This window comes from Sapajus apella, unplaced genomic scaffold, assembly GCF_009761245.1.
Source record: "Sapajus apella isolate SASKATOON/1434 unplaced genomic scaffold, GSC_monkey_1.0 scaffold296, whole genome shotgun sequence".
NCBI lineage: Eukaryota > Metazoa > Chordata > Mammalia > Primates > Cebidae > Sapajus > Sapajus apella.
In genome coordinates, this window is record NW_022437236.1 from 32,770 (window position 1) to 104,311 (window position 71,542).

The 71,542-nt window shown below is 46.8% G+C and overlaps 1 protein-coding gene across 1 annotated transcript; it reads left to right on the forward strand.

Moving 5' to 3' along the window:
- The first annotated feature begins 4,719 nt into the window (after positions 1–4,719).
- Positions 4,720–22,399, forward strand: LOC116545594 (A disintegrin and metalloproteinase with thrombospondin motifs 7-like). The gene is given in 19 exon segments (XM_032272131.1): positions 4,720–4,725; positions 5,804–5,896; positions 6,303–6,448; positions 7,573–7,710; positions 7,712–7,734; positions 8,027–8,160; positions 9,011–9,131; positions 10,186–10,261; positions 10,263–10,419; positions 10,689–10,830; positions 13,833–13,959; positions 14,405–14,618; positions 14,950–16,006; positions 16,009–16,355; positions 17,187–17,339; positions 17,790–17,933; positions 18,013–18,168; positions 19,303–19,465; positions 22,242–22,399. Coding segments are annotated over 19 exon segments (3,555 nt in total).
- Positions 22,400–71,542: the final 49,143 nt, after the last annotated feature.

Consider the following 71,542-nt stretch of genomic DNA (forward strand, 5'->3'; position numbering starts at 1 on the left):
CCAGCTTCCACAGTCTTTTTGACATTCTTCGTTTTCCATCATCAACCCTTATGGATTTATGCCTTATTTCCTCTGCTGTCATCACAGTGGGAGTTTTGGAAGGAGCAGTGATAAATCTGTCTGCTCAATGTGCCATGTGTTTCTAGAAGTCCACTCATTGTGGGGTTTAAGCAGGGATGTGATCAGGTCCATTAGGATGTAAGAGCAGGGATGCCGGCCTCAATGGAAGAGGGATTACTGGGGTGGGGAGTGGGATTGGAAGCAGAGAAGAGTTTTGTTTGGTGGTTGAGAACCTAGACTGACCCGGGGCAGTGGCTCACGCCTGTAATCCCAGCACTTTGGGAGGCCGAGGCAGGCAGATCACTTGAGTTCAGGAGTTCAAGACCAGCCTGGCCAATATGGCAAAACCCCATCTCTACTAAAAATAAAAAAATTAGCCGGGCGAGGTGGTGCACGCCTGTAATCCCAGCTACTTGGGAGGCTGAGGCAGGAGAATTGCTTGAACCTGGGAGGCAGAGGTTGCAGTGAGCTGAGATGATGTCATTGCACATCAGCCTGGGTGACAGAGCAAGATTCCATCTTGGGGAAAAAAAAAAAAAAAGAACCTAGACTGTGGCCCAGGCTTCTGACTATGTTGGCAGACAAGTTATATTATCCCTTAAGTCTCACAAAACGGAAATCATGATGGGAGCCCCTTGTGCATGCGATCTGACAAGTAAATGAGAAAACGTGGGGTGCTTAGCACAGTGCCTGCCATACAGCAAGCTTTTTATACATGCACACTACTGTTATTTCCACTGTTACCAAGTGATACATGGTATGGACTTCACCAGGGAAGTGGCCTGAAGGTGGGGAGAAAGATGTGTCTCCTTCCTCAGAGAAAGGCAGAGAATGAGAGAATGGTTTCAGCAAATCAGAATAGTAGCTGTCCCCACCACAGCCCCAGGGCTTGTTCCCAGGTGCCCTGACCCAGGGTGCCACCCAACGGCTCTAGGACAGACAGACAGAGTCTCTGTCCTCATTCAGCTGCTGGAATGCCTGAAGGACTTGGCTCGGGGCCTGGGGTGAGGGTGGGAGGACAGTGTGAGAATCAGAGCCAGCCAGGTCCTCCAGGAGCCTTGGCACGGTGGAGAGCCAGATGGAAGCAGGACAATACATGCCCCACCAATGGAGGAGTGTCTGGGGAGGAGAACCCCATCTTCCCAAGGTCCTTTCACGCTTTCACCTTTGCATCCTGGGAGTCATGCAGCAGGGTGCTCCCAAGGCTCAGAAGAGGATGTGTGGAGGGGTGGAGGTGGGCGGGGCACCAGCCTGTGGTCTCCTTGCTGGAGGTGGGACAGGAGAGAGAGGATGGACTCCGCCCAGTCAGTTTGGGGACAGAGTGAGTGAGATTCACCAAAAGTGCCAAATGGTCTGGGAGTGTTTCCAGCACTTATGGTGTCTCAGAGGCATTCACAGACCACCCCATTATCCTGACTGGACCTGAAGCCCCTTGGCCTCCTGCCTATAGATGCTTACTTATCAGCCAAGCCCACCCACAGGGCTGAATTCAAACTCATTCTGGCTGTGTCCACAGACCCCCATGTCCATCGGGCCCTGTGTGTGGGGACGGTGGTAAAGGAGACAGACGTGGCGCCTGTCCTCCAGTCCCTCACACCAGGGGGACAGGCAGATGGGAGTGGGAGATGATTAGCACTGAGGCACGCAGTCCTCTTGGGTCTGTAGGAATGGGGGGACAGGCACCAACCCTCCTGGGGTCAGGAACAGCAACTCAGAGAAGGAGTTCTGGAGCTGCCTCTTAAAGGCCAACTTCCACTGTAAGGAAGAAGGACACTGTAGGTAGAGGGCAGGCTGGGCAGAGGCCGGGGTCATGCCAGTGTAGGGTGGGGCAGAAGAGCCCTCAGGAGGTGGTGGGAGATGGGCTGGAGGGTAGTCTTTGAAGCCTGTCCAAGAGGGTTGGCCTGAAGAACTCTAAGAGACTTTCCGGGTTGACAGGTGCTTTAGGGGCTCTGGGGAGCGGTCACAGCATTTCACCAGTGTCAACTTGGACCAGGCGGGGAGGAGGGGAGGCTCTGCTCCCCGCTTCCCATAAAGCCAGCGTTTCTACAGGGAGAGAGGGAGGCTGGGTCACACATGGGGTCCTCTAATTCACCCCATGGACCCCCCCCATCCAACGACTCCATGACCAGATCCTCGAGGGGCAGGCAGGGGAACGGGCCCCCAGGTCTCTCCTGTTGGCAGCGCTTTGCTGTCTCCGCCTGTGTGATTTTTCCCAAGAAGACACTGCTATTTATACTTCTGTAGCTTAGGATCAGCCTCTTGTAGATGAGGATGTGAAGGCCCAAGGCCACGAGCATCTACAGCCAGTCAAAGAGTAAAAACGTGGGTTTCTGACTCCCAAGACAGCACCTGGCCTTATCCCTGCAGTGGATTTGGTGAGGGTCGCCTCGTGCTCCTGACTTCTCCTGGACTGTTGGTGCTGGGGTGAGGAGCACTGGACCCCTCAGCCACCGGGTCAGAAGACCCCTTAGCTAGGATGGGTGAGTCCCCACCTACGTCCTTGAACTGTGGAATGCTAGAGGAAGGAAGGAGACCAGGGCCAGCTGACCCCATCACCCTCTGCTGACACTCTGCCCTGGTTGCAGGCCCAGGGAGGCTCAGGGAGCCCAAAGCCGCCGGAGCACTTGGGACACTCGTTTCTCCCCATGAGGCCTCGGCTGCCATGGTTTTAAACTTGTATTTGGGGTGAAGTATTTGAGGCCGGGCTCACGGTTGAATGGGAGGAGCTCTGCCCTGGGGGCAGCCCAGTGAGCAGACACAACCTGGTGCAGGCAGCCTGGACTTGGCTTGAGATCCTGGCCATCACGTTCCTCTTGTGTGTATCCCAGGGCAAGTGACGTATGAGTCCTGAGTGTGTGAGGGGAGATGATGGTACAGTCTGCCTGGGATGTTGTGAGGAGCGAATGAGAGGGTGTGCACCCGGTGCCCGGGACCAGCCTGGCACGTTGTCATCTTGGGCACTAGGACTGCATGCAGCAGCTGCTTCTCTGCCCACTCCCATGTTAGAGGGATCTGTTTCCAGCCAGCAGGGCAGTCTGGGTGACTCCAGGAGGATTCCAGGGTCCTCAGTAGGAGTTTGGTCACCTTGGCTTTCTTCTCTGCAGTCCTGAGCACAGCCAGGGGCCCGTCACTGGCCAGGGGACTTTGGAGACCACCCATACCACCCACTTAGCCTGGATCTCCCAGCTGCCAGGCCCCCTCCTCTGAAATCTGGGCTTTGGGGTCCTAAGGTCTGAGCCACACTCTCAGCCTCGCCCCACACCTGCCTTCGGTATTACTGCCTGTTCCTGACTCTTTCATGTTCTTCCAGCCTCTCAACATCTGTAGTGTTTCCTTCTCCTCTCCCTGCTGGATTCTGGGATTTACCACCTCTGCCTTCTTCCCTGTGCAATCCCTGCCTGGTGCACCCAGGGCTGTGGCTCATCCTGGCCCTTGGGCCTGGCACCAACTGCCCTGAGACCTCCCAGACAGGAGACTGGAGGGTTTGTGCCTCCCCATCGCCCCTGCCTGGCTAGAGGCCCCAGGTCCTGTGGGTCCTGCCTCTCTCTGTTGCTTCTGCCCAAGTCGTGGCTGCCGGGGTCATCTCTGCCCTGATTGTCCACGTGGCACAATTCTCCCCAGAACTGCTGCCCCCAGAAGGCCCCCAAACTTTCCTCTAGTTTCTCCAGAACAGCAAGGAGTCGAGGGGCGGGCTGGTCAATACGCCAGGGCACTCCTGCTAGTAAGCTGTAGTGGTGCCAGCCTAAGGTCCAGCAAGGGCAGCAGGATGGACACTGGGCCAGACACATAGCCATGCCCGAGGGCCACACAGAATGAGGCAGGGGCAGAAGCGGGTGCCATTTGGGCCTGGGCCGCCCTCCCCAGGGCCCCCGCCTGCATGCCCCCTGCTTTCTGGTGTTGTGTCTAGGGCAGCCTCGTCTTCGCCACACCGTGGCAGCAGGAGTGTCTGGTGGGTACAGATTGTTCCTGCTCTCGTCTGCCCGGTTCCCTGCTACTGCTACCAGGGAATGCGGCTGGAGGACTGGCTGAGGCCAGTCCTGCAAGGGGACAGGCACGGCTGCCTGGGCTCTCTCCCAGGGGAGGGCTGCTTTCTAGACCTCGTCCTTCCATAGATGACCCAATGTCTCTGCCTGGGTTGGACCATCAGAGGCTCTGTTATGTCAACTGTGATGTGATGTTCTCCAGATCCTTGTCGGGCCTGGCTCCAGGGTCTGGGCTCAGGGATGCAGGCTGCAGGGTTGGAGAGCAGGGCCACAAGAGGGCTTGATGATCCAGGAGGCTTCGGAGGGAAGGACCCTGGCGCTGCATCTGGAGGGGAGGCTGCAGTGGTAGGGCAAGAGGAGCAGGGTGGAGGCGGCAGCGTGTGCAGAGGCCGGGCACTGGGGCCGGGATTGTTGAGCTGGAGTGCACAGGAGGTGAGATGAGCGTGGGCGGGAGGGCCTCTGCTGCTGGCTGCAGGGTGGCTGAGCCAAGCTGGGGGCTGGGGTTCTCCTACAGTGGTGGGGCTCTGTGCCACTCCCTCCTCCCCTCCCAGCCCAGCCGAGGCCTCTCCGATGGGTCCCACAGGCTGCCCCCACTCTCCTTGCTTCTGTCCCATCTCTAGCCTCAGGTGGGGCCTGTGCCTGGATGATTCTCCTGCCAAGGACATCATCCGACGACATGGATGTGAGTGGGCTGGGGTGGGTACCAGGGTGTGGGGACCTGGTGGGAAGGCTCAGGGGGCAGCCCTCACCAGCCCGTGGATGCCAGCCTGGCAGGAACCTCGCTTGGCCTGGGCTGTGCCACTGAATGACACTGTGACATGTCAGAGGCTTGTGGGAGAGGCCAAGGATGGGCAGCCACAGACCCGGCTCTGAATTCTGGGTCAATCACGGATCCACTGTGACAAGACCCTTAGCCTCCCTGGGGCTGGCTTTTAAGAGGGAAAAGGGCCAGGCGCGGTGGCTCATGCCTGTAATCCCAGCACTTTGGGAGGCTGAGGCAGGTGGATCACAAGGTCAAGAGATCAAGACCATTCCGGCCAACATGGTGAAACCCCGTCTCTACTAAAAATACAAAAAATTAGCTGGGCATGGTGGCGCGTGCCTGTAATCCCAGCTACTCAGGAGGCTGAGGCAGGAGAATTGCCTGAACCCAGGAGACGGAGGTTGTGGTGAGCCGAGATCGCACCATTGCACTCCAGCCTGGGTAACAAGAGTGAAGCTCCATCTCAAAAAAAAAAAAAAAAAAAAATTCAAAAAATTAGCTGGACATGGTGGCACATGCCTGTAGTCCCAGCTACTTGGGAGGCTGAGACAGGAGAATGGCTTGAACCCAGGAGGCAGAGGTTGCAGTGAGCCGAGAATGTGCCATTGCATTCCAGCCTGGGCAACAAGAGTGAAACTCCATCTCAAAAAGAAAAAAAAAAAAAGGGAAAAGGAACCCGTGTGGGTAGGGACTGTTTATCCTGGAGAAGAATGCCTGGAGTGATCTTCTAGGGAGTGTTTCCAGAGGCAGGGCTGGGCCGGGAGAGGGGGTGGACAGCTGGGGAGTGCTGTGAGCAGTGCAGCCCTAGGCCCCCCACACCACCACAGGGGCTGGAGAGGAAGGTGAGAGTGGACACAGAAGGGACCTCTGGGGGTCTGTGGATCCCCACCGTGTGGAAGGGTGTCCAGGGGGCCCTTGGGGACAGGGTGGGGGCAGGGCAGCTGGTGGCATGGGGGTGGGGTGGGGTAAGGGTGTGGCTTGTGCCCCCTCCTTGCAGAATGTCTGCCACACACTTTGGTGCTCTGTCGGGGTCACTTGTCACTCCAAGCTGGATGCAGCCATGGATGGCACCTGGTGTGGGGAGAACAAGGTAGGAGGTGCCCAGTCCCAGCGGTGGGAGGGAGAGGCCAGACCTCCTGCTGTGTCCGGGCCAGGGCGTCAGCCCCAGCTCACAGTCTTGCTGTGCTCCCAGCAGACCCCCACTCTCTGCAGCCCAAGCCTCCGTCTACAGAGTGGAGGCATTGGGGGCAGGGCTTGATTCCATGATTCCCTGGGTGTCTTCAGCTGAGTCTGCACATGGACTGTTTTACTCCCTGCTCAGCTCCTCCCTGCGTCCTGGGCCACACGTGATGGTGTTGATTGTGAGGGGCTTCTCTCACCTTCCATCTTTCCCCTCTGTGACTTTCATGGCCTTCCCACCCACCTTGTTCTCACTAGGGTGAGGATGACTGATAGGCTTGGGGGTGGGGTGGCTCTACCTCCATCTGTCTCGGTAGTGGTGTCTCAGTGGGGAGTGGGTACCCGTGGGCTTCTGGCCTGAGGCCGTGGACGGTGGCTGGTCCAGCTGAAGTGCTTGGTCCATCTGCTTGTGGAGCTGTGGTGTGGCCATGCAGAGTGCTGAGTGGCAGTGCATGCAGCCTGCGTGAGTGTGGGGCCCAGGGTGCCCTGGGTGATGGGATGGAGGAACCCAAGCAGTCAGCCGATCGCAGGGGCTTGGCTCTGTCCCAGCCCCTGGCTCTTAAAAGTGTCCTCATAACGGTCAGTCCGAGTGTCCAGGCCACCTTGAGTCACTTTCAAGGAGGGTTCTGGGGCTGACAGGTCCCCACTGCTGACCCCTTTGCAGAGAGGGTGACATTGAGGCCCAGAGACTAGAGAGACTCATCAGAGGCCACACGGCAAAGCAGCCGCCGGCTGGAAGGAGGATGGAGAGTGCAGTGGGGCAGAGCGTGGGCCCTGGACCTTAGATGGCTCAGGGTTTGAATCCCCTCTTGACCCCTTCTCTGGGCCTCAGTTTCCCCGTTTAAACAGAAGGATGTGAGGATATGGTGAGGCGCAGAGCCCAGCAGTACTGTAGACCGAGGCACTGCCCAGCTGATTCCCTCTTCACGAGGCCGCCCAGGGAAGGTATGGGGTTCACAGCCAGCCTTACCCAGGGCCCTATGCTTGGCTAAGACTGGCTTGTGGTCCTCCCTGCCTCCAGACCTCCAGCTCTGAGCTGGGTCCAGCTACCCTGGCCTAGATGGGGAGGGTTTCAGGAGCTGTGACTTGGCAGTCCTCTCAGCTGGCTGGGGCCCTGGGGGCTTTTTTTTACACCTAGGCTGGGGGAACTGCCACCAGGAGGGAGGCTGAGGGCTCAAGGGCTTGTTAGGATGCTGGTGTCATGGGCTGGGGACTCGAAGCAGTCCCTCCAGTCAGTGCCAGTCATGCCTGCAGCTTGTCGCAGCTTCTCAACAGCCCTCTGCAGAGTCAGCCCCAACCCCATTTTACAGATGAGGAAACTGAGGCCCAGGGGTTGGCCAGAGACTTGCTCACAGTCACACAGCAGGTTGGGGACAGAGCTCAGGCTTCCTGCTGCCACTTCCCTGCAGGTCCTTACAAACAGGGAGGGTGTGTCTGGGCCAGAGTGGGGGCAGCCCACGGGAGGAAGAGCATGTGCGCAGAACTGGGTGGCAGGGATCTCGGGGTACAGGTACAGGAGGAGGCCACTCGCTCCGGACTGTGGCCACGCAGTAGCACTCACCACGCCCTCCCTGCGTCTCCCCACAGGCCCAAATACAAGGGCAAGTACTTCGTGCATGAGTGGAAGCGTTTCTGCCTCTGCAACCTACAAGCCTGCCCCTCTGGCCGCCCCTCCTTCCGCCATGTCCAGTGCAGCCACTTTGACGCTATGCTCTACAAGGGCCAGCTGGGTGCCTGTGGTCAGTGATGGTGAGTGCTGCCTCCCACGGGGACACTGAGGCTCAGAGGGCTGGGACTGTGTGTGCCCAAGGCTATCCTGTGATGCATCAGGAGGCTCAGTCTCCACGCCAAGCCTGGGCCTCACCGCTGTGCCCTAGGGCTGCTGCTCCTCCCAACTCCCCAGTCTGCAGCCTTGCAGATAGCTACCAGCCCAGCCGGAGCCTCCAGCCTGCCATGGATGTGTGTCATGGAGGGGTCTTCCTGGTGGCCTCCATAACTCCTGCCTCGGCTGTCGCTGATGGCTCTTCTACTTGACCCCCAGTGAACCCCTGTGAGCTGCACTGCTGGCCCTCAAATGAGTATTTTGCCGAGAAGCTGCGGGACGCCATGGTTGATGGCACCCCCTGCTACCAGGACAGGGTCAGCTGGGACCTCTGCATCAATGGCATCACCAAGGTGTGCCTGGTCGGGAAGAGGCTCTCCCAGCACCGCCCGCCCCCAGCCCCACTGACAGGCCCCAGGTTCTCCCCTGGGTCCCTCCTGGTCCTCTGGCCACCCTCCCCATGCTCTGCCATTGGGCTTCCCAGACCCCACCCTCTATACCACTAAGGCAAAGCCCATACCAGGCCTCCTGGCACTGGAGACCCCTGCCAGTCAGGGCTCGCTGCCCCTCGTCTCCTTGGATGCTGTGCCAGCACCGCCCCAGCCGGGACACCGGAGCCCAGGCAGGGGCTTGACCTCTTGCCAGCTGACTGACCCCAGGCAGTGGTTTCCTCCCTGATAGAAGGGGCCAAATGAGGTGGCACAGGTGACATGAAGGGCTCTAGACCCAAAGGTGTCTCATCTTTGCTCATCTCCCCAGCCACCTACCTGCCCCTGCTTCTAGCCCCCTAAGCCGCTGGGGTGTCCGGGCCTGGGCTCAGAGGGGGACCAGCAAGGAGGGGCCCACCCCAGCACCTCTGATGTTCAGATTCCCTGCACACGCTTGTCAGGAGCCCGTGGCGAGTCAGTCCCTGCCTGCCCGCAGCCTTTGCAGAACTCCCTTCTCTTGTCACATGTGATGCTCGAGACACACCTTTAAAAGGGAGGGGCGAGTCTCCCCGTCTCACATCTGAGGACACTGAGGCTCAGGGAGGTAGAGAAGTTCACCTGGGTCAGAGGCACAGCTGGGGTGGGGCAGGGCCAGAGAGAGGCCCCCTAACCCCCACTCCAGCTGTCTCCTCCTGACCCTGGCTGGCCCCTGGGGCTGGGGCCACAGAGGGCTGACCGCCAGCACCATGGGCCTCCTCTCCCTTGTGTGTTGCAGAATGTGGGCTGTGACTTCGAGATTGACTCCGGTGTCATGGAGGACCGCTGTGGCGTGTGCCACGGCAATGGCTCCACCTGCCACACCATCAGCAAGACCTTCGAGGAGGCCAAAGGCCTGGGTATGGAGTGGGACCAATGTGGGGGAGGGGTGTGCTCTTTACCTGCTGGCCACTTCCCCATCTGCCCCAGGCCCCCTCATTGGCCTTGTGGTCCCCACCCAGCCATAGATGGCTAAGCAGGGAAGCCTTGCTGGGGTGGAATTCTTGTAGGAGTCAGGGACCCCTAACCGAAGCGCAGAGACCTGTCCCTGTGGGGAGTCCTCTTGTCCCAGAGACTCAGGCAGGTTCAGCTCAGCTTATGTACAGCCCCTGGGCCTCTAGGAGGTTGGTGGTCTCCTCCCGAAGCTTCTGAGACCCTCAGCTCCACGCCCTCACCTTGGGTCTGCTTTGCACACGTTGTTCGAGTGCTGACTGTGCTAGGTGATGGGGACATGCAGGTGAATCGTTCAGTCCCACAGGGGACAGAAACTTCTGTGTGGCCAGTGCAGTGCAGGGAGGCCCAGAGGACTTTGGGAACACTGAGGAAGACGCTCCTGGCCTGGGGAAGTCAGGGAAGGTTTCCTGTGGGAGGAAAACCCCGTTGTCCTCAGATCCGAGCAGGATGCTCATTAATGTTACTATCCCTGCCTGCCTCACTTTCCTCATCTGTGAAATGAGGACAACAATAGTTCCTATATCCTAGGGTTGTTATTCATTTTACAGGTGAGCAGTGGCCGGCGCGTGATAGGTGTTACAGAAGCGGGTGAATAAAAGCACCCGTGTGGGCTGAGGAGGGTGACCCGGGAGAAAGGCCTGAGCACGCTGGCATTTTAGAAAGAGAATGCCAGCTGGCCCTGAGTGTTGGGCGGACCCAGCCTTGAGATGAGACCAGTTTAGGTCCCCAAGAGAGGGGTGACGGGGCATGGACGTGGGGTCAGGATTTGGAGCACCTCTGTGAGGTTTTGGTGATTTACGACATACCTGAGCAATTGGGGGAGCTCAGACTTTTCAGGTAACAGTGGAATCTTTGGCATCAGCAGGCAGGGTGTAAGTGGGGAGAGAGGTGAGGGCAGCGAGTGGGGATAGGCAACCCTGTCACCCCGAGCACAACCTGTACACAACCCGTGGCCAGCAGGGTATGTGGACGTGAGGCTGATCCCAGCTGGCACACGTGAGATCTCCATCCAGGAGGCTGTTAACTTCCTGGCACTGCAGTGAGGACCCAAAGAAGTACTTCCTCAATGGACACTGGACCATCCAGTGGGATGGGGACTACCAGGTGGCTGGGGCCACCTTCACATACGCACACAGGGGCAACTGGGAGAACCTCATGTCCCCGGGTCCCACCAACGAGCTTGTCTAGATTCAGGTGCATGCTTCCCGAGGCCCAGGAGCGGGGAGCAGAGGTGGAGACCCCAGGCCCACGGCAGGGTCTCATCCTGGAGGAGTGAGCCCTGGGCCAGTCACAGAGCCTGGCTCTCAGCCAGGCCCTCCTGCTGCAACTTCTGCCTCAGTTTCCCATCTTTTAAAATGGCCCCGTGATGTTGCTGCAGTTCAGAGGTGGCTGGGGTCAGCTCCTCTAGGGCTGGGTGGATGGAGAGGACACCTCGTGCTCATGGGGCCCGCCTGCCTGCCCAGCTGCTGTTCCAGGAGAGCAACCCCGGGGTACGCTATGAATACACTGTCCACAGGGAGGCAGATGGCCATGGCGAGGTCCTGCCGCCTGAGTTCTCCTGGCACTATGGACCCTGGACCAAGTGCACGGTCACCTGCGGCACAGGTGAGGAGAGGGGCAGGCACAGCCCTGCCAGCAGGGGCTTCGGCTCTGGACAGGGATGCTGGCTTCAGCCTCCAGCTCACTGCTGGGCCACCACGGGTCTGGAGGTTTGCTTCTCTGAGCCTCAGTTCCCCATCTGTGAAATGAGGCTGGCAATTGCCCCATGTCCCATGCCTGCTGGGAGGTAAATAGATGAGGCAGGTGGGGGCAGCTTGCGGCGAGTGCTCAGCGTGCCCCAGCTCTTGGCGTTCTCCATCCAGGGGACACAGCTCCCTCTCGATTTTGTCCTGGCTCAGCTCCGGCAGGTCTCGTGCCTGCATTTCTGCTGTGTCCTGGAGACAACCCACCCCCACCCCCACAGAGCCTTAGCCGTGGGCCTGTAGGAGCACTGCTCGCCTCCTCCAGCCCCTCCAGTGGTCCAGAGCCTGGGGCTCCCTGGTGGCCGCCCCATGCGGGGCTTCTCAGACAGAAGGAGGGGGAACAGTGGAAGGGGGCAGGGAAGGGGGCAGTGACGGGAGGGAGGCCAGGGCACAGCCAGGTTTCCCACCCCACTCAGGCCAGCCCTGTGGCCCCTCACCACACCAACTTATTTCTTTAAACTATGTAAAAAGTATGATGTTTTCATTAACTCTGACTCTTCCTCCCCATATTTCCCTTCGTGCCCCCCATGCCGCTTGGTCTCCCTGCCTCTCAGAATCCCCCCACCTCAGGTCTCCCACCCTGCCCCTTGGTCTTCCCCCCCATGCCCCTCAGTTTCCCCCGACCCCTCAGTCTTCCCGCTTGCCCCTTGGTCTTCCCTACATGCTCCTCAATCCCCCCTCTGTCTTTCCCCCACCCCTGGGTCTCCCCTTCTGCCCCTCGGTCTCCCCCTGACCCTTGGTCTCCACTCACCCCTCAGTCTCCCCCCAGTCGTGCCTCTCAGTCCCCCCTGCCCCTCAGTCTCCCTTTGCCCCTCGGTCTCCCTCCATCCCATTTCCCTCCACCCCTCAGTCTCCTCACTCCCCTCGGTTTTCCCCCACCCCATCTCCCCCCACCCCTCAGTCTCACCCCTCCCTGTCTCCCCACACCTCTTGGTTTCCCCTCTCCCCATCTCCCCCCACCCCTCAGTCTCCTCACACTCCTCGGTCTCCCCCCAGTTGTGTCTCTCAGTCCGCCCGCCCCTGGGTCTCCCCAGCCCCTCGGTCTCCCTGCTCATCCCTCAGCCTCCTCCCCCTCCGCCTCCATCTCCCGCTCTCTTAGTCCTCCCCTTTCCCCTCAGTCTTTCCATCATTGACACCCAGTGTCCTCAGGGTCTCAGAATCAGGAATCTGAGATAGAGACACTTGAGCATTTCTTAAAATGCTATTTAAAAATTATTACTATTTGGAGGAAAGAGGTGAGGGAAGGAGAAGGAGTGGGGAGGAGGGAAAGGAGAAGTGAGGGAGGGGGCGGGTGTGCAGGGGAAGAGAGGGAGCCTTAAAATGCTGTTATGATGACAGCATGAGAACTGGAGAACTGGAGTGCAGTGTTGCGATCTTGGCTCACAGCAGCCTCCGCCTCCCAGGTCCCACTGATTCTCCTGCCTCAGCCTCCCGAGTAGTTGGGATTTACAGGCATGTGCCACCATGCCTGACTAATTTTTTATTATTGGTAGAGACAGGGTTTCACCATGTTGGCCAGGCTGGTCTTGATCTCCTGGCCTCAGGTGATTCACCTGACTCAGCCTCCCAAAGCGCTGGGATTGATTGCAGGCATGAGCCACCAAACCTGGCATAATTCAGGTGTCTTTAAATAGACAAACGTGAGAAACCAACAGATACGTGTGCAGCACGAGACATTTGGGGGATTATCTTTCAGCAAATCAGCTGCCTCGAAGGTGGACCATGTAGGAGTGTACACAGAGGCAAGTGCCCCACAGTGGCCAGGACAGACAGGCAGGAAGTCGCAGGTGCACAGTCCAAGCTGTCAGGACCTGGAGCTGACTGTCCCTCAGCTGCAGCGTCCTTGCCACGGCAGCCCTCCCCTCCTGCTTGTCACAGATGGCATCCTCCCTTCCAGGCTTCTTGCCATGTTCTGGGCAGGAAGGAGGAGGGAAAAGGGCTGACTCCCAGCGAGGGACTCATGCCTGTTTCTCCCCAGCCAGGACTGTGTCCCAGAAACCCTAGTTTCGAGGGGGTGGCCTCAGGGTGTTTTCAGCAGGTCCCATTGCTGTGGTTGGGACCTTGAGCAATATCAGAATCTGTTGGTGAGGAAAGGGGGATGGGCGTGGGACTGACAGCTCAGGGAGGGACAGCTTACTCTTGAGACCCCGGGGGAGCAGAGAAAGCAGAGTCACCAGCAGAGGGGGTCCTGAGGCTGGGCCTCAGCAGGCAGTATGGAAGTGAGCTAAGTGAGGAGTGTGGCTGTGGAAAATCCTGGGATGGGCAGTGGCAGAAGGTATGAAGGACAGGAGCAATGCCAAGGCTGGTGTGGGGGTGGGGAGCGGGGCCTGCCCCTTCATGCATTTCTTCTCCAGATCTTCTCTGAGCCATTGGGAAGGGCGTGGACAGTGGGGCAACCTTGACGTCATGGCTGGGTTTGCATGCTAGCAGCAGCTGGCACGGATTGAGCTCTTAGGTTGTGCCGGGCACGGGCTGAGCCCGCACACGCAAGGCCACAAGCAGTCCTCCCTCCAGGGCTTGGACGCAGGCAGGATTGTCACTCCAACTTCACAGAGGAGGCCGCTGAGGTTCAGAGAGGCCAAATGAGCCGCCCAGGCGTCTCAGCTAGGAAGCAGAGGGTCTGGGGACCCAACCCACTAAACCTCCACACTGTGCCACCTCTCCAGGGACAGTCAGAGGGAGGCTACGTAGGAGAGGGCGGGTGAGAGCAGGACAGCAAGGAGGAGGCAGCTGTGGAGGTCTGCCTTCATCCTGACACGGACGGTGAGGTGCTGTTCAGGGAGCATTCTGGCAGAAATGGTGACTTTGGGTCTTAGGCGATGGGCACCTGGGTGTCAGGCCCAGGCTGAGCCCCACGGCCCCTAGGTGTGCAGAGGCAGAGTGTATACTGCTTGGAGCGGCAGGCAGGGCCTGTAGACCAGGGGCACTGTGACCCCCTGGGCCAGCCCGATGACCACCAGAGGAAGTGCAGTGAGCAGCCCTGCCCTGCCAGGTGAGCCGCCCCCACGCCCCTGCCAACTCCCTACCCCCAGGCGGCCTGGGTCTGCCACAGGCCCCTACTTCTGGGCCCCAGAGGCCCCAGGGAGGAGCACAGGCAGCCAGGTTTTCATGGGTCTTCCCAAGGCTGAAGCCCCAGCTCCCGGTCACCCCTTACTCCAGCCTGGGCTAGCCTGGACACCTGTGGTCCTCCTCCTTAGGTCCCTGGTTACAGAAATAGGCCTCTGGTAATGCTCACTTCCCCTGAGGGGAGGGTGGCAGGAGCAGAGGGGCTGGGCCATGTCACCAAACTCAGGGGACAGGACACCTACCTGGGCTTGGAGCTCTGGAGAAGCAGCCACTGGCCTTGGTCCCAGCTCTGGGACCAACCCCGAGGGCCTTGGAGCCCGGCCCGGCCCTCCCTGCTGGTGAGCCTGATGCCACCCGTGTGCCCTTGCCAGGCGGTGGGCAGGTGAGTGGCAGCTGTGCTCCAGCTCCTGCGGGCCTGGGGGCCTCTCATGCCGGGCCGTGCTCTGCATCTACAGCGTGGGGCTGGATGAGCAGAGTGCCCTGGAGCTGCCCACCTGTGAACACCTTCCCCGGCCCCTGGCTGAAACCCCCTGCAACCGCCACGTGCCCTGTCTGGCCACCTGGGCTGTGGGGAACTGGTCTCAAGTGAGTGCGGGATGGGAGGGGCCACCTCCAGCGACACCCTTGGTCTCAGGCTACAGGGAGGCAGACAGCCTTCCTCCAGCCCTTACTGCCTGGTACTGTGGATGGGAGGGAGTCTGGGGCATTCCAGGGTCCAGCCTGACTCCAAAGCCTCAGGGATCAGGAAGCTCCTGCGAAGCCGTGGCCACAGCCATGACCTTGAGCTGGGTAGGGCCAGAGAGGGCTGGCTGGAGTCCCTGCCACTCTGATACCGGGCAGTGGACAGTGCCTTGCCCCAGCGTCCCCTGGCAGCCAGCCTCCCAGCCTGAGCCCCTCACCCTGGTTTCCCCCACAGTGCTCAGTGACATGTGGGAAGGGCACTCAGCACCGAAGTGTCCTCTGCACCAATGACACTGGTGTACCCTGTGATGAGGCCCAGCAGCCAGCCCGCCAAGTCACCTGCCCTCTGCCACCCTGTCCGTGGCCCCTGGACATACTGGTCCCTGAAGGCTCAGGCAGTGGCTCCTCCAGCCACGAGCTCTTCAACGAGGCTGACTTCATCCCATGCCGCCTGGCCCCACACCCTTCACTCACCTCAGCACCCAGGCCAGCCAGCATGGGCAATGACATCGACGAGGAGGCCCTGGAGCTGGACCCGCCTGGGCCCGTGTTTGCGGACGACTTCTATTATGCCTGCAATTTCATCAATTTCCACGAGGACCTGTCCTACAGGCCCTTTGAGGAGCCCGATCTAGACCTGGTGGGGCCAGGGGTTGGGACGCCCACACCACGCCACCGTCCTCCTGCGCCCTCCACGGGTAACCCCGTGTCTGCCACAGAGCCTCCTGCAGCCACGGAGGAGGGGGCACTGGGACCTTGGTCCCCTAGCCCTTGGCCCAGCCAGGCCGGCTGCTCCCCACCCCCACCCTCAGAGCTGACCCTTGGGAACCCTTTGGTCAATTTCCTGCCTGAGGAAGACACCCCCATAGGGACCCCAGACCTTGGGCTCCCCAGCCTGCCCTGGCCCAGGGTTTCCCCTGATGGCGTGCAGATACCTGCCACCCCTGGGAGCCAAAATGACTTGGTTCGCGAGGACAGCCAGCGCCAGCTGCCCCCTCTATGGTGGGACAGGACCAATGAGGTTTCCAAGGATGATGAACCTGGGGGCTGCGGAGCCCCCCACCTGCCCCTGAGACCCAGCCCCACCCTGCCTCCTTTGTCCTCTGTTGGTAGCACGCACTCCTTTCCTGGTCCTGATGTAGTGGAGCTGTGGACAGGAGGGACTATAGCCTGGAAGCCAGCTCTGGAGGGTGGCCTGGGGCCTGGGGACAGTGAGCTGATGCCCACTGTGGAGGTGGCTCCTCCCCTTCCTCTTCCCATAACCCCTCCGCCAGAGACAGAAGGCAGGGACAGCCCCTGCAGCTGGGGACTCCTAACTCCCCAACCCCAGGACCAGGCTCCTGGGACCAGCAGACTGTGGCAGTGCGGGGCATCTTCCTCCCCATGACCCTGACTGGCCTTGGGCACACACATGAGCCTGAGCCTGCCCCGAGCCCAGGACCCAAGGGCCAGCCAGAGTCCCTCAGCCCTGAGGTGCCCCTGAGCTCTGGGCTGCTGTCCATGCCCTCTTGGGACAGCCCTGCTAACAGCCACAGAGCCCCTGAGACCCAGCCCCCGGCCCCCAGCCTGGCTAAGTCAGGGTCCCCTGTGGACCCACTGGCTGCCAGGAATGTCAGCTGGCAAGCTGGAAACTGGAGCAAGGCAAGTGGTGCGGGCCGGGCTGGCGAGGGAGTTTGCCCGGGACCTTGGTGATTGTTGCTTCACCTGAAAGTGAGCAGAGCGGGACACAGGCGCTGTCTGTCCTGCCTCCCTCGGGGCAGGATTCCCAGGATTAGGTGGATGAGGGGGCCACAGGGCCCATTCCTGGGCGGCACATGGGGCCTCAGGGAAGCCAGGACAGGCACACTCTGGCAGCACACCCCAGGACAGAGTTCACTCAGGCAGCTGTGCAGTGGGGAGGGTCCCCCCATGGCTTGCAGGCCCAGTCTTGCCCAGAAAGCAAGCTTCCCTGAGGCTCAGCCTGTCTCCTCTACGCTGGGCTCAGCCCACTGCCACCGGGCTCTGCCCTCAATGGCTCCACCCTCCTTTGGCAGTGACCTGCAGGGGTCTGAGCTGCATGAAAGAAGCTGGTCAGTGCCCCCTCCCTGGGTCCCCAGAAGGTCACTGCAGGAGAAGCAAGGTTCTGTTCAGATCCCTAATTTGGGTGTGGAAAGGGGCAGTCTGGTTAGGATAGCTGGTCAGGGGTGCCCGCAGGGTCCCCTTCCCCCGCCTCTGCACCAGTGACACTGCAACACAGGCCCTTTGTCCTTTGTGGGCAGGGTCAGTTGATTGCTGGGGGGCGGGGGTTGACTTTTTATTCTCACGGTCTTCCTGGGAGGTGGGTGGTGGAGTCTATTTTGCAAATAAGAAAACTGAGGCCCAGAAGAGGGGCCTGTCTTGCTGAGGTCTCACTAGTCTAGGTGGGTAGTTCCTGGCTGTGGGGGCCGGGCGGGGATGGGGTCTGCCTGGCTTTCACGGGTCTGTGCCCCGCAGTGGTCCACCACCTGCAGCCTGGGTGCCATCTGGAGGCTGGTGCGCTGTAGCTGTGGCCGGGATGAGGAGTACACCCCTGCTGACCGGCCCCAGCCTGCCCGCCGCTGCCACCTGCGGCCCTGTGCCACCTGGCACTTGGGCAACTGGAGTAAGGTGTGTGAGGATGGAGCCAGGGCAGGGAGCCCCAGGGCACGGGGTGGAGCCCTGGGTAACCAGGGCCTGTGTTCTGAGAGCAGCAGGGCAGGGGAGGGCTCTGGGCTGCACGTCTGGGCACCCAATGGCACTGGATCTGAATCTCCTGGGAGTCTTCATTTTTGTCTGGCTTGACCTGTTTCCTCCCCTCTGTATTTCTGACCCCATCTGGACTTGTCTTTCACCAGCTTGCCTTTGTTCCTCCCTTTCTCTGTCTGTCCCTGCCCATGGCAGCCTCTGGCCGGGCACCTTTTGCCTGGGGCCTGCCAGCCTTGGCCTCCTGCTGGGGCTCTTTGGGGATTTGCCCTGGGCTGGAGCATGGACCTGATGCCTTCCCTGCCACACGCCTCACGGGGTCGCATGTGTGGGCCTGCACGTGGGGGGTGTCCATACACGTCTCTCCATCCCCAGTGCTCCCGCAGCTGCGGTGGAGGCTCCTCAGTGTGGGATGTGCAGTGTGTGGACACATGGGACCTCTGGCTGCTGCGACCCTTCCACTGTCAGCCGGGGCCAGCCAAGCCCTGCCTCAGCTGCTACACCTCTTCCTGGAGGGAGGTGAAGCCTGGTGGTCCAATTGGGGGGAGGGGGTGCCCTCAGACCCTGGCTGTGCCCTGACTCCTTCCCTGCACCCTAGTGCTCTGAGGCCTGTGGTGGTAGTGAACAGCATCACCTGATGACCTGCCCGGAGCCAGGCCTCTGCGAGGAGGCACTGAGACCCAACGCCATGTGGCCCTGTAACACTCAACCCTGCACGCAGTGGGTGGTGGGGTTCTGGGACCAGATGAGCTGGGCTTTGTGGAGGAGTAAGGAGCAAGGGCTTGGCGGCACCTGGTCGGTCCTGGGTTGGGTAAAGCAGCTATTGAGTGTGGCTGAGAGCCAGGCTGTCCCTGGCCACTGCTCGTGCAGCAGTGACTGGACGAGGTCCTGCCCTGCTGGTCTTACAGCCTGCCAGGGAGAAACTGACAAGGAAAGGGCACATGTGCTGTGATGTCAGGGAAGGCCTTTCCAGGAGGGACCTCGAGTTGAGACCCGAGGGAGGAGTCAGTGATGCCAAGGACAGGGATAAAGGGGACAGTAGGTGTGAAGTCTGAGGCAGGAATGACGAGCTTGGGGCGATCAGGGAGCCTGGCAAAGGCCAGCGGCAGAAGGGGGCGGAAGAGGAGCCTTGGGTGGGCAGGACGCCTTCTGCCGGGTCTGTTTGGAATGAAGGGGTTCAGAAATCTCAGCTGTGGGCCCTGAGGTGGGCCCTGAGCCGGACCCTGGAGTCAGCTGGGCCAGGGTTTGAGTCTGTCCCACTGGCTGCTGAGTGACTCTGGGCAGGTTGCTTTGCCTTGCTGGGTCACTGTTTTCTCACCTGTAAAACGGGGACAACTTGGAAGAAGAGGGTCAGGAGGATTAAATGAAGTAACGGGATGGAGTACAGAGCTGGGCACAGACTCGGCGGGCACAGCACAACACTGGCACAGATTCGGCGCATCTTCAGGGTTTTCAGACCCGCACCTGATAACAACGAAGCCTGGCGGGCTGGGCCCTGGCTGTGAAACCTGTCTCCACCCCTCCTGTCTGTGGGCTGGGCAGGTCCTCTGCCCCATCCCTCGGGCACAGCAGTCTCGCCCATGTCTCTGCCCGCTGCTGCATTAGGGCTGCATCCCGGGGCTCTGCCCAGGCCTCTCAGGCATGTCCCTTGAGAGGGCCTCGCTGCCCTGCAGCCTTGAGGGCTGTCCCCACAGCGCAAGTGGGGTTTGAGTACCGAGTGAGCTCTAGGCATGGGACCAGGTCCTCCCAGGTGGCACTGAGGGTGGGGCTGGGAGCAAGGGCAGGCCAATCAGGCACAGGGTGCAGGGATGGCTTCCCAGAGGAGGTGTTACTGCCCCCGCAGCTAAGGTGGCCCAGGGAAACACTCCTTCCTCCCCACCCCCCGCAGTGCTCAGCCCCCTGTGGCGGGGGCGTCCAGCGGCGCCTGGTCAAGTGTGTCAACACCCAGACAGGACTGCCTGAGGAAGATGGTGACCAGTGTGGCCATGAGGCCTGGCTTGAGAGCTCCCGGCCGTGTGGCACTGAAGACTGCGAGCCCATCCAGGCACCCTGTGAGTCCATGAACCCCTGGCTCTCTGCTAAAGTGAGGTGGGGTGGGGAGGGTGATGGGGAGTGGGATTGTCAAACCATCACACCCATGGCACCGGCTGGCTCCATCTGCAGTCTGGGCTCAGGAGCTACAGGGTCACAGAATCCTGAGGCCACAGGATGCCATGCTGGAGCCTGGGTTGTGCTGGGAGTCAGCCCGGGGTCCCAGCCACACGATCTCCTGCTGGCAGATGTCTGGCCTCAGGGGAGGAGAGGGGGCGGCCCCTGAACTGCTGTGTGAACCTGCGTAAGCTCTTTTCCTCTGGGTCTCAGTCTTCCCATTGTGAGGCCAGGGATGTCCCTGAGGCTATGTGAAAGCTGGGCCTGGGTGAATCCGGTCCCCAGCCCTGGCCTGCCCATTCCCTGGCCAGAGGGCTGCCTAGAGTGAGCAGTGGAACCACAGGGAGGGTTTCCTGACCAGCTGTGTCCTGGCAGAAGGGCCTGGGCCAAAGTGGTCTGGACACCCTGATCCCCTGCCGCTGACACACACATCACACACACACACATGCACACAGTCTCTCTCCTGACACCCTGCCCCCCCCCACACAGCCTCTCCTGACACCCCCCCACACACACACTCTTACACTTCCTACCGCTCTGCCCCCAACACATAAACATTCTCTTTCTTGTGATCCTCTGTCTCTGACACACACACACACACTGACTTTCTCTCTGTCTCCCTTCCTGCAGCCCCAACTGCCCCCAGCAGTGCTGAGTGTAGGAAACCGTGGTCCTGGAATCTCCCCTGGGCACCCTTCGCCAGCTGTGTGGCCATGGGCTCCATTTCCCTGTCAGGGCCTTCATGTGCTGAATCATGGGGCTGTCAAGCACCATCCTTGCATAAATGAGGTCTGGGCACAAAGCGCCCCACACTGCATGGGCATCCAGGTGGTGCTCAGGGAAGGCGGCCTTTTCCCCTTCCCCAAAGCCACTTTCATCCCCAATTGAAAGGTCAGGAAGAAGGCCTGGGGCTGCCCCTAGCAGTCTAGGGCACCCAGAAGCTGTGGCGGGAAGAGGTGCAGCCCCCTGTGCTAATGGCTGTCTGCCACCTGCCCCTTGGACAGAGTTGGCAGCCAGGGCACTCAACTGGCATTCTGGGCCCCCTGCAGTCTCCTGGGTCTGCCTCTCCCCTTGTCTAGCGTAGCCTTCTCTATCTGCTCCTGGACAGCCCTCATTCAGGCTCAGAGTGGCCCCTGCCATGCCTCACTACCCTGCCTCTGGCAGGGGTGGCCTTCCTGCCTCAAATCCCATTACCTCAAGGCCCAGAGGCAGTGCCGCCACCCTACCCTGCCCGTCCTCAGCACACACCCAGCCAGTGTCTCAGAGCGCTCCTGTGTGCTGCCTGGGCTGGCTGTTGGCATCACATCTCTTGCTTCTCAGGGTTAGGCTGGCTACAGGGAGCGGGTGTTACCATCCCAGGTGGTGAGGACCAGATGGGGCAGAGAACAGGAACTGAGGTGCCTGGGGGCCCAGAACCACGGATGATTGCCCACGAGGCTCTGGGCTTGCAGGGTCTCCAGGGGTGGGTGTGAGTGGGTGGAGGGAGTGGGACTGCTTAGGTAGCTGAACTAGAAACTGTCTAAGTGAGTTTTCTGCCACCAGTGCACAGTGGAGGGGAAGCAGGAAGGTGTCTTGCACCTTGAGACCTGGAATTCCCAGGATGTTTTGCTGGTGTGTGGGACAGTGTGGCAGGTATTTGGAAAGCCTGGAAACTCCAGTGTGTGTGGTCACTGCAATGACCCAGCATGGCCGCATCCGTTTGCTTTGGAGGTGGGTTTGGCAGAGGGGACCGATGCCCAAGAGGTGAGGCAGCTTGTGTGAGGTCACCCCGGGTGAGCAGGATGCAGCCTGCAGATGTGCGCTTTGGAGCTCTGCCTGGAGCTGGGCTGGAGGAGCCTGCCTGCTGCCTTGTGCCCTCTGTGGGGCCTGGAGGATGGCCCATGCCCAGGGCTGGTTGCTCCCGTCCTGGTCCTCTTCCTCCGGGAGATCTGCTGGAATGAGCAGGGCCCAGGCAGCAGCTGGGGGTTGTCAGCAGTGGCAGCAGCATCAGGAGCAAGGCCAGAAGGCTGGAAAAAAGCCACTTCCCAAAATAGCTCCAATAACCACAGGCAGGAGGGCCCAGCTGAGCCTCAGCCCTGACAAGCCTCAGCCCCTGGTTTCCACTGACAGGCTGCAAGGTCCAGTCTTTTGAGGCTTTGTGGCCTCCCTGAGAAGTGGAAGGCTGGCCTGGGAGATGGGACCCTGTGACCCCAAAGCTGAGGTTGACTGCAGTCCCCGTGGCTGGAGGGGGTCACAGAGGCCTGGTAGGACAGGTGAACTGGAGCAGGGGGAGGCGCCGGGAGTGGGGGCAGAGGCCACTGCAGAACTGGACTGCAGTTCTGTGCCAGGCTCTGTCAGGGGATTCCAAGGCTGAGCAAGGATGGAGATGGGGTGGCAGGGCATTGCCCTGGGCAGGCTCTTCTGCAGGCATGTGAGGGGGTCAGGGTGGGGTCTCAGAACCTTTCCTCCAGAAACCTCAGCCCACCAGCGCCTGTTCTCCAATCTTAGGGGTCGGCCATGGGAAGGTGGGACAGAGACAGCCACAGTTGGAGAGGTGCAACTCCAGTTCGGGAGCCCCCCCCCCAGAAACTGGGGCCCTCTGCATGGCAGTTAGCTGCTGGAGCCTCCTTAAGGTGACTGGTGTGGGGAGCCAGGTTCTGTGTACCCCAAACCACTGATGCCCCGTGTCCCCTACTCCAGGTTGTGAGTGGGACCGCCTGTCATTTGGATTCTGCGAGACACTGCGCCTGCTGGGCTGCTGCCAGCTTCCCACTGTCCACACCCAGTGCTGCCGCTAATGCCCTCCACCCAGCCATGGTGCTTCCTCCCGAGGCCATCAGCTGGCTGCCCGCCGCTGACTGCATCAGGATGCACAGACCAACTGACAGACCTCAGTGCCCACCATGGGCTGTGGCAGAGCCCCCGCCTCCTGCACCCTAATGGTGCTAACCCCCCTCTCCCCATCCAGTGGCAGGCTGGGGACCTCCTCCCCCTCAGAAAAGGTATTTTTTTAACAGTTTGTGTAACGTTTGTTATTATTTTACATAAATGAGCATCTACCATTCCAAAGCACAGCGTGACTTCTTGGATTTGGAGAATCTTAAAAGTCAGAAACCTCTCCTGACCCCTCTGCCCCAATCTTCACTGCACAGCATCTCAGCAGGCAGTGGCTTTTCACCTGCTCCCCTGTGGCACATCAGCTCCTCTGGCAGCCCAGCCCCTCACACTGAGGACCCCTGTCTCACCAGTCACCTCCCTCAGCTGGGCCAACACATCCAGTCCATTCCAGCTTCCCTGGTCTCAGGCCTAGAGACAACACATCCCTCCCTGAGCGTCCATCTTTGTCCCTCAATCCTGACTCCATCGAAAGCCCAGAGAAGCCTCTCCAGAACATCCTTCTCAGCAGGCTCACTGCAATGCGGCAAAGGTTTCAGAGCTCCCCATTCTCCAGGCGGCAGTCAGTTCCTTCCCACACGTACTGGATTCTGATGCCCTCTGCACTCCATTAGGGCCCACTGCCACCCACGCCACACATGGTCCCTTCCTCTCCCGGGGAGCTGCCCACTTGGATCTTGATAGTCAAATACTCAGGGCACCCTAAAGTCAGACATTCTCCTTAAAGCTTCTTAAGCCATTCTGCAGCTCCGCGACCTGACTGCCTGCAGCCCACACACTTCTCTTTGGTCAGCATCCCACAACTTAGCACTGAACACATAGCGGCTGTTACTCTCCACCAGTAGTTGAGTTTTCCCAACCAGACAGTGAGCTTCTTGAGGAGAAAAAAAATAATCATATTATTATGGTCTCCGTGAAGCAGACACCATTGGAGGTCCTCAGATCTAGATGTCAGAAACAGGGTTCCATACTCTTTTGTCACCTCCCCTCCAACACACCCTCCGCAGATATGGACAAGACCTTGAACCAGTCAGCCTAGTTAATCTAAAAAAACACTTCTCTTCAGGCAGAGAAGTAAGGTGGTTACTTCGTGGTTTCAACGGCTGACCTGAGACCCAGACTTCTGGGTTCAAACTTTCACTGTAGATGTGCAAAAAAAAAAACCCTCCTCAACCATGCACAGTGGCTCACACCTGTAATCCCAGCACTATGAGAGGCCGAAGTAGGCAGATTGCTTGAGGCCAGGAATTTCAGGCCAGCCTGGCCAACGTGCCAAAATCGCATCTGTACTAAAAAATAAAATTAGCCAGATGTGATGATACACACCCATGATCCAAGCTTCTTAAGAAGAAGGTATTGTTTATATATTATATTCACAAGAACTGTTTGAACCTGGGAGGCAGAGGTTATAGTGAGCTGATAATGCATAACTGTACTCCATCCTGGGCAACAGAGCAAGACTCTGTCTCAAAAAAATAAAGACAAAGGCCGGGCGCAGTGGCTCACACCTGTAATCTCAGCACTTTGGGAGGCTGAGGTGAGTGGATCATGAGGTCAAGAGAATGAGATCATCCTGGCCAACATAGTGAAACCCCGTCACTACTAAAAATACAAAAATTACCCAGGTGTGGTGATGCACACCTGTAGTCCCAGGTACTCAGGAGGCTGAGGCAGAATAGCTTGAACCGGGGAAGCAGAGGTTGCAGTGAGCCAAGATCGCGCCACTGCACTCCAGCCTGGCAAGAGAGCGAGACTCTGCCTCAATAAAAGAAAAAGAAAGAAAAGACCCTCTTCAACTGGCAGCAATGCCCGGTGTTGTGGGGAGGGAGGACTGGAGGCCCCAAAGAGTGCCCACTAGAGCCACCCACCATGGGGAAGAGGAAAAATGAGAAAAGCATCCATTTATTGGGTGCTTTCTATTTGCCAGTTCTGCTGGGCAGCTTGGATGCATTATCTATTGCTAATTCTCACAGCATCCCTGCTAGAGCAGGGTTATTCCAATCACAGGCAGACACGCTGAGGCCTGGAGCTCCCTTTCCAACATGCCTCTATGCATGGGAGAGAGGGACATGGTGAACTGTTTGAGGGGACGAGGCTTCAAAGGATGCCCTGCACATGTGCAAACCCCATGGAGAAAAGCAGAACCAAGGCAGGCAGGCTCTCCAGGTAAGTTCACATCCACCTGGCTCAGCACTCACATGGGAATTTCACAAGATGCTTTTTTACAAGCTGCTCTTCAAATTAACATTCCAGCTTCAAATGATGATGTTTACATTTTCTTCAAGAAATATTTCACCCCACTCCTCAGGGGAGGAGACTTTAACAATAATTTCTAAGGTGTTACATTAAGTTCAGGAGTCCTTTTTACACCAACTTAGACAATTAAACTGTCTTCTGTCCAGAGGTAGGGAGCTGGCCTCACCGTCTCCAAGGGCCCCACCAGGAGACTGTCAAAGGCCTTCACCAGCAACCAAAGCCAGCAGGGTTGGGGAGGGTGCTTAAGTGATAAGAGACCTTTAAGACCTTGCTACTGTCCCTGACAAGAGGTAAGGCAAAAGCTTACAGCTCTCACCAAGAAAACAATGCAAGGAATAGAAGCCAACTTCCATATGTGGTGATTCTTCTGGTTCTAACCACAGCTCCCTAAAAACTCCATCTCTCTGTCTAATGTCTTGAGATATGAAGGCTGGAAGGGCCTGTGAAATAACTAGGACCACCCTGTCACTCACAGCAGGTGTGCAAGCACCCACCCAGCTTTCTGAGGTGCCACCCTGGCCCTCTGCATCAGGCCACTCCCAAGACCACCAGGCAGCTTAGTCCAGCCTACAGATGCCTCCTCCTCAGGTGCCCACCTCCACAAAGGTTTAAAAGCACATTACAGACACAAATCAGTGATAATGAATTAATCATTATGTCATATCCATAAGGAACTTATGGAAGAAATTCTCCATCCACAGGGATGAGGTGATCTTGACACAAGGCCAGACTCACAAATGACCCTTCCAGGAGCTAAAGTTTTTTTTATTTACCGCAATGTGCAAAAAGTCTAACAACGAGTTTAAAAATAATTTTATTGTTTCAAGTTTCATGCAGCAGTAATTGGTGTGGTGAAATGTTTTGGCTGGCAGAGGTGCAATGATTAGATGAAAATAAATTTGTTGTACAAAAAAAGTGTTTCAAAGCGAATGGAGGGTATCCCTTTAAGAAATCTTCCATTTCTTCAGCTCCTTCTATGCGCCAGGCACTGGATCACGTCCTGGGAATTCAATGACCAAGGTACCATTCTCCTCCCCAACGTCAGGGGAAAACAATATGGGGGAGATACCCATATACAGGTATAGCAAGAGACCACAGGCGCTCAAGTCAGTGCAACCAACCTGCAAGCAGAATCAAGACCAGAGAGAGGGTGAAATTGCAGCTAACTCTTAAAGGAGCTTGCCAAAGGGCAAGCTGGTAGTATTGTCTGCTACTCCAAGCAGAGGGGCTTTCACCTCCCAAGACAAAGGGACACAAATGAGTATAGTCTGAGAAGTTGTTCAGAACGTCTGGGAGGAAGGGAGGCTGATGTTCTCTCTCAGCCAAACAAAATGATTTCCAAATTAAAAACAGTAAAAGGCAATCACGGGGAAACTGACATGTAAAACTAAATAACCAGCTATATATTTTGTGTAATCTCAGCAAGAAAGATTCTGAAAATATCAATAAAAGATGAAACAAAATACATAAAATTATCTAACAAAATACAGTGTGGAACCTAACACCAATCATGCATTTATTTATTCTTACTCTCTGTAAGTATTTCTGGCGGGCGAGCATCTTAACCACATAGATTAGCCCAAGGCGACAGATATGAGCATGATAATTAAAGTGTTACTACCTACTTAAACAGAGCGATGGAAGGTAAATCTTGCTGTATTTTTCCAAATTAATCAGTCGTGTTTTTTTTTTTAATCTCTAATCTCAAAAGAAATATTTTAGAGGTTTTAATTTATGAAAGTCCTGTAAAATTATCTTTCTTCCCCCCATTTATTTATTTTATTGCATTTTAGGTTTTGGGGTACATGTGAAGAACATGCAAAATTGTTGCATAGGTACACACGTGGCAGTGTGATTTGCTGCCTTCCTCCCCATCACCTACATCTGGCATTTCCCCCCTTGCTATCTGTCCCCAGCTCCCCAGCCCCCACTGTCCCTCCCCTATTTCCTCCCAACTGACACCAATGTGTAGTGCTCCCCCCCGTGTCCATGTGTTCTCATTTCTCAACACCAGCCTATGAGTGAGAACATGCAGTGTTTGATCTTCTGCTCTTCTGTCAGTTTGCTGAGAATGATGGTTTCCAGGTTCATCCATGTCCCTACAAAGGACCCAAACTCATCGTTTTTGATGGCTGCATAATATTCCATGGTGTATATGTGCCACATTTTCCCTATCCAGTCTATCGTCGATGGGCAGTTGGGTTGGTTCCAGGTCTTTGCTATTGTAAACAGTGCTGCAATGAACATTCGTGTGCACGTCTCCTTATAGTAGAACGATTTGTAATCTTTTGGATATATACCCAGTAATTGGATTGCTGGGTCAAATGGAATTTCTACTTCTAGGTCCTTGAGGAATCGCCACACCGTCTTCCACAATGGTTGAACTAATTTACACTCCCACCAACAGTGCAAAAGTGTTCCTATTTCTCCACATCCTCTCCAGCATCGGTTGTCTCCAGATTTTTTAATGATCGCCATTCTAACTGGTGTGAGATGGTATCTCAATGTAGTTTTGATTTGCATTTCTCTGATGACCAGTGATGATGAGCAGTTTTTCATATGTTTGTTGGCCTCATGTATGTCTTCTTTTGTAAAGTATCTGTTCATATCCTTTGCCCACTTTTGAATGGGCTTGTTAGTTTTTTTCTTGTAAATCTGTTTTAATTCTTTGTAAATTCTGGATATCAGCCCTTTGTCAGATGGATAAACTGCCAAAATTTTTTCCCACTCTGTTGGTTGCTGATTCACTCTAATGACTGTTTCTTTTGCTGTGCAGAAGCTGTGGAGTTTGATTAGGTCCCATTTGTCTATTTTGGCTTTTGTTGTCAATGCTTTTGGTGTTTTGGTCATGAAGTCCTTGCCTACACCTATTTCCTGAATGGTTTTGCCTAGATTCTCTTCTAGGGTTTTTATGGTGTTAGGTGTTATGTTTAATCTTTAATCCATCTGGAGTTAATTTTAGTGTAAGGTGTCAGGAAGGGGTCCAGTTTCTGCTTTCTGCACATGGCTAGCCAGCTTTCCCAACACCATTTATTGAACAGGGAATCCTTTCCCTATTGCTTGTTTTTGTCTGGTTTGTCAAAGATCAGATGGTTGTAGATATGTTGTGTTGCCTCCGAGACCTCTGTTCTGTTCCATTGGTCTATATCTCTCTTTTGGTACCAGTACCATGCTGTTTTGATTACTATAGCCTTGTAGTATAGTTTGAAATCCGGTAGTGTGATGCCTCCCGCCTTGTTCTTTTTGCTTAGAATTGACTTGGCTATGGTTCCATATGAAGTTTAAGGTGTTTTTTTCCAGTTCCGTGAAGAAGGTCATTGGTAGCTTGATGGGGATAGCATTGAATCTGTAAATTACTTTGGGCAGTATGGTCATTCTCACGGTATTTATTCTTCCTAACCATGAACATGGAATGTTTCTCCATCTGTTTGTGTCCTCTCTTATTTTGTTGAGCAGTGGCTTGTAGTTCTCCTTGAAGAGGTCCTTTACGTTCCTTGTTAGTTGTATTCCTAGGTATTTTATTCTCTTTGTGGCAATTGTGAATGGAAGTTTGTTCTTCATTTGGCTCTCTTTAAGTCTGTTATTGGTGTATAGGAATGCATGTGATTTTTGCACATTGATTTTGTATCCTGAGACTTTGCTGAACTTGCTTATCAGTTTCAGGAGATTTGGGGCTGAGACAATGGGGTCCTCTAGATATACAATCATGTCGTCTGCAAATAGAGACAATTTGACTTCCTCCTTTCCTATTTGAATGCCCTTTATTTCTTTTTCTTGGCTGATTGCTCTGGCTAGAACTTCTAATACTATATTGAATAGCAGTGGTGAGAGAGGGCCTCCTTGTCTGGTGCCACATTTCAAGGGGAATGCTTCCAGTTTTTGCCCATTCAGTATGATATTGGCTATTGGTTTGTCATAAATAGCTTTTATTATTTGAGATACATTCCGTCAATACCTAGCTTATTGAGGGCTTTTAGCATAAAGGGCTGTTGAATTTTGTCAAAGGCCTTCTCTGCATCAATCGAGAAAAACATGTGGTTTCTGTCTTTGGTTCTGTTTATGTGGTGAATTATGTTTATAGACTTGCTTATATTAAGCCAGCCTTGCATCCCCGGAATGAAGCCTACTTGATCATGGTGGATAAGCTTTTTGATGTGCTGTTGCAATCGGCTTGTCAGTATTTTATTGAAGATTTTTGCATCTATGTTCATCATGGATATTGGCCTGAAGTTTTCTTTTCTTGTTGAGTCTCTGCCGCGTTTTGGAATCAGGATGGTGTTGGTGTCATAAAATGAGTTGGAAGGATTCCCTCTTTTTGTATTGTTTGGCATAGTTTCAGAAGGAATGATACCAGCTCCTCTTTGTAGGTCTGCTAGAATTCGGCTGTGAACCCGTCTGGACCTGGGCTTTTTTTGGGCGGTAAGCTCTTAATTGCTGCCTCAACTTCAGACCTTGTTATGGGTCTGTTCAGGGTTTTGGCTTCTTCCTGGTTTAGTCTTGGGAGGAGGCAAGTTTCCAGGAATTTATCCATTTCTTCCAGGTTTATTAGTTTATGTGCATAGAGTTGTTTGTAATAATCTCTGATGATGGTTTGAATTTCTGTGGAATCTGTGGTAATATCCCCTTTATAGTTTTTTATTGCATCAATTTGGTTATTCTCTTTTCTTTTTTATTAATCTGGCTAGTGGTCTGTCTATTTTGTTGATATTTTCAGAAAACTAGCTCCTGAATTTATTGATTTTTTTGAAGGGTTTTTTGTGTCCCTATCTCCTTCAGTTCTGCTCTGATCCTAGCTATTTCTTGTCTTCTGCTAGACTTTGAGTTTTTTTGATCTTGCTCCTCTAGCTCTTTCAGTTTTGACGATAGGATGTCAATTTTTGATCTCTCCTTCCTTCTCATGTGGGCACTTATTGCTATATATTTTCCTCTAGAGACTGCTTTAAATGTGTCCCAGAGATTCGGGTATGTTGTGTCTTCATTCTCGTTGGTTTTGAAGAACACCTTTATGCCTGTCTTCATTTCATTGTTTATCCAGTCAACATTCAAGAGAAAGTTGTTCATTTTCCATGAAGCTGTGAGGTTCTGGGTTGGTTTTGAATTCTGAGTTCTAACCTGATTGCACTGTGGTCTGAGAGACTCTTTGTTACGATTTCCGTTCTTTTGCATTTGCTGAGGAGTGATTTACTCCCAATCATGTGGTCAATTTTAGATTAGGTGTGAAGTAGTGGTGAGAAGAATGTATATTCTGTGGATTTGGGGTGGAGAGTTCTGTAAATGTCTATTAGGTTTGCTTGGTCCAGGTCTGAGTTCAAGTCCTAGGTATCCTTGTTAGTTTTCTGTCTGGTTGATCTGTCTAATATTGACAATGGGGTGTTAAAGTCTCCCACTATTATTATGTGGGAGTCTAAGTCTCTTTGTAAGTCATTAAGAACTTGCCTTATGTATCTGAGTGCTCCTGTATTGGGTGCGTATATATTTAGGATCCTTAGCTCTTCTTGTTGCATTGATCCTTTTACCATTATGTAATGTCCTTCTTTGTCTCCTTTGATCTTTGTTGCTTTAAAGTCTAATTTATCAGAGATGAGAAATGCAACTCCTTCTTTTTTTTTTTGCTCTCCATTTGTTTGGTAAATCTTTGTGTATCCTTGCATGTGAGATGGGTTTCCTGGATACAGCACACCGATGGGTTTTGGCTTTTTATCCAATTTGCCAGTCTGTGTCTTTTGATTGGGGCATTTAGTCCATTTACATTTAGGGTTAATATTGTTAGGTGCGAATTTGATACTGCCATTTTGGTGCTAGCTGGGTGTTTTGCCCTTTAGTTGAGCTGGTACTTGTTGTTCCTTTATATGTGTAGAGCCTCTTCCAGGAGCTCTTGTAGAGCTGGCCTGGCCGTGACAAAATCTCTGAGTACTTGCATGTTCCCAAAGGATTTTATTTTTCCTTCACTTATGAAGCTTAGTTTGGCTGGATAGGAGATTCTGGGTTGAAAGTTCTTTTCTTTAAGGATGTTGAATATTGGCCCCCACTCTCTTCTGGCTTGTAGGGTTTCTGCTGAGAGATCTGCTGTGAGTCTGATGGGCTTCCCCTTGTGGGTAACCCGACCTTTCTCTCTGGCTGCCCTTAGTATTTTCTCCTTCATTTCAACCCTGGTGAATCTGATGATTATGTGCCTTGGGGTTGCTCTTCTTGACGAATATCTTTGTGGTGTTCTCTGTATTTCCTGGACTTGAATGTTTGCCTGCCTTGCTAGTTTGGGGAAGTTTTCCTGGATAATATCCTGAAGAGTATTTTCCAGCTTGGGTTCCTTCTATTCGTCGCATTCAGGTATGCCTATCAAACATAGATTAGGTCTTTTCACATAGTCCCACATTTCTTGGAGATTTTGTTTATTCCTTTTTACCCTTTTTTCTCCAGTCTTGCCTTCCTGTTTTATTTCATTGAGTTGATCTTCGACCTCTGATAACCTATCTTCTGCGTGGTCAATTCGGCTGCTGATACTTGTGCATGATTTGCGAAGTTCTCGTGTTGCGTTTTTCAGCTCCTTCAATTCACTTATATTCCTTTCTATTTTGTCCATTCTCATTAGCATTTTTTCAAGTCTTTTTTCAAGGTTCTTAGTTTCTTTGCATTTAGTTAGAACATGTTCTTTAAGTTCACAGAAGTTTCTTACTACCCACCTTCTGAAGTCTGATTCTGTCATCTCATTACACTCGTTCTCCATCCAACCTTGTTCCCTTGCTGGTGAGGAGTTGTGATCCCTTGTAGGAGGAGAGGTGTTCTGGTTTCGGGTGTTTTCATCATTTTTGCGCTGGTTTCTTCCCATCTTGAAGGATTTATCCACCTCTCGACTTTGTAGTTGCTGGCTTTCAGATTGGGTCTCAAATCTTTCAGATTGACGTTCTGTTTGTTGATGATGAGGTTATTTCTGTTTCTTGGTTTTCCTTCTCACAGTCTGGCCCCTCTGCTGTAGGTCTGCTGAAGTCCACTCCAGGCCCTGCTTGCCTGGGGTTCTCCTGCAGCAGCAGCTGAACAGTAAGAGTTGTTACCAGTTTTCTTCTTCTGCTATCTTTGTCCCAGAAGGATACCCGCATAGTGTCAATCCGATCTCTCCTTTATGAGGTGGCTCTTTGGATATATAGGGGTGAGGGAGCTGCTTGAGAAGACGGTCTCTTCTTTATAGGAGCTCAAATTGTGAGCTGTGAGCTCTCTTGTTCATTCAGAGCTGCTGTGCAGGTACGTTTAGGTCTGCTGCAGCAGAACTCATAAACTGCTTTTTGTTCCCAGGTGCTCTGTCCCAGGGATTTAGGGCTTTATGAGTTTTGGTTATGCTGTTGCCCTCTCTCTTTTTTTCTTTTTCCTTCAGAGCTGCCCTGCCCAGCAAGGAGGCAGCCTAGTCACTGTCTGCCTGTAGAGGCTTTTCTGAGCTGCTGTGGGCTCCGCCCAGCTGCCAAGTGAACTTCCCTGCAGTCCTGTTTATACGGGTGTAGTTAGAACTGCTTTGGTGATGGTGGCCCGCCTCTGTTGAGGCAGAGTCTCTCTGAAGTGGCGGGTTGCCTTGGCAACGGGGGGCTGCCTCAGCATTGGCTGACTACCTCCATAGTGGTGGGCTGCCTTGGTAATGGCGGATGCCCCTCCCCCACAGAGCTGGACCATCCAGGGTTCAGCTGCGCTTGCTGTGAAACTGTCAATCCAGAGTTTCTGATTGCTGTTCTTTTGCGGGCATGGGACCAGCCGAGCCTGATTTCCTGGCTCCCTGCCAGAGACCCTTTTTTAAATTGGTGTTCCAGTCGCCTGTTGAAGAGGCACCGGGGTCTGTGCTTTTTCCCCTGCAGCAACTCACTGCGCTTTCTTAAACAGCAGCATTGAGATTGGTGGTGGTTTTTTTGCCTTGGAATCTGCTGTCCTGGCTCCGTCCTCAGTCCCCTTTTAACAGACGAATGGGCGACTTCCTGTGGCACCAATCGCCAGCCAAAAGGGCACCCGGACCGGTGTATTTTGTACGGAGAACCGATGCTCCGGGTCGCCGACAAAGCAGCCGCATGGGGCAAAGCAGGAGCACCGGCATGCACAGACATGCTGGCCGAAACAGCCGCACTGGCTGAAACAGCAGCACTGGTGACCCGTTCATCTCCACCGCCTGGGAATTGTCAAGTCTGTGGGCAATAAAAATGAGGCATCCACCAACCCTCTGTGCTTTCACTGGGAGCTGCAATCCTGAGATGCTAATAAACGGCCATCTTGGATTGTCCCCCTAAACCTATCTTTCAAACTGCTCTCCTGTGTCTTTGTTCACCTTAGCAAGTTGCATCTATGTTTAGATTCAGCTAGTTAGAAAGGCGTTTCTTCTAAAAGCTGCATTTGGATATTGGTGAGTCAAACGGGGTATAGGGTGTAATTAGAAACATCTGTCTCTCAAACAATAACCAAGTTACCTAGCAGAATGATTGTCAAGGGGTATGCTCAACTTATAGAGTAAAACTGATGTGTGAATATAGCAGTTCAGAAACCCTTTCTTTGGAGAATCTAGAAACAGATATTTCCAGACTTATACAGGCATATAAGAATTAGTGGAATGACCGCGCCTAAAACACAGGTGGAACCTATCTTTCAAACTGCTCTCCTGTGTGTTCGTTCACCTTAGGAAGCTGCATCTATGTTTACATTCAGCGAGTTAAAAACACGTTTGTTCTAAAAGCCGCGTTTGGATATTACTGGGTGAATGAGAATATAGAGTGTAATGAGAAATATCTGGTTCTAAAACGAAAACGGAGCTATGTAGCACAATGATTGTCAAGGTGTATATTCAACTTATAGAGGAAAACTGATGGGTGAATGTAGCAGATCAGAAACCCTTTCTTTGGAGAATCTAGAAACAGATATTTCCAGACATATACAGGTAAATAAGAATTAGCAGTTAGATTGTGTCTAAAAAAAGGAGAAACGTAGCTTTAAAACTGTTCTGCTCTGTGTTCGTTCACCTTAGGAAGTTGCATCTATGTTTAGATTCAGCAAGTGAGAAACACGTTTCTTGTAAAAGCTTCGTTTGGATGTTCCTGAGTGAATTGGAGTATAGGGTGTAATGAGAAATATGTGGCTGTAAAACAAAAACGGAGCTATCTAGCAGAATGATTGTCAAGGTGTATATTCAACTTACAGAGGTAAACTGATCTGTGAATGTAGCAGTTCGGAAACCTTTTCTTTGGAGAATCTAGAGTGAGATATTTCCAGTTATATACAGGTATATAAGAATTAGCAGTAAGATCACGTCTAAATCACAGGAGAAACACATCTTTCAAACTGCTCTGCTGTGTGTTCGTTTCCTTACGAATTTGCATCTATGTTTAGATTCAGCGAGGTAGAAGCACGTTTCTTCTAAAAGCTGCATTCGGATATTCCTGAGTGAATGGGATTATAGGGTGTAATGAGGAATATCTGGCTCTAAAACAAAAACGGAGCTATCTGGCAGAATGATTGTCAAGGCGTATATTCAACTTACCGAGTTCAACTGATGTGTGAATGTAGCAGTTCAGAAACACTTTCTTTGGAGAATCTAGAATCTGATATTCCCAACCATATACAGGTATATAAAAATTAGCAGTAAGATCGCGTCTAAAACACAGGAGAAACGTCTATTTCAAACTGCTCTGCTGTGTGTTCATTCACCTCAGGAAGTTGCATCTATGTTTAGATTCAGCGAGTTAGAAACACATTTCTTCTAAAAGCTGGGTTTCAATCTTTCTGAGTGAATGAGAGTATAGGGTGTAATGAGAAATATCTGCCTCTAAAACCAAAACGGAGCCATCTGGCAGAATGATTCTCAATGTTTATATTCATCTTACGAAGTTAAACTGATGCCTGAATATAGTACTTCAGAAACCCTTTCTTTGGAGAATCTAGAAATGGATATTTCCAGCCATATACAGGCATATAAGAATAAGCTGTAAGACCGTGTCTAAAACACAGGTGAAAGGTATCTTTCAATCTGCTCTGCTGTGTGATCGTTCACCTTAGGAAATTGCACCTATGTTTAGATTCAGCGAGTTAGAAACAAGTTTCTTCTAAAAAGTGCGTTTGGATATTCCTCACTGAATGGGGCATATGGTTTAATGAGAAATATCTGGCTCTAAAATAAAAACGGAGCTATCTAACAGAATGAGTGTCAAGGTGTATATTCAACTTACAGAGTTAAACTGATGTGTCAATGTAGCAGTTCAGAAAACCTTTCTTTGGAGAACCTGGAAACAGATATTTCCTGCCATATACAGGTATATAAGAATCAGCAGTAAGATTGCGTCTAAAACACAGAAGAAACGTATATTTAAAACTGCTCCGCTGTGTGTTCGTTCACCTTAGGAAGTTGCATCTATGTTTAGATTCAGCAAGTTAGAAACACGATTCTTCTAAAAGCTGCGTTTAGGTATTCCTGAGTGAATGAGAGTAGAGGGTGTAATGAGAAATATCTGGCTCTACAACAAAAACGGAGCTACCTAGCACAATTATTGTCAAGCTGTATATTCAACTTACAGAGATAAATTGATGTGTGAATGCAGTAGTTCAGAAAACCTTTTTTTGGAGAACCTAGAAACAGATATTTCCAGCTTATAGTGGCATTTAAGAATTAGCGGTAAGATAGAGTCTAAAGCACAGGAGAAATGTATCTTTCAATCTGCTCTGCTGTCTGTTCATTCACCTTAGGAAGTTGCATCTATGTTTAGATTCAGCGAGCTAGAAACACGTTAATTCCAAAAGCTGCTTTTGGATATTCCTGAGTGAATGGGACTGTAGGGTGTAATGAGAAATATCTGGCTCTAAAATAAAAGCAGAGCTATCTAGCAGAATGATTTTCAAGGTGTATATTCAACTTACAAACATAAACTGATGTGTGAATGTAGCAGTTCATAAACCCTTTCTTTGGAGAATCTAGAAACCGATATTTCCAGCCATATACAGGCATAAAAGAAGTAGCAATAGGACCGCTCCTAAAACACAGGTGTAACGTACCTTTCAAACTGCTCTGCTGTAGTTTCGTGCACCTGAGGAAGTTGCATCTATGTTTAGATTCCGCGGGTTAGAAAGCCGTTTCTTCTAAAAGCTGCATTTCGAGATTCCTGAATGAATGGGAGTGTACGGTGTAATGAGAACTTTCTGGCTCTAAAACAAAAAAGGAGCTACCTAGCAGGATGATTGTCATGGTGTATATTCAACGTAAAGAGTTAAACTGAAGTATTAATTTAGCGGTTCAGTAACCCTTTCTTTGGAGAGTCTAGAAAGAGATATTTCCAGCCACATACACCCATATAAGAATTACCTATAAGACCGCATCTAACACACAGGTGAAAGGTATCTTTCAAACTGCTCTGCTGTGTGTTCATTCACCTTAGAAAGTTGCATCTATATTTAGATTCATAGAGTTAGAAACACATTTCTTCCAAAAGCTGTGTTTGGATAATCCTGAGTGAGTGGGAGTATAGGGTGTAATGAGAAATATCTGGCTCTAAAACAAATACGGAACTATCTAGGTATTGATTGTCAAATTTTATATTCAACTTACAGAGTTAAATTGATTTGTGAATGTCGTAGCTGAGAAACCCTTTCCTCAGAGAATCTAGAAACACATATTTCCAGCCAGGCACAGGTATATAAGAATCAGCAGTAAGATCGCGTCTAAAACACAGGTGAAACGTATCTTTCAATATGCTCTGGGTGTGTTCGTTAACCTTACGAGGTTGCATCTATGTTTAGATTCAGGGAGTTAGAAACACTTTTTTTCTAAAAGCTGCGTTTGCATATTTCCGAGTGAATGGGAGTATACGCTATAATGAGAAGTATCTGGCTCTAAAACAAAAACGGAGCTTTCTAGCAGAATGATTGTCAAGGTGTATATTCAACTTACAGAGTGAAACTGACGTGTGAATGTAGCAGTTCAGAAACCCTTTCTTTAAAGAATCTAGAAACAGATATTTTCGGGCACATACAGGTGTGTAAGAATTAGCGGTAAGATCGCGTTTAAAACACAGGTGCAACGTACATTTCAAACTGTTCTGCTGCGTGTTCGTTCACCTTAGGAAGTTGCATCTGTGTTTAGCTTCAGCGAGTTAGAAACACGTTTCTTCTAAGGTTGCGTTTTTATATTCCTGAGTGAATGGGAGTTTAGGGTGTAATGAGAAATATCTTGCTCTAAAACAAAAAGGGAGTTATCTAGCTGAAATATTGTCAAAGTGTATATTCAACTTACAGAGTTAAACTGATGTGTGAATGTAGCAGTTCAGAAACCATTTATTTGGAGAATTTAGAAACAGATATTTCCAGCCGTATACTGGTATCTAAGAATTAGCGGTATGCTCGTGTCTAAAATACAGGTGAAACGTATCTTTCAAACTGCTCTGCTGTATCTTCGTTCACCTTAGGAAGTTACATCTATGCTAAGATTCAGTGAGTTTGAAACACGTTTCCTCTAAAAGCTGCGTTTGGATATTTTTTCGTGAATGGTGGTATAGGGTGTAATAAGAAACATCTGGCTCTAAAACAAAAATGAAGCTATCTAGTAGAATGATTGTCAAGGTGTATATTCAACGTACAGAGTTAAACTGTTGTGTCAAGGTAGCAGTTCAGAAACCCTTTCTTTGGAGAATCTAGAAACAGGTATTCCCAGCCATATACAGGAATATAGGAATTAGCGGTAAGATCGCTTATAATATATATGTCTAAAACACAGGTGAAACGTATCTTTCAAATTCTCTGCTGTGTGTTCATTCACCTTAGGAAGTTGCATCTATGTTTAGATTCAGCGAGTTAGAAACATGTTTCTTCTAAAAGCTGCCTTGTATATTCCTGAGTGAATGGGAGTATACAGCGTTGAGAAATATCTGGCTCTAAAACAAAAATAGAGTTATCCAGCAGAATGATTGTCAAGGTGTATATTCAACTTACCGAGGTAAACTGATGTGTGAATGTAGCAGAGCAGAAACTTTTTCTTTGGAGAATCTAGAAACAGATATTTCCAGTCATATACAGGTACGTAAGAATTAGCTGTAAGATCACGTCTGAAACACAGGAGAAACGTATCTTTCTGTTATTTATTTATTTATTTTTTACATAACCAAACCAAAATTTATTAATAGCCCCTTACTACTTTTTCTTGACAAAACAGAGTATACTCATGAGCAAGAAAGAAAACAAACAACAAACCAAAATCTTAAAAATGAAGTAGGGAACTCAATGTTAACAGCTTAACACAGAAAGTCATTACAACAATGAACAAAAATCGCAAGTTAATGATAATGTAATGTAGAAATAAATTTACAAACTGCTAAAAACCTGGAATTGCCAGGTTTCAGAAATTCCACAGATGGATCATGAGTGGTAAGTAGCAGAAGGGTTCTGGGTACCCTCTACAGGCAAAGCTAACGTGGCTGGCTGATCTGATTTTAAATTTTATCTCAGATATTTGACAGATCCCACTGAATTTTGATGACTTGAGTTCCGGTCATGTACCCAACTAGATGTTTTGGAAAAAGTGAGTTCAAGGGAACTTGAATGCAGAGATGCTCAACTAGGCCCAAGAAATTTTCATGTCTGGAGAGCTGAATTACATGTCATGGAATCTGGTATCATTATATAACATAGAGAAATAAGACTTTTGCGTTTCCATCTGGTGCAGCTTGGTAAACCTCAGAGGTGGCCTCTCCAGGTCAGAGTTGAGACACAAGGCTGGTGTCTCCTGGATGGTATGGGAAAAGCATGCCTTGTTGCTTGGACTGTGTCCATGATGACACTGGCAAAGTAGACCAGAGAGTTGGAAAACTTCGGTTGATCCTGGATAATCATGCCTGCCACAGGGACAAAGAGAGTTTCCAACATGGCCGTGAAGATCTGGTCCACATAACCAATGATAGATGGGGATGTAATAGTGATGGCCTATCTGAGTTTCTTCTAGCCTGCCCTGCCACCTGGTCCTGAACTTTGTGCTCTCTCCTGGAGAAATGTATCTTTCAACCTGCTCTGCTGTGTGTTCATTCACCTTAGGAAGTTGCATCTATGTTTGGATTCAGCGAGTTAGAAACACGTTTCTTCTAGAAGCTGCGTTTGGATATTCCTAGGTGAATAGAAATATAGAGTGTAATGAGAAATATCTGGCTCTAAAACAAAAACGGAGCTTTCTAGCAGAATGATTCTCAAGCTGTATATTCAACTTACAGAGTTAAACTGATGTGTGAATGTAGCAGTTCAGAAACGCTTTCTTTGCAGAACCTAGAAACAGGTATTTCCAGCCATATACAGGTATATAAGAATTAGCAGTAACATCGCGTCTAAAACACAGCAGAAACGTATATTTCAAACTGCTCTGCTGCGTGTTCCTTCACCTTAGGAAGTTCCATCTATCTGTAGGTTCAGCGAGTTAGAAACACATTTCTTCTGAAAGCTGTGTTTGTATATTCCAGAGTGAATTGGAGTACAGATTGTAATGAGAAGTATCTGGCTTTAAAACAAAAACAGAGCTATCTAACAGAATGATTGCAAATCTCTATATTCAAATTACAGAGTTAAACGGATATGTGAATGTAGCAGTGCAGAGACCCTTTCTTTGGAGAATCAAGAAACAAATATTTCCAGCCATATACAGGTACATAAGAATTAGCGGTAAGATGGCGTCTAAATCACAGTAGAAACGTATCTTTCAAACAGCTCTGCTGTGTGTTCATTCATCTTAGGAAGTTGCATCTATGCTTAGATTCATCGAGTTAGAAAGACGTTTCTTCTAAAAGCTACATTTGGATATTCCTGAGTGAATGGGAATATAGGGTGAAATGAGAAATATCGGACTCTAAAGCAAAAACGGAGCTATCTAGCAGAAAGGTTGTCAAGGTATATATTCAAATTACAGAGTTAAACTGATGTGTGAATGTATCAGTTCAGAAAACCTTTCTTTGGAGAATCTAGAAACAGATATTTCCAGCCATATACAGGTACTTAAGAATTAGTGGTAAGATCACATCTAAAAAAGGGGAGAAACGTATATTTAAAACTGCTCTGCTGTGTCTTCGTTCACCTTAGGAAGTTGCATCTCTCTTTAGACTCAGCGAGTTAGAAACACGTTTCTTCTAAAAGCTGCATTTGTATATTCCTGAGTGAATGAGAGTATAGCGTGTAATGAGAAATATCTGGCTCTAAAACAAAAACGGAGCTATCTAGCAGAATGATTGTCAAGGTATATATTCAACTTACAGAGGTAAACTTATATGTGAATTTGGCAGTTCAGATACCCTTTCTTTGGAGAATCTAGAAACAGATATTTGCAGCCATATACAGATATATAATAATTAGCAGTAAGATCGCGTCTAAAACACAGGACAAACATATATTTAAAGCTGCTCTGCTGTGTGTTCGTTCACCTTAGGAAATTACATCTATGTTTAGATTCAGCGAGTTGGAAGCACATTTATTCTAAAAGCTGCGTTTGGAGATTCCTCATGAATGGGAGTATATGGTGTAATGAGAAATATCTGGCTCTAAAACAAAAATGGAGCTATGTAGCAGAATGATTGTCAAGGAGTATATTCAACTTACAGAGCTAAACTACTGTGTGAATGTAGCAGTTGAGAAAACCTTTCTTTGGAATATCTAGAAACAGATATTTCCAGCCATAAACAGGTATATAAGAATTAGCAGTATGATTGCGTCTAAAACATACGAGAAACGTATCTTTATAACTGCTCCTCTGTGTGTTCGTTCACCTTAGGAAGTTGCATCTATGTGTAGATTCAGCGAATTAGAAACACGTTTCTTCTAAAAGCTGCGTTTGGATATTCCTGAGTGAATGGGAGTACAGGGTGTAATAAGAAATATCTGCCTGTAAAACAAAAATGGAGCTACCTAGCAGAATGATTGTCAAAGTGTATATTCAACTTACAGAACTAAACTGATGTGTGAACGTAGCAGTTCAGAAACCGTTTCTTTGGAGAATCTAGAAACAGATATTTCCAGTCATATATTGGCATATAAGAATTAGCAGTAAGTTCGTGTCTAAAACAGAGGAGAAACATATATTTAAAACTGCTCTGCTGTGTGTTCGTTCACCTTAGGAAGTTGCATCTATCTTTGGATTCAGCGAGTTAGAAACAGGTTTCTTCTAAAAGCTTCGTTTGGAAATTCCTAAGTGAATGGCACTGTAGGGTGTAATGAGAAATATCTGGCTGTAAAACAAAAACAGAGCTATCTAGCAGGATGATTGTCAAGGAGTATATTCAACTTACAGAGTTAAACTGATGTGTGAATGTAGCAGTTGAGAAACGTTTTCTTTGGAAAATCTAGAAAAAGACATTTCCAGCCATAAACAGGTATATAAGAATTAGCAGTATGATCGCGTGTAAAACACAGGAGAAACGTATATTTAAAACTGCTCTGCTCTGCTTTCGTTCACCTTAGGAAGTTGCATCTATGTCTAGATTCAGCGAGTTAGAAACACGTTTCTTCTAAAAGCTGTGTTTGGATATTCCTGAGTGAATGGGAGTATATGGTGTAATGACAAATATCTGGCTCTAAAACAAAAAGGGAACTATCTAGCAGAATGATTGTAAAGGTGTATATTCAACTTATGGAGTTAAACTGATGTGTGAATGTAGCAGTTCAGAAACCCTTTCTTTGGAGAATCTAGAAAAAGATATTTCCAGCCATATACAGGTATATAAGAATTAGCAGTAAGATCGCGTCTAAAACACAGGAGAAACGTATCTTTGAAGCTGCCTTGCTGTGTGTGAGTTCACCGTAGGAAGTTGCATCTATGTTAAGATTCAACAAGTTAGAAACATGTTTCTTCTAAAAGCTGCGTTTGGATATTCCTGAGCGAAAGGGAGTATAAAGTGTAAGTACAAATATCTGGCTCAAAAACAAAAACGGAGCTAACTAGCAGAACGGTTGTCAAGGTGTATATTCAACTTACAGAGTTAAATGATGTGTGAATGTAGCAGTTCAGAAACCCTTTCTTTGGCCAGCTAGAAAAAGATATTTGCAGCCATATACAGGTATAAAAGAATTAGCAGTAAGATCGCGTCTAATACAGGGAGAAACGTATCTTTCAAACTGCTCAGCTGAGTGTTCGTTCACCTTAGGAAGTTGCATCTATGTCTAGATTCAGCAAGTGAGAAACACGTTTCTTGTAAAAGCTGCATTTGGATATTCTTGACTGAATGGGAGTGTAGGGCGTAATGAGAAATATCTGGCTCTAAAACAAAAAAATGGAGGTATGTAGCAGAATGATTGCCAAGGTGTATATTCAGCTTACAGAGTTGAACTGGTGTCTGAATGTAGCAGTTCAGAAACCCTTTCTCTGGATAAAGTAGAAACAGATTTTTCCAGCCAAATACAGGTACATAAAAATTAGCAGTAATCTCGCGTCTAAAACACAGTAGAAAAGTATCTTTCAAACTGGTGTGCTGTGAATTCGTTCACCTTAGTAAGTTGCATGTATGATTAGATTCAGCGCGTTAGTAACACGTTTCTTCTAAAAGCTGCATTTGGATATTCCTGAGTAAAAGGGAGTATAGGGTGTAATGAGAAATATCTGGCTCTAACACAAAAACGGAGGTATCTAGCAGAATGATTGTCAAGGTGTATATTCAACTTACAGAGTTAAACTGATGTGTGAATGTAGCAGTTCAGAAACCCTTTCTTTAGAGAATATTGAGACAGATATTTTCAGCCATAAACAATAGAAATGCGAGATGTAGGTGATGGGGAGGAAGGCAGCAAATCACACTGCCACGTATGTTCCTATGCAACAATTTTGCATGTTCTTCACATGTACCCCAAAACCTAAAATGCAATAAAATAAATAAATGGGGAAAAAATAAATAAATAAATAAATAAATAAATTAAAAAAAAAAAAAGAATTAGCAGAAAGATCGCGTCTAAAACACAGGAGAAAGGTACCTTTCAAACTGCTGTGCTGTGTGTTCATTCAACTTAGGAAGTTGCATCTACTTTTAGATTCAGCAAGTTAGAAACACGTTTCTTCTAAAGGCCGTGTTTGGATATTCCTGACTGAATGGGAGTATTGGGTGTAATGAGAATTATCTGGCTCTAAAACAACAACGGAGCTATCTAGCAGAATGATTGTCAAGGTGTATATTCAACTTACAGAGTTAAACTGAGGTGTGAATGTAGCAGTTCAGAAACCCTTTGTTTGGAGAAGCTAGACACAGGTATTTCCTGCCGTATACAGGTACTTTAGAATTAGCGGTAAGATCGCACCAAAAAACAGGAGAAACGCATCTTTCAAACTGCTCTGCTGTGTGTCCTTTCACCTTAGGAAGTTGCATCTATGTTTAGATTCAGCGAGTTAGAAACACGTTTCTTCTGAAAGCCGCGTTTGGATATTCCTGAGTGAATGGGAGTATTGGGTGTAATGAGAATTATCTGGCTCTAAAACAACAACGGAGCCATCTAGCAGAATGATTGTCAACGTGTATATTAACTTACAGTGTTAAACAGATGTGTGAATGTAGCAGTTCAGAAACCCTTTCTTTGGGGAATCTAGAAACAGATATTTCCAGCAATATACAGTTATATAAGAATTAGCAGTAAGGTCGCGTCTAAAACACAGGAGAAACGTATATTTAAATAGCTCTGCTGTGTGTTCCTTTAGCTTAAGAAGTTGCATCTATGTTTAGATTCAGCGTGTTAGAAACACGTTTCTTCCAAAAGCTGCGTTGGGATATTCCTGAGTGAATGGGAGTATAGGGTGTAATGAGAAATATCTGGCTCTAAAACAAAAACGGAGCATCTAGCAGAATGATTGTAAAAGTTTATATTCAACTTAGAGTTAAACTGATGAGTGAATGTAGCAGTTCAGAAACTCTTTCTTTGGAGAATCTAGAAACAGATTTCCAGCCATGTAGATTTATATAAGGATTATCACTAAGATCGCGTCTAAAACACAGCAAGAAATCATATTTCAAACTGCTCTGCTGTGTTTTCGTTCACCTTCGGAAGTTGCATCTATGTTTACATTCAGCGAGTTAGAAACACGTTTCTTCTAAAAGCTGCATTTGGATATTCCTGAGTGAATTGAAGTATAGGGTGTAATGAGAAATATCTGCTTCTAAAACACAAACGAAGCTATCTAGTAGAATGATTGTCAAGGTGTATATTCAACTTACAGAGTTAAACTGATATGTGAATGTAGTGGTTCAGAAACCCTTTCTTTGGAGAATCTAGAAACAGAGATTTCCAACCATATAAGGGTTAGCCATAAGATCGCGTCTGAAACACAGGTGAAACGTACCTTTCAATCTGCTCTGCTGTGTGTTAATTCACCTGAGGAAGTTGCATCTATGTTTAGACTCATCAAGTTAGAAACACGTTTCTTCTAAAAGCTGTGTTTGTATATTCCTGAGTTAATGGGTGTATAGCGTGTAATGAGAAATATCTGACTCTCAAAGAAAAACGGAGCTATGCAGCAGAATGATTGTCAAGGTGTATTTTCAACTTACAGTGTGAAACTGATCTGTGAATGTACCAGTTCAGAAGCCCTTTCTTTGGAGAATCTAGACACAGATATTTCCAGGGATACACAGGTACATAAGAATTAGCAGTAAGATCACATCTAAACCACAGGAGAACCATATCTTTCAAACTGCTCTGCTGTGTGTTCATTCACTTTAGGAAGTTGCATCTATGTTTAGATTCAGCGATTTAGAAGCACGTTTCTTAAAAAATCTCCGTTTCGATATTCGTGAGTGAAAGGCAGTATAGGGTGTCATGAGAATTATCTGGCTCTAAAACAAAGACAGAGCTATCTAGCAGAATGATTGTCAATTTTTATATTCAACTTACAGTTTAAACTGATGTGTGAATGTAGCAGTTCAGAAACCCTTTGTTTGGAGAATCTAGAAACAGATTTCCGGCCATATACAGGTATATAAGAATTAGCGGTAAGATCGTGTATGAAACACAGGAGAAACGTATATTTCAAACAGATCTGCTCTAGTTTCATTCACCTTACGAAGTTGCATCTATGTTTGGATATAGCAATTTAGAAACACGTTCCTTCTCAAAGCTGCATTTGGATATTCCTGAGTGAATGGGAGTATAGGGTGTAATGAGAAATATCTGGCTCTAAAAAAAACGGAGCTATCTAGCAGAATGATTGACAAGGTGTGTATTCAACTTACAGAGTTAAACCGATGTGTGAATGTAGCAGTTGAGAAACTCTTACTTTGGAGAATCTAGAAACAGATATTTCCAGCCATATACAGGTACATAAGAATTGGCGGTAAGATCGTGCCCAAACCACAGGAGAAACGTATCTTTCAAGCTGCTCTGCTGTGTGTTCGTTCACCTTAGGAAGTTGCATCTGTGTTTAGATTCAGAGAGTTAGGAACAAATTTCTTCTAAGAGCTGCGTTTGTATATTCCTGAGCGAATGGGAATATAGAGTGTAGTGAGAAATATCTGGCTCTATAGCGAAAACGAAGCTCTCTAGCAGAATGATTGTCAAGATGTATATTCAACTTACTGAGTTAAACTGATCTGTGAATGTAGCACTTCAGAAATCCTTTCTTTGGATAATCTAGAGACAGATATTTCCAGTCATATACAGGTACATAAGAATTGGCAGTAAGATCGCGTCTAAACTGCAGGAGAAACGTCTATTTCAAACTGCTCTGCTGTGTGCTCGTTCACCTTAGGAAGTTGCATCTATGTTTAGATTCAGTGAGTTAGAAACACGTTTTTTCCAAAAGCTGCGTTTGGAAATTCCTGAGTGAATGGGAGTATAGGGTGTAATGAGATATATATGGCTCTAAAACAAAAAAGGAGCTATCTAGCAGAATGATTGTCAAGGTGTATATTCACCTTACAGAGTAAACTGATTTGTCAATGTAGCAGTTCAGAAACCCCTTCTTTGGAGACTCTAGAAACGGATGTCTGCAGCCATATAGGCATATGAGAATTAGAGGTAAGATCTCGTCTTAAACACAGGTGAAATGTATCTTTTAAATGGCTCTGCTGTGTGTTGTTCACCTTAGGAAGTTGCACCTATGTTTAGGTTCAGCGAGTTAGAAACACGTTTCTTTTAAAGCTGCGTTTTCATATTCCTGAATGAATGGGAGCAATGGGTGTAATGAGAAATATCTGGATCCAAAACAAAAATGGAGCTATCTGGCAGAATGATTTTCATGGTGTATATTCAACTTACACAGTTAAACTGATTTGTGAATGTAGCAGTTCAGAAACACTTTCTTTGGAGAATCTACAAACAGGTATTTCCAGCCATATACAGGTACATAAGAATTAGCGGTCAGACCGCGTCTAAAACACAGGTGAAACTTATGTTTGAAACTGCTCTGCTGTGAGTTCCTCCCCTTAGGAAGTTGCATCTATGTTTAGATTCACCGAGTTAGAGAGAAGTTTCTTCCGAAAGCTGTGTTTGGATATTCCTGAGTTCATGGGAATATAGGGTGTCATGAGAAATATCTGGTTATAAAACAAAAACAGAGCTAGCTAGCGGAATGATTTTCCAGGTGTATATTCAACTTACATAGTTAAAGTGGTGTGTGAATGTAGTAGTTCAGAAACCCTATCTTTGGGGAACCTAGAAACAGATATTTCCAGCCTTATACAGGCATATAAAAATTAGCGGAAAGACCGCGCTTAAAACACAGGTGAAATTTTCTTTCTTTTTCTTTTTTTTTTTTTTTAACTATATTAACTTTTTTCCCATTTATTTTATTGCATTTTAGGTTTTGGGGTACATGTGAAGAAAATGAAGATTGTTGCATAGGTACACACGTGGCCATGTGATTTGCTGCCTTCCTCCCCTTCACCTACATCTGGCATCTCTCCCCTTGTTATCTGTCCCCAATTCCCATCCCCACCGTCTCTCCCCTATTTCCTTCCTACTGACTCCAGTGTGTAGTGCTCCCCTCCCTGTGTCCACGTGTTCTCATTGTTCAACCCCCACCTATGAGTGAGAACATGCTGTGTTTGATCTTCTGCTCTTCTGTCAGTTTGCTCAGAATGTTGGTTTCCAGGTTCATCCATGTCCCTACAAAGGACAAACACTCATCGTTTTTGATGGCTGCATAATATTCCACGGTGTATATGTGCCACATTTTCCCTGTCCAGTCTATCATCGATGGGCATTTGGGTTGGTTCCAGGTCTTTGCTATTGTAAACAGTGCTGCAATGAACATTCGTGTGCACGTGTCCTCATAGTAGAACGATTTATAATCCTTTGGATATATACCCAGTAATGGGATTGCTGGGTCAAATGGAATTTCTATTTCTAGGTACTTGTGGTATCGCCACACTGTCTTCCACAATGGTTGAACTAATTTACACTCCCAACAACAGTGTAAAAGTGTTCCTATTTCCCCACATCCTCTCCAGCATCTGTTGTCTCCAGACTTTTTTTTTTTTTCCCATTTATTTATTTTATTGCATTTTAGGTTTTGGGGTACATGTGAAGAACATGCAAAATTGTTGCATAGGAACACACGTGGCAGTGTGATTTGCTGCCTTCCTCCCCATCACCTACATCTGGCATTTCTCCCCTTGCTATCTCTCCCCAGCTTCCCACCCCCCACCGTCCCTCCCCTATTTCCCCCCAACTGACCCCAGCGTGTAGTGCTCCCCTCCCTGTGTCCATGTGGTTTCATCGTTCAACACCCGCCTATGAGTGAGAACGTGCGGTGTTTGATCTTCTGCTCTTCTGTCAGTTTGCTGAGAATGACGGTTTCCAGGTTCATCCATGTCCCTACAAAGGACACAAACTCATCGTTTTTGATGGCTGCATAATATTCCATGGTGTATATGTGCCACATTTTCCCTATCCAGTTGATCATCGATGGGCATTTGGGTTGGTTCCAGGTCTTTGCTATTGTAAACAGTGCTGCAATGAACATTCGTGTGCACGTGTCCTTATAGTAGAACGATTTGTAATCCTTTGGATATATACCCAGTAATGGGATTGCTGGGTCAAATGGAATTTCTATTTCTAGGTCCTTGAGGTATCGCCACACTGTCTTCCATAATGGTTGAACTAATTTACACTCCCACCAACAGTGTAAAAGTGTTCCTATTTCTCCACATCTTCTCCAGCATCTGTTGTCTCCAGATTTTTTAATGATCGCCATTCTAACTGGCGTGAGATGGTATCTCAATGTAGTTTTGATTTGCATTTCTCTGATGACCAGTGATGATGAGCATTTTTTCATATGTTTGTTGGCCTCACGTATGTCTTCTTTTGTAAAGTGTCTGTTCATATCTTTGCCCACTTTTGAATGGGCTTGTTAGTTTTTTTCTTGTAAATCTGTTTTAGTTCATTGTAAATTCTGGATATCAGCCCTTTGTCAAATGGGTTAACTGCAAAAATTTTTTCCCAATCTGTTGGTTGCCAATTCACTCTAATGACTGTTTCTTTTGCTGTGCAGAAGCTGTGGAGTTTGATTAGGTCCCATTTGTCTATTTTGGCTTTTGTTGTCAATGCTTTTGGTGTTTTGGCCATGAAGTCCTTGCCTACACCTACGTCCTGAATGGTTTTGCCTAGATTTTCTTCTAGGGTTTTTATGGTGTTAGGTCTTATGTTTAAGTCTTTAATCCATCTGGAGTTAATTTTAGTGTAAGGTGTCAGGAAGGGGTCCAGTTTCTGCTTTCTGCACGTGGCTAGCCAGCTTTCCCAACACCATTTATTGAACAGGGAATCCTTTCCCCATTGCTTGTTTTTGTCTGGTTTGTCAAAGATCAGATGGTTGTAGATATGTTGTGTTGCCTCCGAGACCTCTGTTCTGTTCCATTGGTCTATATCTCTGTTTTGGTACCAGTACCATGCTGTTTTGATTACTGTAGCCTTGTAGTATAGTTTGAAGTCTGGTAGTGTGATGCCCCCCGCTTTGTTCTTTTTGCTTAGTCTCCAGATTTTTTAATGATCGCCATTCTAACTGGCGTGAGATGGTATCTCAATGTTGTTTTGATTTGCATTTCTCTGATGACCAGTGATGATGAGCATTTTTTCATATGTTTCTTGGCCTCATGTATGTCTTTTGTAAAGTATCTGTTCATATCCTTTGCCCACTTTTGAATGGGCTTGTTAGTTTTTTTCTTGTAAATCTGTTTTACTTCTTTGTAAATTCTGGATATCAGCCCTATGTCAGATGAGTAAACTGCAAAACTTTTTTCCCATTCTGTAGGTTGCTGATTCTTTCTAATGACTGTTTCTTTTGCTGTGCAGAAGCTGTGGAGTTTGATTAGGTCCCTTTTGTCTATTTTGGCTTTTGTTGTCAATGCTTTTGGTGTTTTGGTCATGAAGTCCTTGCCTACACCTATGTTCTGAATGGTTTTGCCTAGATTTTCTTCTAGGGTTTTTATGGTGTTAGGTCTTATGTTTAAGTCCTTAATCCATCTGGAGTTAATTTTAATGTAAGGTGTCAGGAAGAGGTCCAGTATCTGCTTTCTGCACATGGCTAGCGAGTTTTCCCAATACCATTTATTAAACAGGGAATCCTTTCCCCATTGCTTGTTTTTGTCTTGTTAGTCAAAGATCAGATGGTTGTAGATATGTTGCGTTGTGTCCGAGACCTCTATTCTGTTCCATTGGTGTATATCTCTGTTTTGGTACCAGTACCATGCTGTTTTGATTATTGTAACCTTGTAGTATAATTTGAAGTCCAGTAGTGTGATGCCTCCCGCTTTGTCTTTTTGCTTAGAATTGACTTGGCTATGCGGCATCCCTTTTGGTTCCATATGAAGTTTAAGGTGGTTTTTTCCTGTTCTGCGAAGAAGGTCATTGGTAGCTTGATGGGGATAGCATTGAACCTGTAAATTACTTTGGGCAGTATGGACATTTTCACGATATTGATTCTTCCTAAGCATGAACATGGAATGTTTCTCCATCTGTTTGTGTCCTCTCTTATTTCGTTGAGCAGTGGCTTGTAGTTCTCCTTGAAGAGGTCCTTTACATTCCTTGTTAGTTGTATTCCTAGGTATTTTATTCTGTTTGTGGCAGTTGTGAATGGAATTTTGTTATTGATTTGGCTCTCTTTAAGTCTGTTATTGGTGTATAGGAATGCATGTGGTTTTCGCACATTTATTTTGTATCCTGAGACTTTGCTGAAGTTGCTTATCAGTTTCTGGGGATTTTGGGCTGACACGATGGGGTCTTCTAGATATACAATCATGTCATCTGCAAATAGAGACAATTTGACTTCCTCCTTTCCTATTTGAATACGCTTCATTTCTTTTTCTTGCCTGATTGTTCTGGCTAGAACTTGTAGTACTATATTGAATAGGAGTGGTGAGAGAGGGCTTCCTTGTCTGGTGCCACATTTCCAGGGGAATATTTCCAGTTTTTGCCCATTCAGTATGATATTGGCTGTTGCTTTCTCATAAATAGCTTTTATTATTTTGTGGTGTGTTCCATCAATACGTAGCTTATTGAGGGTTTTTAGCATAAAGGGCTGTTGAATTTTGTCAAAGGCCTTCTCTGCATCAATCGAGATAATCATGTGGTTTTTGTCTTTGGTTCTGTTTATATGGTGAATTACGTTTATAGACTTGCGTATATTGAACCAGCCTTGCATCCCCGGGTTGAAGCCTACTTGATCATGGTGGATAAGCTTTTTGATGTGCTGTTGCAATCGGCTTGTCAGTATTTTATTGAAGATTTTTGTATCTATGTTCATCATGGATATTGGCCTGAAGTTTTCTTTTGTTGTTGAGTCTCTGCCGGGTTTTGGAATCAGGATGATGTTGGTCTCATGAAATGGTTTGGGAAGAATTCCCTCTTTTTGTATTGTTTGGCATAGTTTCAGAAGGAATGGTACCAGCTCCTCTTTGTATGCCTGGTAGAATTCGGCTGTGAATCCGCCTGGACCTGGGCTTTTTTTGGGTGGTAAGCTCTTAATTGCTGCCTCAACTTCAGATCTTGTTATGGGTCTGTTCAGGGTTTCGGCTTCTTCCTGGTTTAGGCTTGGGAGCAGGCATGTGTCCAGAAATTTATCCATTTCTTCCAGGTTTACTAGTTTATGTGCATAGAGTTGTTTGTAATAATCTCTGATGATGGTTTGAATTTCTGTGGAATCTGTGGTGATATCCCCTTTATCGTTTTTTATTGCATCAATTTGGTTATTCTCTCTTTTCTTTTTTATTAATCTGGCTAGTGGTCTGTCTATTTTGTTGATCTTTTCAAAAAACCAGCTCCTGGATTTATTGATTTTTTGAAGGGTTTTTTGTGTCTCTATCTCCTTCAGTTCTGCTCTGACCTTAGTTATTTCTTGTCTTCTGCTAGACTTTGAGATGTTTTTATCTTGCTCCTCTAGCTCTTTCAGTTTTGCCGATAGGGTGTCAATTTTTGATCTCTCCTTGCTTCTCATGTGGGCACTTATTGCTATATATTTTCCTCTAGAGACTGCTTTAAATGTTCCCCAGAGATTCTGGTATGTTGTGTCTTCATTCTCGTTGGTTTTGAAGAACATCTTTATTTCTGTCTTCATTTCATTGTTTATCGAGTCAACATTCAAGAGCAGGTTGTTCAGTTTCCATGAGACTGTGCCGTTCTGGGTTAGTTTTTGAATTCTGATTTCTAGCTTGATTGCACTGTGTGGTCTGAGAGACTGTTTGTTATGATTTCCGTTCTTTTGCATTTGCTGAGGAGTGATTTACTCCGAATCATGTGGTCAATTTTAGAGTAGGTGTGATGTGGTGCTGAGAAGAATGTATATTCTGTGGATTTGGGGTGGAGAGTTCTGTAAATGTCTGTTAGGTTTGCTTGGTCCAGGTCTGAGTTCAAGTCGTGGATATCCTTGTTAATTTTCTGTCTGGTTGATCTGTCTAACATTGACAATGGGGTTTTAAAGTCTCCCACTATTATTGTGTGGGAGTCTAAGTCTCTTTGTAAGTCATTAAGAACTTGCCTTATGTATCTGAGTGCTGCTGTATTCGGTGTGTATATATTTAGGATCGTTAGCTCTTCTTGTTGCATTGATCCCTTTACCATTATGTAATGTCCTTCTTTGTCTCTTTTGATCTATGTTGCTTTAAAGTCTAATATATCAGAGATGAGAATTGCAACTCCTGCTTTCTTTTGCTCTCCATTTGCTTGGTAGATCTTCCTCCATCCCTTTATTTTGAGCCTTTGTGTATCCTTGCATGTGAGATGGGTTTCCTGGATACAGCACACCAATGGGTTTTGGCTTTTTATCCAGTTTGCCAGTCTGTGTCTTTTGATTGGGGCATTTATTCCATTTACATTTAGGGTTATTATTTTTATGTTTGAATTTGATACTGCCATTTTGGTGCTAGCTGGCTGTTTTGCCCATTGGTTGATGCAGATTCTTCATTGTGTTGATTCTCTTTACCATTTGGCGTGTTTTTGGCGTGGCTGGTACTAGTTGTTCCATTATATGTGTAGAACATCTTTCAGGAGCTCTTGTAAAGCTGGCCTGGTCATGACGAAATTTCTGAGTGCTTGCATGTTCACAAAGGATTTTATTTTTCCTTCACTTATGAAGCTTAGTTTGGATGGATAGGAGTCTCTGGGTTGAAAGTTCTTTTCTTTAAGGATGTTGAATATTGGCCCCCATTCTCTTCTGGCTTGCAGGTTTTCTGCTGAGAGATCTGCTGTGAGTCTGATGGGCTTCCGTTTGTGGGTAACCCGACCTTTCTCTCTGGCTGCCCTTAGTATTTTCTCCTTCATTTCAACCCTGGTGAACCTGACGATTATATGCCTTGGGGTTGCTCTTCTTGACGAATATCTTTGTGCTGTTCTCTGTATTTCCTGGACTTGAATATTTGCCTAGCTTGCTAGATTGGGGAAGTTTTCCTGGATAATATCCTGTAGAGTATTTTCCAGCTTGGATTCATTCTCTTCGCCTCATTCAGGTACGCCTATCAAACGTAGATTATGTCTTTTCACATAGTCCCACATTTCTTGGAGACTTTGTTCATTCCTTTTTACCCTTTTTTCTCTATTCTTGCCTTCCTGTTTTATTTCATTGAGTTGATCTTCAAGCTCTGGTATACTTTCTTCTGCTTGGTCAATTCGGCTGTTGATACTTGTGCATGCTTTGCGAAGTTCTCGTGTTTTGTTTTTCAGCTCCATCAATTCATTTATATTCCTTTCTATTTTGTCCATTCTCGTTAGCATTTCGTCAAATCTTTTTTCAAGGTTCTTAGTTTCTTTGCATTGGGTTAGAACATGTTGTTATAGTTCACAGAAGTTTCTTACTACCCACCTTCTGAAGTCTGATTCTGTCATTTCATCACACGTTCTCCATCCAACCTTGTTCCCTTGCTGGTGAGGAGTTGTGATCCCTTTTAGGAGGAGAGGTGTTCTGGTTTCGGGTGTTTTCATCCTTTTTGCGCTGGTTTGTACCCATCTTTATGGATTTATCCACCTGTCGTCTTTGTAATTGCTGGCTTACAGATTGGGTCTCTGAGTGGACATTCTGTTTGTTGATGATGAGGTTATTTCTGTTTCTTGGTTTTCCTTCTGACAGTCTGGCCCCTCTGCTTTAGGTCTGCTGAGGTCCACTCCAGGCCCTGCTTGCCTGGGGATCACCTGCAGCAGCTGCTGAACAGTAAGGGTTGTTACCAGTTTTCTTCTTCTGCTATCTTTGTCCCAGAAGGATACCCACAAAGTGTCAATCTGATCTCTCCTTTATGAGGTGACTCTTTGGATATACAGGGGTCAGGGAGCTGCTTGAGGTGACGGTCTCTCCTTTATAGGAGCTCAAGTGCTGAGCTGTAGTCTCCATTGTTCATTCCGAGCTGCTGGGCAGGTACGTTTAGGTCTGCTGCAGCAGAACTCATAAACCCCTTTTTCTTCCCAGGTGCTCTGTCCCAGGGATTTACGGTTTTAAGTATGAGTTTCCGTTATGGTGCTGCCTTCTTTTTTTTCCTTCAGAGCTGCCCTGCACAGCCAGGAGGCAGCCTAGTCACTGTCTGCCTGTAGTGGCTTTGCTGAGCTGTTGTGGTCTCTGCCCAGCTGCTGAGCGAAATTCCCTGCAGTCCTGTTAATATGGGTGTAGTTAGAACTGCCTCAGCAATGGTGGCCCGCCTCTGTTAGGGTGGAGTCTCCTTGTAGTGGGGGGATTGCCTTGGCAACGGCTGGCTGCCTCAGCATTGGTTGACTGCCTCCGTAGTTGTGGGCTGCCTCGGCAATGGTGGACGCCCCTCTTCCACAGAGCTGAACCGACCTGGTTTCAGCTGCACTTGCTGTGAAACTTTCAATCCAGAGAGTTTCTGGTTGCTGTTCTTTTGTGGGGGTGGGACCAGCAGAGCGTGATCACCTGGCTCCCTGCCTCAAAGCCTTTTTTTTCTTTTTTTTTTTAAGTTGGTTCTCCAGTCGCCTGTTGAAGAGGCACTGGGGTCTGTGCTTCTTCCCCTGCAGCGACTCAGCAGCACAGAGATTCGTGGTGCTTTTTTTGCCCTGGAATCTGCTGTCCTGGCTCCCTCCTCAGTCCCCTTTCTAACAGACGAATGGGCGACTTCCCGTGGCACCAATTGCCAGCCAAAATGGCACCTGGGCTGGTGTATTTTGTACGGAGAACCGCTGCTAAGGGGCGCCGACAAAGCAGCCACATGGGGCAAAGCGGTGGCGTCGGCAGGCACAGACATGCTGGCCAAAATAGCCGCACTGACCGAAACAGCAGCGCTGGTGACCCGTAGAGCTAAACCGCCTGGGAATTGCCTAGTCTGTGGGCAATAAAAATGCGGCATCCACTGACCTTCTGCACTTTCACTGGGAGCTGCAATCCTGAGCTGTTAATAAACGGCCATCTTGCATCGTCCCCACAAACCTATCCTTCAAAATGCTCTCCTGTGTGTTTGTTCACCTCACCAAGTTGCATCTATGTTTAGATTCAGTGAGTTAGAAAGACGTTTCTTCTAAAAGCTGCATTTGGATATTCCTGAGTCAATGGGGGTATAGGGTGTAATGAGAAATATCTGGCTCTCAAACAATAACTGAGCTATCTAGCAGAATGATTGCCAAGGTGTATACACAACTTATAGAGTAACACTGATGTGTGAATGTAGCAGTTCAGAAACCCTTTCTTTGGAGAATCTAGAAACAGATATTTCCACCCTTATACAGGCATATAAGAATTAGCGGAAAGACCACGCCTAAAACACAGGTGGAACCTATCTTTCAAACTGCTCTCCTGTGTGTTCGTCCACCTTAGGAATTTGCATCTATGTTTACATTTAGCGAGTTAGGAAGACGTTTCTTCCAAAAGCTGCTTTGGGATATTCCTGAGTGAATGGGATTATAGGGTGTAATGAGAAATATCTGGCTCTAAAACAAAAAAATTGAGCTATCTAGCAGAATGATTGTCAAGGTGTATGCTGAACTTACAGAGTTAAACAGATGTGTGTATGTAGCAGTTCAGAAACCCTTTCTTTGGAGAATCTAGAAAGAGATATTTCCAGCCTTATGCAGGCACGTAAGAATTAGCAGTAGGATCGCGACTAAACCACAGGAGAATCGTCTCTTTCAAACTGCTCTGCTTTGTGTTCGTTCCCCTTAGGAAGTTGCATCTATCTTTAGATTCACTGAGTTAGAAACACGTTTCTTCTAAAAGCTGCGTTTGGATATTCCTGAGTGAACGGGAGTATAGGGTGTAATGAGAAATATCTGGCTCTGCAACGCAAAGGTAGCTCTCTAGAAGAATGATTGTCAAGGCGTATATTCAACTTACAGAGGGAAACAGATATGTGAATGTAGCAGTTCAGAAACTCTTTTTTTGGGGAATCTAGAAATAGATATTTCCAGCCGTGTAAAGGCACTTAAGAATTAGTGGAAAGATCGCGTGTAAACCACAGGAGAACTGTCTCTTTCAAACTGCTCTGCTGTTTGTTCGTTCACGTTAGGAAGTTGCCTCTATGTTTAGACTCATCGAGTTAGAATGACGTTCCTTCTAAAAGCTGCGTTTGGATATTCCTGAGTGAATGGTAGTATAGGGTGTAATGGGAAATATCTGGCTCTAAAACAAAAACGGAGCATTTAGCAGAATGATTCTCAAGGTGTATATTCAACTTACAGAGGTGAGCAAACGTTTGAATGTAGCAGTTTAGACAGTCTTTCTTTGGAGGATCTAGAAAGATATGTTTCCAGTCATAGAGAGGCCCATAAGAATTAGCGGAAAGACCGCCTCTAAACCACAGGAGAAACGAGTCTTTCAAACTGCTCTGCCATGTGTTCGTTCAGCTTAGCAAGTTGCATCTATATTTAGATTCAGCGAGTTAGAAGCACGTTTCTTCTAAAAGCTGCGTCTGGATATTCCTGACGGAATGGGAGTATAGGGTGTAATCGGAAATATCTGTCTCTAAAACAGAAACGGAGTTATGTAGCAGAATGATTGTCAAGGTGTGTATTCAACTTACAGAGTTAAACAGACATGTGAATGTGGCAGTTCAGAAACCCTTTCTTTGGAGGATCTAGAAAGAGATATTTCCAGCCCTATGCAGGCATATAAATATTAGCGGCAACATCGGGTCTAAACCACAGGCAAAACGTCTCTTTCAAACTGCTCTGCTGTGTTCATTAACCTTAGGAAGTTGCTTGTGTGTTTAGATTCAGCGAGTTAGAAACACGTTTCTTCTAAAAGCTGCGTTTGGTTATTCCAGAGTTAATGGGAGTATAGGGTGTAATGACAAATATCTGGCTCTAAAACAAAAACGGAGTTATCTAGCAGAATGATTGTCAAGGTGTATATTCAACTTTCAGAGTTAAACAGACATGTGCATGCAGCAGTTCAGAAACCCTTTCTTTGGAGAACCTAGAAAGAGATATTTCCAGCCCTATTCAGACACATAGGAATTAGCGGTAAGATCGCGTCTAAACCACAGGAGAAACGTCTCTTTCAAACTCCTCTGCTGTGTATTCGTTCACCATAGGAAATTGCATGTAGGTTTACATTCAGCGACGTAGAAACACGTTTCTTCTAAAAACTTCGTTTGAATATTCCTGAGTGAATGGGAGTATAGGGTATAATGAGAAATATCTGTCTCTAAAACAAAAACGGAGTTACCTTGCAGAATGATTGTCAAGGTGTATATTCAACTTACAGAGTTAAACAGATGTGTGAATGTAGAAGTTGAGAAATCCTTTCTTTGGAGAATCTTCAACGAGATATTTCCAGCCATATACAGTCACATAAGAATTAGTGGTAAGAATGCGTCTAAACCACAGGAGAAACGTCTCTTTCAAACTGCTCTGCTGTGTTTTCATTCACCTTAGGAAGTTGCATCTATGTCTATATTCAGAGAGTTAGAAACACGTTTCCTCTAAAAGCTTCGTTTGGATATTCCTGAGTGAATTGGAGTATAGGAGGTAATGAGAAATATCTGGCTCTAAAACAAAAATGAAGCTCTCTAGCAGAATGATTTTCAAGGTGTGTATTCAACTTACAGAGTTAAACAGACCTGTGAATGTAGCAGTTCAGAAACCCTTTCTTTGGAGAATCTGGAAAGAGATATTTATATCCACATGCAGGCACATAAGTGTTAGCCTTAAGATCACGTCTAAACCACAGGAGAAACGTCTCTTTCAAACTGCTCCACTGTTTGTTCGTTCAACTTAGGAACTTGAATCTGTGTTTAGATTCAACGAGTTAGAAACACGTTTCTTCTAAAAGATGCGTGTGGATATTCCTGAGTGAATGGGAGTATAGGGTGTAATGAGAAATATGTGGGTCTAAAACAAAAACGGAGCTACCTAGCAGAATGATTGTCAAGATGTATATTCAACTTACAGAGTTAAACAGACGAGTGAATGTAGCAGTTCAGAAACCCTTTCTTTGGAGAATCTGTAAAGAGATACTTCCAGCCATATAGAGACACAGAAGAATTAGCGGTAAGACCGCCTCTAAACCACAGGCGAAACGTGTCTTTCAAACTGCTCTGCTATGTGTTCGTTCACTTAGCAAGTTGCATCTATATTTATATTGAGCGAGTTAGAAACACGTTTCTTCTAAAATCTGCGTTTAGATATTTATGGTGAATGGGAGTATAGGTTGTAATGAGAAATATCTGACTCTAAAGCAAAAACGGAGCTACATAGCAGAATGATTGTCAACGTGTATATTCAACTTACAGAGTTAAACACATGTGTGAATGTAGCCGTTTGAAACCCTTTCTTTGGAGAATCTGGAAAGAGATATTTCCAGCCATATACTGGCACATAAGAATAAACAGTAAGATCATGTCTAAACCACAGGAGAAATGTCTCTTTCAAACTGCTCTGCTGTGTTTTCATTCACCTTAGGAAGTTGCATCTATGTCTAGATTCGGAGAGTTAGAAACACGTTTCTTCTAGAAGCTTCGTTTGCATATTCCTGAGTGAATTGGAGTATAGGAGGTAATGAGAAATATCTGGCTCTAAAACAAAAATGAAGCTCTCTAGCAGAATGATTTTCAAGGTGTGTATTCAACTTACAGAGTTAAACAGACCTGTGAATGTAGTAGTTCAGAAACCCTTTCTTTGGAGAATCTGGAAAGAGATATTTCTATCCACATGCAGGCACATAAGTGTTAGCCTAAGGATCGCGTCTAAACAACAGGAGAAACGTCTCTTTCAAACTGCTCCACTGTGTGTTCGTTCACCTTAGGAAGTTGAATCTATGTTTAGATTCAGCGAGTTAGAAACACGTTTCTGGACGATCCAAGATGGCCATTTAGGAACAGCTCAGGATTGCAGCTCCCAGGAAAAGCGCAGAGGGTGAGTGGACGCCGCGTTTTTATTGCCTACAGACTAGGAAATTCCCGGGCGGAGGTGCTCCACAGTTGCCAGCGCGGCTGTTTTGGCCAGCACGGCTGTGCCGGCCTGCACTGCTGCTTTGCCCCAATCTGCTCCTTTGTCGGCGCCCCGGAGCCGCGGTTGTCCATACAGAAAACACCGGTCCGGGGGCCCTTTTGGCTGGCGATTGGAGCCACAGGAAGTCTCCCGTATGCTGGTTCAAAAAGGGGACTGAGCAGAGAACCAGGACAGTAGATTCCAGGGCAAAAAAAAAAAAAAGCGCCACTAACCTCAGTGCCACTGTTTAAGCCAGCGCAATGAGTGGCCGCAGGGGAAAACAAACAGACCCCGGCGCCTCTTCAACAGGCGACTGGAACACCAACTTAAAAAAGGCTCTGAAGCAGGGAGCCAGAGGATCAGTCTTGGCTGGTCCCACCCCCACAAAAGAACAACAACCAGAAACTTTGGATTGAGAGTTTCACAGCAAGCACAGCTGAACCCAGGATGGTCCAGCTCTGTGGGGGAGGGTCGTCCGCCATTACCGAGGCAGCCCGCCGTTGCCAAGGCAACCCGCCACAGCAGAGACTCCGCCTCAACAGTGGCGGGCCACCATTGCCAAAGCAGTTCTAACTACACCCATATAAACAGGATTGCAGGGAAGTTCACTTGTCAGCGGGACAGAGCCCACAGAGCTCAGCAAAGCTGCTACAGGCCGACAGTGACTAGGCTGCCTCCTTGCTGGGCTGGGCAGGTCTGAAGGAAAAAAAAAAGAAGGCGGCAGCATAACGGAAGCTCATAAATAAAGCCCTAAATCCCTGGGACAGAGGAACTGGGAACAAAAAGCAGTTTATGAGTTCTGCTGCAGCAGACCTAAAAGTACCTGACGAACAGCTCTGAATGAACAACAACAGAGCTCGTAGCCCACCATTTGAGCTCCTAAAAAGAAGAGACCATCTCCTCAAGCAGCTCCATGACCCCTATATATCCAAAAAGACACCTCATAAAAGAGAGATCAGATTGACACTAGGCGGGTATCCTTCTGGGACAAAGATAGCAGAAGAAGAAAACTGGTAACAACACTTGCTGTTCAGCAGCTGCTGCAGGTGAAACCCAGGCAAGCAGGGCCTGGAGTGAACCTCAGCAGACCTACAGCAGAGGGGCCAGACTGTCAGAAGGAAAACAAAGAAACAGAAATAACCTCATCATCAACAAACAGAATGCCAATCTGAAAAATTTGAGACCCAATCTCAAAGCCAGCAACTACAAAGTCGACAGGTGGATAAATCCTTAAAGATGGGAAGAAACCAGCGCAAAAAGGATGAAAACAGCCAAAACCAGAACACCTCTCCTCCTAAAAGGGATCACAACTCCTCACCAGCAAGGGAACAAGGTTGGATGGAGAACGAGTGTGATGAAATGACAGAATCAGACTTCAGAAGGTGGGTAGTAACAAATTTCTGTGAACTTAAAGAACATGTTCTAACCAAATGCAAAGAAACTAAGAACCTTGAAAAAAGACTTGAAAAAATGCTAATGAGAATGGACAAAATAGAAAGGAATATAAGTGAATTGATGGAGCTGAAAAACGCAACACGAGAACTTCGTGAATCATGCACAACTATCAACAGCCGAATTGACCAAGCAGAAGAAAGGATATCAGAGGTCGAAGATCAACTCAATGAAATAAAACGGGAAGGCAAGACTGGAGAAAAAAGGGTAAAAAGGAATGAACAACGTTTCCAAGAAATGTGGGACTATGTGAAAAGACCTAATCTACGTTTGATAGGTGTACCCGAATGCGACGAAGAGAATGAATCCAAGCTGGAAAATACTCTTCAGGATATTATCCAGGAAAACTTCCCCAACCTAGCAAGGCAGGCAAACATTCAAGTCCAGGAAATACAGAGAACACCACAAATATATTCGTCAAGAAGAGTAACCCCAAGGCACATAATTGTGAGATTCACCAGGGTTGAAATGAAGGAGAAAATACCAAGGGCAGCCAGAGAGAAAGGTCGGGTTTCCCATAAAGGGAAGCCCATCAGACTCACAGCAGATCTCTCAGCAGAAACCCTACAAGCCAGAAGAGAATGGGGGCCAATATTCAACATCCTTAAAGAAAAGAACTTTCAACCCAGAATCTCCTATCCAGCCAAACTAAGCTTCATAAGTGAAGGAAAAATAAAATCCTTTGGGAACATGCAAGTACTCAGAGATTTCGTCACCACCAGGCCAGCTCTACAAGAGCTCCTGAAAGAGGCTCTACACATATAAAGGAACAACAAGTACCAGCTCAACTAAAGGGCAAAACACCCAGCTAGCACCAAAACGGCAGTATCAAATTCACACATAACAATATTAACCCTAAATGTAAATGGACTAAATGCCCCAATCAAAAGACACAGACTGGCAAGTTGGATAAAAAGACAAAGCCCATCAGTGTGCTGTACCCAGGAAACCCATCTCACATGCAAGGATACACAAAGGCCCAAAATAAAGGAATGGAGGAAGATTTACCAAGCAAATGGAGAGCAAAAAAAACCAGGAGTTGCAATTCTCATCTCTGATAAATTAGACTTTAAAGCAACAAAGATCATAAGAGACAAAGAGGGACATTATATAATGGTAAAAGGATCAATGCAACAAGAAGAGCTAACGATCCTAAATATATATGCACCCAATAAAGGAGCACCCAGATACATAAGGCAAGTTCTTAATGACTTACAAAGAGACTTAGACTCCCACACAACTATAGTGGGATACTTTAACACCCCATTGTCAACATTAGACAGATCAACCAGACAGAAAATTAACAAGGATATCCAGGACTTGAACTCAGACCTGGACCAAGCAAACCTAATACACATTTACAGAACTCTCCACCCCAAATCCACAGAATAGACATTCTTCTCAGCACCACATCACACCTACTCTAAAATTGACCACATAATTGGGAGTAAATCACTCCTCAGCAAATGCAAAAGAACGGAAATCGTAACAAACAGTCTCTCAGACCACAGTGCAATCAAGTTAGAACTCAGAATTCAAAAACTAACTCAGAACCGCACAGCTTCATGGAAACTGAACAACTTGCTCTTGAATGTTGACTGGATAAACAATGAAATGAAGGCAGAAATAAAGATGTTCTTCGAAACCAACGAGAATGAAGACACAACATACCAAAATCTCTGGGACACATTTAAAGTATTCTCTAGAGGAAAAGATATAGCAATAAGTGCCCACATGAGAAGCAAGGAGAGATCAAAAATTGACACCCTATCGGCAAAACTGAAAGAGCTAGAGGAGCAAGATCAAAAAAAACTCAAAGTCTAGCAGAAGACGAACAATAGCTAAGATCAGACCAGAACTGAATGAGATAAAGGCACAAAAAACCATTCAAAAAATCAATAAACCCAGGAGCTGGTTTTTTGAAAAGATCAACAAAATAGACAGACCACTAGCCAGATTAATAAAAAAGAAAAGAGAGAATAACCAAATTGATGCAATAAAAAGTGATAAAGGGGATATCACCACAGATTCCACAGAAATTCAAACCATCATCAGTGATTATTACAAACAACTCTATGCACGCAAACTAATAAACCTGGAGGAAATGGATAAATTCCTGGACACTTGCCTCCCGCCAAGCCTAAAACAGGAAGAAGCCGAAACCCTGAACAGACCCATAACAAGGTCTGAAGTTGAGGCAGCAATTAAGAGCTTACCATCCAAAGAAAGCACAGGTCCAGACGGGTTCACAGCTGAATTCTACCAGACGTACAAAGAGGAACTGGTACCATTCCTTCTGAAACTATTCGAAACAGTACAAAAAGAGGAAATTCTTCCCAATTCATTTTATGGCACCAACATCATCCTGATTCCAAAAGCCGGCAGAGACTCAACAAGAAAAGAAAACTTCAGGCCAATATCCATGATGAACATGGAGGCAAAAATCTTCAATGAAATACTGACAAGCCGATTGCAACAGCACATGTTAAGCAAGTTCAGCAAAGTCTCAGGATACAAAATCAATGTGCAAAAATCACATGTATTCCTATACACAAATAACAGACTTAAAAAGAGCCAAATCAAGAACAAACTTCCATTCACAATTGCCACAAAGAGAATAAAATACCTAGGAATACAACTAACAAGGAAAGTAAAGGACCTCTTCAAGCTGAACTACAGGCCACTGCTCAACGAAATAAGAGAGGACACAAACAGATGGAGAAATATTCCATGTGCATTGTTAAGAAGAATCAATATCTTAAAAATGGCCATACTGCCCAAAGTAATTTACAGATTCAATGCTGTCTCCATCAAGCTACCAATGACCTTCTTCGCAGAACTGGAAAAAACCACCTTAAACTTCATATGGAACCAAAAGAGAGCCCGCATAGCCAAGTCAATTCTAAGCAAAAAGAACAAAGCGAGAGGCATTACACTACCGGACTTCAAACTATACTACAAGGCTACAGTAATCAAAACAGCATGGTACTGGTACCAAACAGAGATATAGACCAATGGAACAGAACAGAGGTCTCAGAGGCAACACAACATATTTACAACCACCTGATCTTAGACAAACCGGACAAAAAGAAGCAATAGGGAAAGGATCCCCTATTCAATAAATGGTGTTGGGAAAGCTGGCTAGCCATGTGCAGAAAGCAGGAACTGGACCCCTTCCTGACACCTTACACTAAAATAAACTCCAGATTGATTAAAGACTTAAACATAAGACCTAACACCATAAAAACCCTAGAAGAAAATCTAAGCAAAACCATTCAGGACGTAGGTGTAGGCAAGGACTTCATGACCGAAACACCAAAAGCATTGACAACAAAAGCCAAAATAGACAAATGGGACCTAATCAAACTCCACAGCTTCTGCACAGCAAAAGAAACAATCATTAGAGTGAATCGGCAACCAACAGATTGGGAAAAAATTTTTGCAGTTTACCCATCTGACATAGGGCTGATATCCAGAATTTACAAAGAACTAAAACAGATTTACAAGAAAAAAACTAACAAGCCCATTTAAAAGTGGGCAAAGAATATGAACAGACACTTTACAAAAGAAGACATACGTGAGGCCAACAAACATATGAAAAAATGCTCATCATCCCTGGTCATAAGAGAAATGCAAATCAAAACTACATTGAGATACCATCTCACGCCGGTAAGAATGGCGATCATTAAAAAATCTGGAGACAACAGATGCTGGAGAGGATGTGGGGAAATAGGAACACTTTTACACTGTTGGTGGGAGTGTCAATTAGTTCAACCATTGTGGAAGACAGTGTGGCGATTCCTCAAGGACATAGAAATAGAAATTCCATTTGACCCAGCAATCCCATTACTGGGTATATATCCAAAGGATTACAAATCGTTCTACTATAAGGACACGTGCACACGAATGTTCATTGCAGCACTGTTTACAATAGCAAAGACCTGGAACGAACCCAAATGTCCATCGATGATAGACTGGATAGGGAAAATGTGGCACATATACACCATGGAATATTATGCAGCCATAAAAAACTATGAGTTTGGGTCCTTTGTAGGGACATGGAAGAACCTGGAAACCATCATTCTCAGCAAACTGACAGAAGAGCAGAAGATCAAACACAGCATGTTCTCACTCACAGGCCGGTGTTGAAGAATGAGAACACATGGACACAGGGAGGGAAGCACTACACACTGGGGTCAGTTGGAGGGAAATAGGGGAGGGACGGTGGGGGTGGGAATCTGGGGAGAGATAGAAAGGGGAGAAATGCCAGATGTAGGTGATGGGGAGGAAGGCAGCAAATCACACTGCCGCATGTGTTCCTATGCAACAATTTTGCATGTTCTTCACATGTACACCCAAACCTAAAATGCAATAAAATAAATAAATTGGAAAAAAAGAGATATTTCCAGCTACACAGGCACATAAGAATTAGGGTATGATCGCGTCTACACCACCAGAGAAACGTCTCTTTCAAACTGCTCTGTTCTGTGTTCGTTCACCTTAGGAAGTTGCAACTATGTTTAGATTCAGCGAGTTACAAACACGTTTCTCCTTAAAGCTGCGTTTGGATATTCCTCAGTGAAAGGGAGTATAGGGTGTAATGAGAATTATCTGGCTCTAAAACAAAAACGGAGCAATCTAGCCAAATGACAGTCAAGGTGTACATGCAACTTACAGAGGTAAACAGATGTGTGAATGTAGCAGTTCAGAAACCCATTCTTTGGAGAATCTAGAAAGAGATATTTCCAGCCATATACAAGCACATATGAATAAGAGGTAATATCGCGTGAAAAACACAGGAGAAACGTCTCTTTCAAACTGCTCTACTGTGTGTTCGTTCAACTTAGGAAGTTACATCTATCTTTAGATTCAGGGAGTTAGAAACACGTTTCTTCTTAAAGCTGCATTTGGATATTCCTCACTGAATGGGAGTATAGGGTGTAAAGAGAAATATCTGGCTCTAAAACAAAAACGAAACTATTTGGCAGAATGATTTTCAAGGTGTATATTCAAACTTACAGAGTTAAACATATGTGTGAATGTGGCAGTTCAGGAACCCTTTCTCTGGAGAATCTATAAAGAGATATTTCCAGCCATATACAGGCACATAAGAATTAGATGTAAGATCGCATCAAAACCACAGGAGAAGCGTCTCTTTCAAACTGTTCTGCTGTGTGTTCATTCACCTTAGGAAGCTGCATCTATGTTTAGATTCAGCGAGTAAGAAACCCGTTTATTCTAAAAGCTGCCTTTGGAAATTCCACAGTGAATGGGAGTATATGGTGTAATGAGAAATATCTGGCTCTAAAACAAAAACGGAACTATTTGGCAGAATGATTTTCAATGTGTATATTCAACTTACATAGTTAAACATATGTGTGAATGTGGCTGTTCAGGAACCCTTTCTTTGGAGAATCTAGAAAGTGATATTTCCAGCCATATACAGACACACAAGAATTAGAGGTAATATCGCATCTAAACCACAGGAGAAACGTCTCTTTCAAACTGCTGTGCTGTGTGTTCGTTGATCTTAGGAAGTTGCATCTATGTTTAGATTCAGCAAGTTAGAAACACGTTTCTTCTAAAAGCTGCGTTTGGATATACCTGAGTGAATGGGACTATAGTGTGTAATGAGAAATATCTGGCTCTAAAACAAAAACGGAGCTGTCTACCAGAACGATAGCCAAAGTGTATATTGAACATACAGAGTTAAAAAGATGTGTGAATGTAGCAGTTTAGAAACACTTTCCCTGGAGAATGTAGAAGCAGATATTTCGAGCCATATACAAGGACATAAGAATAAGTGGTAAGATCGCGTTTAAACCACAGGAGACATGTCTCTTTAAAACTGCTCTCCTGTGTGTTCGTTCAGCTTACGAAGTTGCATCTATATTTAGATACAGCGAGTTAAAACACTTTTCTTATAAAAGCTGCGTTTGGATATTCCTGAGTGAATGGGAGTATACGGTGTAATGAGAAATACCTGACTCTAAATCAAAAACGGAGCTATCTAGCCGAATGGTTGTCAAGGTGTATATTCAACTTACAGAGTTAAACACACGTTCGAATGTAGGAGTTAAGAAAGCCTTTCTTTGGAGAATCTAGAAAGAGATATTTCCAGCCATATTCACAAACATAATAATTCGCAGTAAGATCGCATCTATACCACAGGAGAAACGTCTCTTTCAAACGGCTCTGATGTGTGTTCGTTCACTTTATGAAGTTGCGTCTGTATTTAGATTTAACGAGTAAGAAACACTTTTCTTCTAAAAGCTGCGTTTGGATATTCCTGAGTGAATGGGAGTATAGGGTGTAATGAGAAATATCTGGCTCCAAAGCAAAAACGGAGCTATCTAGCAGAACGATTGTCAAGGTGTATATTCAACTTAAAGAGTTAAACAGGTGTTTGAATGTAGCAGTTCAGAAACCCTTTCTTTGGAGAATCTAGAAAGAGATATTTCCAGCCATATACAGACCCATAAGAATTAGCGGTAAGATCGCTTGTTAACCACAGGACAAACGTCTCTTCCAAACTGCTCTGCTGTGTGTTCGTTCACCTTAGGAAGTTGCATCTATGTTTAGAATCAGCGAGTTAGAAACAGGTTTCTTCTAAAAGCTGCGTTTGGATATTCCTGAGTGAAAGGGACTACAGTGTGTAATGAGAAATGTCTTGCTCTAAAACAAAAAAGGAGCCATTTAGGAGAATGATTGGGAAGGTGTAAATTCAACTTACATTGGTAAACAGATGTGTGAATGTAGCAGTTCAGGAACCGTTTCTTTGGAGAATCTAGAAAGAGATATTTCCGGTCATATACAGACACATAAGAATTAGAGGTAAGATCGCGTCTAAACCACAGGAGAAACGTATCTTTCAAACTATTCTGCTGTGTGTTCGTTCAACTTAGGAAATTGCATCTATGTTTAGATTCAGCGAGTTAGAAACACGTTTCTTCAAATAGCTGGGTTTGGATATTTCTGAGTGAATGGGAATATAGGGTGTAATGAGAAATATCAGGCTCTGAAACAAAAACGAAACTATCTGTCAGAAGGATTGTCAAGGTGTATATTCAACTTACACAGTTAAACAGATGTGTGAAAGTAGCAGTTCAGAAACGCTTTCTTTGGAGAATCCAGAAGGAGATATTTCCAGCCATATACAGGCATATATGAATTAGCGGGATGATTGCTTCAAAACCACAAGAAAAATGTCTCTTTAAAAATGCTCTGCTGTGTGTTCGTTCACCTTAGGAAGTTGCATCTATGTTTAGATTCAGCGAGTTGGAAACACGTTTCTTCTAAAAGCTGCGCTTTTATATTCCTGAGTGAAAGTGAGCATAGTGTATAATGAGCAATATCTGTCTCTAAAACAAATACGGAGCTATGTAGCACAATGGTTCTCATGGTGTATATTGAAATTAGAGAGGAAAACACATGTGTGAATGTAGCAGTGAAGAAACACTTTCTTTTTAGAATATAGAAATAGATATTTCCAGCCATATACAATTACATAAGAATTAGCGGTAAGATGGCGTGTAAACCACAGGAGAAACATGTGTTTCAAACTGCTCTGCTGTGTGTTCGTTCACCTTAGGAAGTTGCATCTATGTTTCTATTCAGCGAGTCAGATATACCTTTCTTCTAAAAGCTGCGTTTGGATATTCCTCAGTGAATGGGAGTATACGGTGTAATGAGAAATATCTGGCTCTAAAACAAAAACGGAGCTATCTAGCAGAATGATTGTCAAGGTGTATATTCATCTTACAGAATTAACCAGAGGTGTGAATGTAGCAGTTCAGAAACCCATTCTTTGGAGAATCTAGAAAGAGATATTTCCAGCTATATACAGACACATAAGAATTAGCGATAAGATCACGTCGAAAACACAGGAGAAACGTCTCTTTAAAACTGCTCTGCTGTGTGTTCGTTCACCTTAAGAAGTGGCATCTATGCTTAGATACAGCGAGTTAGAAACACGTTTCTTCTAAAAGCTGCGTTTGGATATTCCTGAGTGAATGGGAGTATAGGGTGTAATGAGAAATATCTGGCTCTAAAACAAAAACGGGGCTATAAAGCAGAATGATTCTCAAGGTGTATATTCAACTTCCAGAGGTAAACAGATGTGTGAATGTAGCATTTCAGAAACCCTTTCTTTGGAGAATCTAGAAAGAGATATTTCCAGCCATATTCAGACACTTAAGGATTAGAGGTTAGATCACGTCTAAACCACAAGAGAAACGTCTCTTTCAAAGTGCTCTGCTGTGTGTTCCTTCAGCTTAGGAAGTTGCATCTATGTTTATATTCAGCGAGTTAGAAACACGTTTCTTGTAAAAGCTGCGTTTGGATATTCCTGAGTGAATGGGATTATAGGGAGTAATGAGAAATATCTGGCTCTAAAACAAAAACGGAGCTATCTAGCAGAATGATTGTCAAGGTGTATATTCAACTTACAGAGTTAAAGAGATGTGTGAATGTAGCTGTTCAGAAATCCTGTCTTTGGAGAATCTAGAAAGAGATATTTCCAGCCATATACAGACACATAAGAATTAGCGGTAAGATCGCGACTAAACCACAGGAGAAACGTCTCTTTCAAACTGCTCTCTTGTGCGTTCGTTCACCTTAGGGAGTTGCATCTATGTGTAGATTCAGCGAGATAGAAACACCTTTCTTCTAAAAGCTGCGTTTGGATATTTCTGAGTGAGTTGGAGTATAGGGAGTAATGAGAAGTATCTGGCTCTAAAACAAAAATGAAGCTATCTAGCAGAATGATTGTCAAGGTGTAAATTCAACTTACAGAGTTAAACAGATGGGTGAATGTAGCATTTCAGAAACCCTTTCTTTGGAGAATCTACAAAGAGATATTTCCAGCCCATACAGACATTAGAATTAGCGGTAAGATCGCATCTAAGCCACAGGAGAAACGTCTCTTTCAAACTGCTCTGCTGTGAGTTCGTTCACCTCAGGAAGTTGCATCTATGTTTAGATTCAGCGAGTTAGAAATACGTTTCTTCTATAAGCTGCGTCTGGATATTCCTGAGTGAATGTGAATACAGGGTGTAATGAGAAATATGTGGGTCTAAAACAAAAACGGAGCTATCTAGCAGAATGATTGTCAAGGTGTATATTCAAGTTAAAGAGTTAAACTGATGTGTGAATGTAGTAGTTCAGAACCCTTTTCTGTGGAGAATCTAGAAAGAGATATTTCCAGATTATACAGACACATAAGAATTAACGTTAAGATCGCGTCTAAACCACAGGGGAAACGTCTCTTTCAAACTGCTCTGCTGTGTTTTCGTTCACCTTAGTAAATTGCATCTATGTTTAGATTCAAGGAGTTGGAAACACGTTTCTTCTAAAAGCTGCGTTTGGATATTCTTGAGTGAATGGGACTATAAGGTGTAATGAGAAATATCTGTCTCTAAAACAAAAACGGAGCTATCTGATAGAATGATTGTCAAGGTGTATATTCAACTTACACAGTTAAACAGATGTGTTAAAGTAGCAGTTCAGAAACCCTTTCTTTGGAGAATCTAGAAAGAGATATTTCCAGCCATATGCAGACACATAAGAATTAGCGATATGATCACATCTTAACCACAGGAAAAACTTCTCTTTCAAACTGCTCTGCTGTGTGTTCGTTCAACTTAGGAAGTTGCATCTATGTTTAGATTCAGCGAGTTAGAAACACGTTTCTTCTAAAAGCTGCGTTTTGATAATCCTCAGTGAATGGGAGTATAGGATGTAATGAGAAATATCTGGCTCTAAGAGAAAAACAGAGCTATGCAGCAGAATGATTGTCAAGGTGGATATTCAAATTACAGAGTTAAAGAGATGTTTGAATGTAGCAGTTCAGAAACCCTTTCTTGGGAGAATATAGAAGGAGATATTTCCAGCCATATACAGGCAAATAAGAATTAGCTGAAAGATCGCTTCTAAAGCACATGAGAAACGGCTCTTTCAAACTGCTCTGCTTTGTGTTCGTTCACCTTAGGAAGTTGCATCTATGTTTAGATTCAGCGAGTTAGAAACACCTTTCTTCTAAAAGTTTCGTTTGGATATTCCTCAGTGAATGGGAATATAATGTGTAATGAGAAATATCTGGCTCTAAAACAAAAACGGAACTAACTAGCAGAATGATGGTCAAGGTTTATATTTACCTTACAGACTTAAACAGATATGTGAATGTAGCAGTTCAGAAACCCCTTTTTTTTTCGAGAATATAGAAAGAGATATTTCCAGCCATATACAGACACATAAGAATTAGAGGTAAATGGCGTCTAAACCACAGGAGAAACATCTCTTTCAAACTGTTCTGCTGTGTGTTCATTCATGCTAGGATGTTGCATCTATGTTTAGATTCAGCGAGTTAGAAACACCTTTCTTCCAAAAGCTTCGTTTGGATATTCCTCAGTGAATGGGAATATACTGTGTAATGAGAAACATCTGGCTCTAAAACAAAAACGGGGTTATCTAGCAGAATGATTGTCAAGGTGTATATTCAACTTAGAGAGTTAAACAGATGTGTGCATGTAGCAGTTCTGAAACCCTTTCTTTGGAGAATCTAGAAAGGGATATTTCCAGCCTTATACAGGCACATAAGAATTATAAGTAAGATCGCATCAAAACCACAGGAGAAACGTATCTTTCAAACTGCTCTGCTGTGTGTTCATTCACATTAGGAAGTTACATCTATGTTTAGATTCAGCGAGTTAGGAACACGTTTCTACTAAAAGCTGCGTTTGGATATTCCTCAGTGAATGGGAGGATAGGGTGTAATGAGAAATATCTGGATCTAAAACAAAAAGGGAGATGTAAAACAGAGTGATTGTGAAGGTGTATATTCAACTTACACAGTTAAACAGATGTGTGAATGTAGCAGTTCAGAAACCCTTTCTTGGGAGAATCTAGAAAGACATATTTCTACGGATACACCGGCGCATAAGAATTAGCGGTAAGATCGCATCGAAACCACAGGAGAAAAGTCTGTTTCAAACTGCTCAGCTGTGAGTTCGTTCACCTTAGGAAGTTGCGTCTGTGTTTAGATTCAGCGAGTTAGCAACACGTTCCTTCTAAAAGCTGCTTTTGTATATTCGTGAGTGAATGGGAGTATAAGGTGTAATGAGAATTATCTGGCTCAAAAACAAAAAAGGAGCTATCTAGTAGAATGATTGTCAAGGTTTATATTCATCTTACAGAGTTAAACCGATGTGTGAATGTAGCAGTTAAGAAACCGTTTCTTTGAAGAATCTAGAAAGAGATATTTCCAGCCTTATACAGGCACATAAGAATTAGCGGTAAGATCGCATCAAAACCACAGGAGAAAGGTCTGTTTCAAACTTGTCTGCTGTGTGTTCGTTCACCTTAGGAAGTTGCATCTAGGTTTAGATTCAGCAACTTAGAAACTCGTTCCTTCTAAAAGCTGCGTTTGGATATTCCTCAGTGAATGGGAGTATAGGGTGTAATGAGAAATATCTGGCTCCAAAACAAAAAAGGAGCTATCCAGCAGAATGATTGTCAAGGTGTATATTCAACTTACAGAGTTAAACAGAAATGTGAATGTATCAGTTCAGAAACCCTTTGTTGGGAGAATCTAGAAATAGATATTTCCA